Genomic DNA, 71,311 nt, shown 5'->3' with positions numbered 1-71,311 from the left:
AAAATAAATAAATAAAAAATAATCCCATCATCTGATTTTAAAATGAAAGAAGAAAAACATGCCAAATTGCAAAGAGCATGGTCTATCATGCTAAGGAGCCCATGCAAACACGTCCAAAGTTACAGTGTGTACATGCTTATAACAAGATGGTGTCCATCATTTTTAGTTTCAATTTTAATTTAAATTAGAAAACACTTTATAGTGTATCACTTATAATCTCACAAAAACTGAAGCTTCACTTGTGAAAAATGCTAAAAATGCTGAAACACTTCATGGCCCATGACTGCAGTTTAAAATTGGCCTGAGATGTGCAGTAAAGTAGCCCGTCTGCATGCTGTAATCTGTTAATGTCAGAGCCAAAATGAGATCTTTTTGCTAGCTAGCTGCTAGTGGTGGCTTGCTATTTGCCAGAGGGGTAGGAATCCTTTTTATATCTAAAAGGAAAGGTGATGCATAACCAGCTACCTTTCAAAAGATTGAAAAGATTTCATAAAATTCAGAGAGCACCACAAATAATCCGCCAGTATCTATTTAAATACACACCTACACACCTATTGGTTTACAAAGTTTATTTTTAATGCTTCCTCAAAGGTACAGATTTCTTTAGCTTCTCTAGAAGACACAATAGATATGTGAAACGAGGAACGAAAGACAATAATTTAGAGAGCACTTGCCTGATGGTGACATGCCTCAAGGATAAGCTGTGCTTTGTCATTCTGACCTCCCTTCATGTGAGGACAGATAGAGCAATTACTCTGTAGGTGGAAGTGAAGCAGAAATGAACAATTTTCTGTTTCCTGTAAATTAATTTCGACTTAAAATATCCTGTGGTAATATGCTGCATAAAGATGACGGAGGTGTATTAGTGTCGCTGTACATAGTCTGTTTGATGTGCAGTAAACAGTTTAAATTACATTACTCCATTACAAATATTTATTTAGTTTTACTCTAATTTGAAAGAATTAGCCTCTAAATTGAATTTTAGCTGCAGGAGATTCAATTACACATCCATCAGCGGGCCCCTAAGTGTTTGAGATGTATAATGTCACCAGAATATCCATTATGCCAGGGTTCCTGAAAGTGTTGCAATGCATTAGAAAAGCAGCATGAAGACAGATTGGAGCTGAATAATGACACCTTCTGTGTGCTTTGAGCTTTCATTTCTTTAACAGGATGCAATAGGTGTCTGAACAGTGCAGAAAGGAGCTGGGCTGATGGTGGGATACTTATTACAGCCCTAGCAACAGGAACAGGATTGGTGGGTGTGGAGAGTGAGCCTGTCAGCTATTGGCTGGTAAGGAGGACCGTTTAAAGCACAGAATTTCATCTCATGAAAGGTTCAGTGCAGCATGCTGCAGCAAGAGGCTGCAGTTGGAGGGTGGTGGTGGTGTGGGGGGGATCCAAGAGCTTGCCACTGGAGCACATCAATCAGTACAACGATGCATCTCCCAATTTCGAAATTAAGAGATTTGAACAGTAGCTAATAAATGTTATATTTGCATGTAAAGCCATAATAGGTAGGTAGTCTTAAAGGCTCCAGAGATGCTGACTCTCATGCAGGTAAAACATGGTGGATATTATTTTATTGCACCGCTCCTCAGCTGTGATCATAAACCTGTTGTCTTTTTCAGAAGTATTCTTTGATCTATGCCCTAATTAAGTTAATGATTATCAAGTTGGTCTTAAATAGTGCCTCATGTTGGACGTTATGGTTGCTGTGTGGGTTAGCAGTGTCTCTGCACTACAGCTAACACGACTCCATCTTGCGTGTTCACCCACAGACGCTCAATACATGCATCAGTGCAGAGACATACTATACATACAGTATCCACCTAGATATGGATTCAAACACTCACACATGCTATGCACACTGGTTATGTGACCCCCCCGATGGGTTACATAAGGTTACACTGATATCCTTAATCAGCATGTGGGCAAAAACATTTCAACTTTCACAAAGAAAAAAAAATGAGCTGTTGATTTTAGTATGACACTGCATGACTAGATTACAGACAGAAATGAAAATATAGAATAAGACGATTAACAAATAACTTTAATGGGCAACAGATGGCAACCAAAAACTCCTCAGAGCATACAGTTTGCTTGCTAATTTCCATCAGGTCAGCTCTTCCTCTATCAAATTCAAGATTCAAATCAAATCCAATCCCTTTTATTTTTTTTCTTCATAGTTTTTTTTTTACTTGCATGTCATGTCACAGAAATAAGGATTAACATCCAAAATAATGAGAATTTGAAAATAAAAACAAACCACAGAGAAAAATAACCCAAATTAATTGAAATAATAATAACAATAAAAATGAAAACAAAACAAAGTGTGTTTTACTGGCAATGAGTGACAGTCTCCTGACATGATGTTTAAAAAACAAACAAAAATTGATAAGTTCTCTCCCCATTCTACATAGAAAACTTGAAAATGAAAATTAAGCAGTATCTTAAGGTTGTGTGAGCATTAGGTTGTCCATCAAACTCTCCACAATGTTAAAAATAAATCAAAGCAGCTGTGACATACTGTGAGCTCATGAAGGCTGACTCATGATGGTGACATAATTGGCATACATGAGCAAGGTTGTGTGACTGACCTTAAGGCTTTTGGTTTCTCTTAAGCCATCACATCTAAAAAAAAATTAAATAAATAGAAGCCCTAAATATGCCATCCATTAAGAAAAATAAACTGGCGTCCATATGAATATATTAATTATCTGAAGAAGTAGCAGCATATTGACAATAAATCCATTCAGCAGCTTTCTGTGCTCCTAAGCAGCTTCCTGGTGTTTAAGTTTGTTCTGAAGAGGTGTATTTACTTAGCAAATTATAAACTCTATTGAATTGTTTCTGCTTTCCCTGTAACTCTATCAATGTGCACTGGTGTTGAATATTCATATCTATGTGCTGTACAACAGCAGACACACATACGAGTGAGCAACTGTTGAAAGGAAATTATTACTTTGCACACATGTTTGCAGGAAATTAAAATACCGGAAGATAAAATTCCTTTTTTCCTGTTAAAGACTAACTTGCAAATGAGGCATACAAAATAATACAGGCATGAAAGGACAAAAAAAAAAGCACGGACTTTACGCAAACAAACGCCATTAAAACGTTCCATGAAGTGCCTGTACTTAAAACCAAATATACTCATGGGTGACAGTACAACAATACACTAGACCACCACGGAAATGGTGCATGTATAATTTAGTCATATTCTTTTTTATTATCATAGCTATTATTTCGGTTCTTGTGCAACTGCTACATAATGACTCACATTCAAGATATTTTGTCACTCAGGAACAGCTAAAATGTATAAAAACAGAGAAAAAAGTACTGTCAGAAATCAAAAATGGTCCATGTTTGTGAATTCATAACAGAAACATTGAGCGTGGAAACGTCACCATTATTAAAACTGGATAGCATGACAGAAAAAAGTACTTAAATACTGTTCAAAGAACAAAATATATTATAATCATACTTCAATGTGACAAACACCAGCTGGTAAGGTTAAGTGAGCACTGGTGGGTTTCTTTTTTTTTTTTTTTAAATCTTGCTTTTTTTTTTGTCTTTCATTAACAAATTAAATACACATATTGCATGTCACTATAGCAACGCCCGTTACAGGTCAATTTTTACGATCACCATTTTGGTATAGCAAATCAAAAACCATAACAAAAATCAAATAAATTAGAAATCAGAACTCAACATCAGACAAAGCTGGTTTTTCTCATTCATATGAATACTTAACACCCACAGTATAAGTTAATAAAGTCAAGCTACTGTATATAAATACATCACCAGCATGCACAATATTGAATAATTGATATTATCATCTTACACTGAAGAAACAGTATAGTAGGCAAGTGCATTTAATAAAACAAACACAGAAGTAAACCACAAACTCTGAAGCTGCTTTTTATTTTTTGTCTTTTTTTTTTTTTATTTTAAGTCTCTGCCTTTAGTGATCTTCACCTCCAAAGTAATCAATGGTTCCAGTGACATGTAACAGACTTATCTGTATGATGCCCAATCCTCTTTAGACAGAGCGAGGGTACATAATTTGTTCATTCAGTCCTTGTTTTTCACCTGTATAATTTATCCTCTAAAATTTGGGGGGATTTAACTAGTTTATCTCTTTTTCTATGCTAGTGTAAGCATTAATGGCGTTCAGGGCCCTGCCTCATTTAGAGACTACTATTACTGGAACCAATGCAAACTAGATTTGTGAGGCATTCCCATTCAAGCATTTTCTCTCTCAAGTTACTCAAATGCATCTCTATCACGCAAAAACCTAAGTAAGCAGCTTATCTTGACAGAACAAGATCAGTTCCTATGCCAGTGTGAGGCTGCCATTTCAATCCAACAACAACCACTTCAGGCTGATTGACTGACATATCAGTGGTTTTGGCAAATGTCAAAGAGAAAATCAAGAAGACGGAGGCCCCTTTCAACTGTATATATATTTCTATATATATTTAAACTAAGATTTAACCTCCACTCTCACCTCTCTTTTGATTCTTTTCTTATAACACATGGAAAAATAAAGAACTGCTGCTGCGGTAGTATCATCGGCATAAGCGGCTGCCAAAGTCCACCGGCCCTTCATAATTTTTTTATTTTTTGAAGTGTGGTTTCTCTTTAATTGTTGCCCTCCCCGCCCTCGTCATCCTGCTGGTCACTTGTCCACAGTGTCAAGTTGTCTCGGAGCAGCTGCATGATGAGAGTGGAGTCTTTGTAGGAGTCCTCGTTGAGGGTGTCGAGCTCAGCGATGGCGTCATCGAAGGCGGTCTTGGCCAGATGACAAGCCTGCTCCGGGGCGTTCTGGATCTCGTAGTAAAACACAGAGTAGTTAAGAGCTAAGCCCAGGCGGATGGGGTGAGTGGGCTGCATGTGCTCCTTGCTGATCTCGTGAGCCTCGTTATAGGCCTTCTCCGATGACTCCACCACTGTGGCCCTCTTCTCTCCTGTGGCCACCTCGGCCAGGTACCGGTAGTAGTCGCCCTTCATCTTCAGGTAGAACACCTTGCTCTCGTGCTGCGTGTCGCTGCAGTTCTTGATCAGGAAGTTGTCCAGGAGGTTAAGCACATCTTGGCACACGGCCTCCAGCTCTTTCTCAATCTTCTCCCGATAAGCCCTCACCATCTCGATCTTCTTCTCATTGCCATCGGCGGAGGTCTTCTGCTCAATGCTGGAGATGACCCTCCAAGAGGAGCGGCGGGCGCCCACCACGTTTTTGTAGGCAACAGACAGGAGGTTCCTCTCCTCATTGGACAGGGCCTCATTTAACTCTGTTACCTGGAAGAAGAGGAACAAAGGCTGTTTAATTATAAGAAACAGTGCAGAGACAGAAAATCTAAGACTTTTGTCTTTGTAAAATGGAACAAGCAGCTTGAGGGGGGGGGGGGGGACAGGAAATTAAATCCAAGTACAGAATTCACAGTTTCACAGAACCTGGCCCATTCTCTGGTAATGGCTGCAAATCATCCAGAGAATATACTTTCAGAATAATTTCTCTAGAGATTTATGAACCAAATGGATCAAATAATCAAAGAGCACAAACAGATAACTTCATAAAGAAAATCATCATTAGTTGTAGGGCTAAATTCGACAACAAGTCATCTTTTTTCATCAAAGTGCTCAGCGTCATCCACGGCCAAGAGGATGAGCAATATTTCATTTGTCATGTGCAATTCCCAGTTTCCATGGCAATCCATTCATTTAGTGCACCAGTAGCTCCAGCTGCCACGTGTGCAACTAATGCCAGTTAGTAAGAAATGATATAGAAGATAGTTGGCAGCAGCGGGGGTTGGGAAAGGAAAGGAGGGATAGAGACATCTAAAATATTCCCACCGGCACTCGGGGGCAGCTGCAATGTAAGTGAAAACCATCACTGCACTGGCGGTTCACATGTCCCAGTGACCTTCTCTCTGGCTCAATCTGACCTTTTTACCTGTTTAAAACTCCAAGCTGTGACATCACTCTGAGCGAGACAGATCAGGATGATAGCTGAGTAGTCATTAAATAGGCTGTGTGTCTATAAAAAGGTCATATTACTCAGGTTTATTTGATTGGAAATGGACCCTATGCTGGAACATGGCTTTTATCCGGATCAATAACTGAAACGAAACATCTTGTTCTGGAAAAACAGAACCTAAGTGATATTCCTCATTTTTTGTAAGCTGTGTTATACTCTCTGCACAAAGAGGGAGCTACGTAAGCAGATGGGGATGATCGCTTAACGTATAGAAATAGAGTGGCCTTTACGGTGCCTGCCAAAAAAAAGTCGCACACTCTCAGCGATGACACACAACAAATTTACGATCCCGTGAGACAGATTCCTAACCATTGTTTTTTAAAGGAAGCAAATGTGTCAAATTATAGGCTAAATAATAATGACTGTAAAGCTGACAACAAGGTCAACGGGACTGCAGTTGTATTAATGCAGCTTCAGATTGTACAAATCTTATTTTGCAACCAAGAAGAGCAAGAGATCACTTGTTTTAATTGTTATCGGCAAATCATTCCTGGTATCAAACATGAAGACCATATTTCATGACATAAGGCAATATCTGTTTGGTTTGGGGCTCTTAGTCAGAACAATGGTTTTTAAAGATTTCTGATCAGCATTTCTTAATTTAATAATCATTAACTGCACCAGAATTTATTTTTACATCTGTTTTTCATGAAGAACATGAAGATAATGACCTTGGATTTTCATTTTTGGCTGCAATGGCAAGGGATTCCCTTTGATTATAGAGTGAGTACACACCCCTGCAAAAGGGCCCAGTTTGGACTGCACTGACATGGCAGATTGTTTAAAGGGAAAGGAATCCCTCCTGGCTGGCACACCATCCCACCTCCTGCAACCAGAAACCCCTTGATGACAAATGATCCATGGGGGCTTGCTTGCTCCATCGCTCCTGGGGAGCATAAGACAAAATGTTCCTCCTTTAAAGCGACGACTTTTAGTTTGGGTGTGAGCTCATGCGTTGGCAAAAGATTCCCAGGATGCTGCTGGTTCCAGTATGACCTGATGTGACACAGCAGTTTTTTTTTTTCATCCTTTTTAACTCACTACTGGATTCAGTCTCACAATGTCTTTGGAAAAAAAAGGGAAAAGAAAGGAAGGAAAAGCAGACAAAGGCTCTGTCCTCAGTGCCGTCCAATAAGAGCTGAGAAAGCTAATGCGAGGCAGGCAAGCCATGTCATCTTCCTCACATCAAGTATAACACCGTTTAATCAGGATCACTGACTTAGAATGACTTTAAATGGCTGATAGATCGCATTCCTGACACACAAACTGCACATGCACCCGTACATACAAGGGTAAATGTGAAAATTCAGGGGGGGAATGACAGAAAACAACTCGCTGGAATTAAATCTGATCAAATTGACTCACTGCAGTATGACAAAGAATATTCTAGAGATTCTGCTGCCTCCTACGTTTCATTAATGGAAAGGGCAGTTCTTAGAGGAGCCGTTTTCCTAAACAGTCATGCTCAGATGATGTCTCCCAGTCTCCTTTCCCAGTCGTAAAATGGGCTGTTTCATTGTCTTTAGAATTTATGTGACAAAGAGAGCAAAAGGAGGATGAAGAGGGAGGTAGCAGCTGATGTGCTTTTCCAGAGCAGCCTCACATAGCTCCCAGAGGTTCTTATAAATTCAGCATAATGGAGGAAGGGGAGGTAGGGTGGTACATAAAGTGTGTGTGTGTGTGTGTGTGTGTGTGTGTGTGTGTGTGTGTGTGTGTGTGTGTGAGGAGGAGAAGGGGGGGGCAGTTAATGCAACAGAGCAGGACTATTATATGATGCAAGGCTCTTATTAGCTGAGAGATGCAGTCAGGGCCTGCATGCATTTCATTGTAATATCCTTCCATCGAGCGGTACAGCAGACAGAAAGGCACCGCCCAACATTTGGACTCGACTCGTGAAAAAAAGGAGCTGTGAGCTGGCAACGAACTGGTGAAAAGACAATGAATGCTATTAAAAAGGATTTTAAATTGGCAATTGCACGTAGTGCAATTAAATACCGAGCCAGTTTGCAACCAACACAGCCGAGATTGCAGGGAAGAGTCTTTACGCAAATCAGCAGCAACACAGCAATGTTTAAATACATCTATAAGTCAGAATGATTGTCTTCTTTTTGAATGGACTTACCGATTTCATAGCAGCTGCCATATCATCATATCTCTCAGCTTGTTCAGCCAGCCTGGCTTTCTGCACCAGCTGCTCGCGATCAACCATGTTTTCTTATAGATATTTGGCTGCTAAGTCGAGCTGCTCTACCTGGTTTTGTATGAAAGTACAGATATTTGAAATCGCACTGCAGTGAAATCCTATGCGAACCTAGTGCTGCAGCTGTTCCCTGCTGTCTGTCTTAAGCTCCGCGCAGACGGGACACCCTCTCCTTTCTCCCTCCCTGCCTGCCTTCCTCCTCACTCCTCCTCCACCTCCTCCCCCTCACCACACACTCTCCATGGGCTGCGTCATCACTCGGGAAGGTGGGTGTTTGCCAATGATGTAACACTCCATACATGGGAAGCAGAGGGCCAGGCCTGGATGGATGTGAGCGGCGCTGCGCGAAAGGCCTTGTGGGAAATGTAGTATTTTACTGCAGATGTACCTAAACAAGATTTTTCACTGGTTTTATTGGGGTTAAATTGATAACAGCCATAAAGATACACTTAAAAACATTTGCAAAAGGTTATAAAATAGCAAAAAGTTCCATAGACACTTGGGGAGCCTTAAAATTCCTCTGGAAGTTGTGACGCAGAGTTGTTAATTTTATGTTTTTATCATTTGTAAATAGGCTACAATGAGGAAAAATTCATAGAACATTTCACAGAGGTTGACATATTAAGTGTTTTCTCAGCTCAGCTAAGTAAGAACGAATGCTCTGATGAAGAAATCTCTAAAGCAGCATACCACCATGCATCACTGTTACCGCTCCTCTAGTTGCTCTGTCTGAGTTTTGGACAGTCCTCTGTAGGCAGGTTTGTGATGGTGCCATATTGTTACCCTTTCGTAATGGCAGATTTATCAGTGCTCTCAGGACAGCTGTATAAAATGCTACTAAGAATACGTAATGCTTAGACTGCAAACAGGTAGACCTTATTTCACCAATCATGTGACTTCTGAATGTATTTGATCATGTCTTATGTCTTATGGCTTCAAAACACACACACACACACACACACACAAAACAGGGAGGTGAAAACAGTTTTCCTTTTTGTCACATATCTTGCCAGTTTTAGTAGATAAAATCACAAAGAAAATCCATTTAAATTATGGGTTATAAAGCAAAAAAATCTGGAAAAACCCCAAGGGTAGTGAGCACTTTATCAAGGTACAAATTTAAACTGTAGTCTGATATGAAGGAACTTCCTGCTGTGATGAATGAAGAACTAAAATGCTGAATTCTGCTAGAAAGGAGAAATAAAAGTGCTGCCTCTTTTCAGAATAACTGTTCATTTTAAGCTGAAATTTGATGTATGTCAGGAAAACTGTGTTTATAATCCTTCATAATCAGACAGAAAAAAAGTCAAATTATTAAAGAGGCCTTAAAGGAAAATATTCTGCTTCTTATTATTTTGTGTCACATAAAAATGTTCACTTTGTTTATTTATGTTCTGCATGGCCAACATCTCGAATAACGATGCACATTGTCTTATAATGAAAAAAGTGAAATTCTAAAACATTGTATAAAATGAATCAGTCTAACAACGTGTCACATTTGCAGCTGAGCAATGAATCCATTGGTTATTATGTTTTTTCCATTTTATTTTTCACAAGTTACAGTAAACAACCTGAGAGCCAAAGACCATTTTACATCATTTTCTTTTCTTTTGCGAGCCAAATTTGAAAAAAAAAATCACAGAAATATGCTCAATAGTGCTTATAATAATGATGACAAACAGACAAATAGTTATAAATTTATGTTAAATCACCCAAACATGCTCAAAGTTATCAGACTGAATAAAGCTCAGTCCACAGACTGATGTACTTTTACTCTTGTATGGTTAAAACAGGTTTTCTTTGTAAGAGATAATTCTTACTGACTCATGTGTTTTACTCTGTGTCTGTCTGTGTGTGTGTTTTCCTATAAATTCACCCCCACACACCAACAACAACCTTGTGTACCACTGAACATAATTGTCTTCTGCCCTGTTCACCTCCTGCTTACAGACTGTTCACAGCTCCCTCTTCTGGCCAAAATGGAGACTCAGCCTGGACAAGTTCAGATGTAACATGAGATGCTGGTTTTATAGTTTTCAGAACAGATACAAGTGTTATTCAGTATTTGTGTGAGTGATGGTACAAGATACTGGTCCAGAAGCTGTCAGTGAATGTGTAGGATAGCTTTATTTAAATCCTGCTAAGACTAATGTACAGAACTGTTTTCCACAGATATGAATGGACAGAAAACAGGTAGAAGAAGAAAAGCTGTTAAAAGGTTTATAAAAGAAATAAAGCTATGAGCTTAAAACATGATAAAAAATCTAAACAAAAATTGAGTAATCTTTTTAATCCAGGCAACAATGATAAGTAAAGGAAATACTGATAGATATATAAAAAAAAACTGCATGTTGAGGAAGTTTGGTGTTGTGGTGGCCTCTAAAATGACATTTCTAGACGCTGTGCTATCAGGACAATTTGCAACACTTGAATGAATAACTTTTAAACACATAAACAAAAATTTAAAACAATGAAACTGATTTATTTTTGCCATCAAGGCCTATAGGAGGCATTTTTCAGAAAAATACACCACATAAACACAGCATTAGAACAAAGTAAGTGGAGCCCAGTCACCTTAAAGCTTCAATCATTCAAAGATTGTAGGAGTAGTTACATTTGTGTTCACATTTAACTGAAGATGGCGGGAAATTCAGACATGTACATGTGTCCAACTTCCTGTTTTGTATTTGTCACTGAGTCAAAGAAACGCTCAGGTGAATGAGCTTTCTTTTACGCAAGCCAATCTGCAGAGGTCAAGACAGGAAATGCTGATTTTCACTGACATGTAAACTGGGTCAAGTCATGTAGGGAGAGAGAGGTGGAGCCAGGCTAAAAGCAATGTTTTTACACATTTCCTAATCCAGCTTGCACACTGATGTGCCATCATTTTTAAATTAAAGAAGAAAATGTGTGATGACATAATAAAGTTACAGATTGAAACATAAATCCATTTTGGTTGAAAGCTCATTTAAAGAATGACTAAAGTAGCATTTTGATAAAAGTGTCAACAGACACCACATGTATGTCCATGTTTACCTTCATGTTGATGAATATAAAATATTGACTTCATGCTATTTATTGATCAAATCCTCCCACTCAAATTCTTTTTCATGTTCCAGTCTTACAATGTTGGGTCTTTGCTGAACTGATGAATCTACTTGCTACAAAGAGGATTACAAGTCCTTCTGCTTAGCTTAGTTACCTCAAATTAGGATGAAGATAAGGAGAGGTCTGCTGTCTACAGCGGCCATCTGTCTGCCAGGTGGACAGTCGAGCACTGTTACTGCTGTAAATGGAGGCAAGGCTTGAGTTGGATGTTTTGATATACCCAAATGAAGTGAGGGTTGCTACTCCAGAGGATCTCAGAGAGTGGGAACTTGAGACTGCGAGCCAGCTGTCAATTCCCACCGTCCGGCTCTTTGTGGCACTTTATCCGTACAATCCCGCTGCCATGTCTCCCAACCATGAGACGGCTGCAGAGGAGCTGCCCTTCGTGCCTGGTCAGATCATCAAGGTAACAGCTTTCTTTTTATTTGCAGCACTGTAGAACCTTTTACACTTGGGTGCTTCCCTGAAACACATGTTGTGTTTCCTCTTTTCATCAGCTGAAAAGCTTCTTTGAAAGAACGTAGTGGTGTTTCCTGTTTGTGCAGGGTTCAGGTTTGCTGAACATGTACAAAGACATGAACTTGTCTTTTTATTTCCTGTTAGTTTCCAGCTCATTAATGTGATTTCCCGCCCTTTTCACTCAATCAAGCTGCCGCTGCACGATGTGAGAGACAGTAAATGAAAGAGAGAGAGAGGAAGAGAGAGAGAAACTTACAAGAATATTTCTTTTTCAACAAAACATCCAATAAAGTGTGAACATTTTTCACTGTTGTGTATCTGTTAGGTGTACGGAGACAAAGACGTTGACGGTTTCTATCATGGCGAATCAGGTGGTCTCTCTGGTTATGTGCCAAGTAACATGGTGGCTGAAATTCCGGTGGACGATGAGTACCTGAAGCATCTCCTCATGCAGCAGGGGTTTATCCCTGTGGATAATACAGGTATCGGCTCAGTCTTTCTGCAGAGCAGTATAGTGTCACATACTGGTAGGATGTAGCTTTGAGGTGATACAAAAAAAAAAAAAACTCTGTCTACCTTCACTAATAATGATGGCATAATTGTTAATGAGGCAGAACTGATCCGTCTCTGGCTGCTCTGAAACTGTTTTCAAGTCTGTTTTATATAAAAGCTTTACAAAAGTTTACACAGTTGCTACATTACAATGGTTAAAGTATTTATTTGCTAGATTTGTGTAAAATATTAAAAGTATGTTGGCATTTTTTGCAACACAGGTATGTCTTTAACACCAGAGCTGAGTGAAGTAGCCATTATCCCTGACAATGTGGTGGTACGAAGAATGGTGGCCTTATTTGATTACGATCCATGGGAAAGCTCACCCAACATGGACAGTGAAGTAAGCAGACAATTGTACAATTAACCAAAAAGATTTTCTAAAATAATATATTTAATCTAGAGCTTTTCCAGAACTAAGGACTTTCGGTCTCTTTCAGGCTGAACTTGGCTTTCGATCAGGAGATATCATCTATGTGTTGGGAGATATGGATCAAGATGGGTTTTACTATGTGAGTTGCATCTCTGCAGTTAATACAAAATTATTAACTGTTAATTGTTGTCAGTAATCAAGCTTGACTTTCATTTTACTTTCAGGGTGATCTTCACGGCAGGCGAGGTTTGGTTCCATCAAACTTTCTGCAGTTGTTACCCTGGAATTAGATGAACCCACCACTTTAACACCATTTGCTACAAATGCCAAGTTTCTGACACAGTTTTTACATGTAAAATAGTTCAAATGTGTCAAAAGCAACATTTTTTTAAATTATATTTTATTTATTTTTATATAATAGTGTGGTGCTGAATCTGCTTTAGATTGCAAACAAATGACACAAAAAGCCACAGTCATTACTGAGGGCCTTGCAAAGTGAAGAATTGTCATCAAACAGTCCATTGATCAGATCAATCCTTTTATTGAATGTTTTCAATGAAAATCACAGATGGCTTGGTTTAAAAAAAGATACAGGAAAGACATAATTTTATCTTTAAATGACTCTTAATGACTTTTATCTTTATTGTTCTGCTGCACTTTAGCATTAAGAGACAACATTCACTAAATTAAACAGCTTATGACAATGGATAGATTATTGTAGCCTTAAGAATGCACTTTTAGTCTCAATATTTGCAGACCCGAGTGTATAAACATAGTTTGTCCATTTTTGCCTTATACAGTTAAATATTTTCAATACCAGGCTCATTTAATAATCATTCAGACGTAAAAACAACTTGTTTCTGAATAGTAAAATTTTCCCACAAAAAAATGTCACTGCTAAAATATTTGCACAAAATATTTCACTTTGCTTTAATTGTGCTGTGAAAGCATGCGCTGTATACCAGAAACTGAGAATAAACTGTTGAGTCCATGCAAGGTTCATCTGCTTTTTTTCTCCCCCTACACATCGCAAACATTTTATACAAAAATGTATTATTTTTCATACTGTTGGGATATGATAATAAGTGTATTATCAAATAGATTGTAAAGTTAAATGACAAAAGTATAAAGAACTTAAACTTTGACAAGATCCAGCTGGTTTCTTCTTTTCTTTTCTCTGTAGCCAACAGTATACTCATCCATAAAGTAGGAAACACTACACTGTATAGTGAAGTTTAGTAGTGCTTTCTACTTTATGGGTGACAACACTGTACATCAGCAGCATCTGGTCGCTCCGGCTCAGTCACTGAGGAATAACTGGTTAGTGCAAGGCAGTTTTTTACAGACTTAACTTTTACAGAGAAAATAAAGACCCAAAACGTTTGACAATAATCTTAAATTATGCAAATATTATGTATAAATGGAAACAGACAACGAGTGAAGGCAGCGATCATCAGATTGCTGTCAAGGTCTTACCAGCTTTTGGACTCCAGAGAAGAGAGAAAACCCAGAAGTGAGCGTGATCTTTTTATTAACCCTGTCTGAGCCACGTGGTTCACACAGGAAAAGCTCCTACAGTCACACACATAGACTAGACATGCAGACAAGTGTGCGTGTGTGCACACGTGCATCTACGCACACACACACACACAAACTCATACACTGTTGAGAAGAACACTGATGTGGCTACATCTTTTTTTTACTAATGTGAAGAATTTGTCCACTTCTTAGATTCCTGTCGATTAGAAAATTCTCTTTTGATAAGAGTACATATGACAGCTGCTGCTGGTGCCTCAAACTTTGTCCACTGAGTGTATGTTACACAAGAGAAATGTACATATTTTCTGTTTCATTAGACTCATTACAGGGGATAAATTGGCTCACAAACTAAAATATCTTCAGAATAATACAAATTAAAGTTTAGAAAATATCTTTAATCAGATCATACTGACGCAAAAACTGTCATGCAAATTTAAAGCATACACCCATGAAGCCCTGACAGCCTTCTTCACTGCTGCTTATGGTGATTGCATCCCTTTTAAGGGCACACTGTTAGGAGGTGAAACCTGCTTGGTTGTGTAGTTAGATCATGTAGCAGTTTGAATTCAATCATTTTACATGAAGTTGCTCAAAAAACTATGTCAATACTTTCTCAGTTATCCAGCAAAGATGACTGACAGCAACTTGATGAAGTATCAGTGGTTGATTCTTGTTGAATCCAAAGTTTATCTAAGAGATTTTGGAGTTTGGTAAACATGTGTGGTTCCTTTCAGCATCATCATCAAACATTACAACTGTGCAGATCTAAAACTTTGTGTTTAGATAACAGGAAAAGCTTCATATCTCAGTAATATTTCTGAGAACTTGTTCACGCTTGCATGTATGTGACAAGGTGTGGGTGGGGGATGGTGGTGCAAGTCTTCCCTCTCCCAGCAGCCAATGTGCAATATGCTTGCAACAACAGAAACTTTGCAAACAGAGTAGAGACGGCCTGGGTCCTCCGTTGTCACGACAACCCAAACCTCAGAGTCACACCAAATGAAATAAGAGGAAGTGGGGGATGGGTGACGCACTCAAACCGAGAAAAGATGTCCTGTTAGAAAAAAAAGAACCCAACATTAATACTAAAGATAGTAAAATGACAAGAACTCAATCCAAGCATGACATGCACATACTTAATGCATGCAGCTTTGTGCTAATGTATCTCTGTGAGTTTAACAATGGGGAATGAACCTCTTGCAGGACAACATGACTGTGCATCCTGCAGATTATGTCAGCACTGTTGCACCAAGGGCTGTGCTTGCATCAGACATCTATTCCTGTGCAACATGGGATTATATCCACAGTGATCTCCTCTGTGACTTAGGGTGGTATAGATAGTGTCAAGGTGGAGTGACACTCAGCATCTAATGGCATGAGAACCTATAATCCTTGTACTGTCCTGATATCATTATATTTTGATAATTGCTCTCAGATTTAATTAGCCAAAATAGGCAGATATGCATGCATATGGTTAAAGTAACTTAGTCGTTTAGTGAATACAGAAAGAGATTTTTAGACTGGTCTACACTGGAACAATAGGAAACTGAATTTATCAGGTGTTTATACACTCCCCCTGCAAAAAGTCATCATACCACATTTTTGCCAATAACTTTAATTTTTCTTATGATAAAATGGGTTTTTATTTATTAACTATTCATAAATAAAATGTTGCACAGTCACACTACTCCAAAATATGGAAACATAGTTGATTTTAATTCACCAAAAACACTGAAAATATTTCATATAACTGCTGCCTGTTTTTAAAACGATCCAATTTGATACTGCCATCTAGTGGGTGTAAAATGAAGTGGTGCTGGAAAAATTTCAGAAAAACTAATCTCTGACTTTATGTTGATCTTATTTCTGATTTTTATAACCTATTTATTATTATGTAACTACTTTGTTCCCTGACAACCAGCTGTTGGAGCAGCAGAACAACAAAAACCCACAGCATTGCAGTCCTTTAATACCTAAGTTTGATTTCAATCATCTGTTCATGAAGAAAATAATTTCTCCTTATCAGTCTATTTTAAGTATATACAAATATAACTCACAAATTAGATCAATTTATACAAACCAAAAGGTATTTGGGAGTTGGGGAAGCTTGGTGGTAGTCATGACTGCCAACAAAAGTATCCGAGTGCATCTCCAGTCCAACCCAGTAATATCAGCTTGTACTTTATATTTCATACATTGCCACTGCTTAGTAAGTTTAGACATTAAAATATAGGAAATCAAGGCTGGAAAACCTTAAAAATAACTTTTTATGTCATCTATAAGATAACAGTCTTTTATTAGATTACAGGGCAGAGTCTTGTCCCCTCTGAAAAAGACACCATTAACTCTGTGTTGTCATAAAGAACCTGCACCAATTTTCAGCAACAGCCTAAATCCAGCCATTTTCATTGTGTACCTACATTTAGCTGGGACACAATGCTAACTCTGCTAAAAGGACTACACAACTCAAAACATGTCATGCCATGAGGAAACAACTAGGAAGAACTCAAACCCAGCACAACTGCCTTGAGACAGGCAGGTAGATTCAATACTGTTTAAAAAAAACAAAACACACAAAAAAAACAGAGATACAAATGGTACTACAACTGCAAGTAAATAAAACTCATAACAGATAAATAAAGTACAGTTAGGATTACATAAAGACAAACTGGGACAGGATAGACAGGAATGTAGAAACATGCAAAAGACACCAATGAATATTCATACAGAGGAATCAAATAACCAAGTAGGAGGTGTGGTAACCTGCATCTGAAGACCTATTGTGACATAAACAGAAAGTAAAATGAACTAAAAATACAACGGGGCAAACTACAAAATAAAACAGGAAGAAAAAAAAATTAACCTAATAAACTAAAATATTAATTCTTCTGGTACATTACTGCAGACAGCTCAGGGGTAACAAATCCAGAACTGAAAGAAAACAACAAGAAAGAATTATGAACTTAAAAAGGCAAACCAAAAAGCCAAAATATAGACTAAATAAATAAAACAAGACTAGAAACTGAAAATCAGCAAGAGCGAAACCAAAATAGAACTAAAACCCACAAATAACTAGATGTGCTAATAATAAATATGGGGTAGTTCATACAATACCATAGCAATATTAAGCTTAAAGATGTAAAAAAAAAAAAAAAAGAAAAAAAGAAAAAAAGAATTGGTGAACTGGACCTGACACATCTGACTCAAATTAAATGGATTCAACACTTATAAAAATGCAACAAAACAAACTAATCCTACTGTTCACACAAGTTCATCCCAACACTGAAATCACCACAAAACTTGATAAGATAATAAAGCTAAAGAATAAGGATGATGAATTTTAGAACAAATCAGCATACGTGGCCTACACAGCAAATTCCTGAAGATGAGAAGTCTGAATTTGTGAAAAGAAATAATAAAATGACGTACGAAAGATTTAAATATTTAGTTTACTTTTCTAACTTTATATACAGGACGCGTTCAGGAAAATTCCGAACGAATTACTGTCGTAATGTGTGTCTTTTTTGTTTCAATTCTAAATTTACAGAGTTGTTCGTGAACGCAACACGTTGACGTATTGCTTTTCTCGTCTACGTCCTCCTGCGTTCAGAATATAGTGACCACTGTGAAACTCTCCAGCGTTGTTGTGACACAAACTCCTCTTCGTCTTCGTACCTGCTGAAATGGACCGCTGGAAGGGCCGAGTGGCTCTTGTGACCGGAGCCTCGGTCGGGATCGGGGCGGCTGTAGCCAGAGAGCTGGTCCGGTTGGGTATGAAAGTGGTGGGCTGCGCCAGGGACGTGGGAAAAATACAGGTTTGTTCCGAAGTAAAACTTGTTTAAAATCATTTTCAGATTAAGTCGGAATTTGTCCAAGTTCAACACTTGGCATTATTAAGGCTGGCTTTCGTGGCTTATTGAGCTAAACTTGCAGACAGACAGTTTATGGGACGAAAAACATTTGTTTACTTAACGAAATGTATTCCTGTGAGATTTGCTCAGAATATAACACAGTCATAGAAAGAAAGAAAAAAAAAAGATATTTTTTGCTGGTAACTTTGTGCTGTCAGACTTATGTTGCAATGGGCAAAACATTGCAATGGGCGTATTCTAAAAAACCCAAAGATAGTGAAAAAAACATGTTCTGAGGTTATTCATTTAACTCCAAATCAGCTGCACACAAAACATTTTTAATTTTGCTCCTGAAAAATTTCAACACATCTGCATCACATGACTGTCATCTGACTGCTGATATTAATGTGAAATTTGTTGAGCACAGTGGAAAAAAATAGTAGTTTTATGTAACTGATGGATGCCTTTAAAGTCATGTTTTAAGTTAGATGCACTAAAAAAATATTAGAAATTGCACCAAAAGTCAGAAAATGATGGATATCAAAACATTGTTTTGTGTTTATGTTGTAGGCATTTGCAAATACAAAAAAATAAAATAAAATAAAATTGTTCAATCAGCATTAAAAATAGATTTATGGATGATATTTGGGAGTATATTTCTTGGATTTAAAGAAAAAAAATTAAAGTGGAGCATAATTAATGTTCCAGGGTACTTATCAGTCCCTGTGATCACTGGTTGAATTGAGACCATCTTTTATTACATTTTTTTTCATGATTAACAAACAACAGCAATAAATCTTGTCAGTGAAATACTGTTTTGTGTGGCTATAGATGGTCATAGGCGAGCTTTAAAGTTATTCTGAGTGTGTCCTACTTTTTAAGTACCTTGTTAATCACAGCGGTAAAAACAAAGGAACACTGTCTCATTAAAGGGATAAAGCTGTTTTATTTCTATCATGTCACCCATTAAACCAGTTTAATTTAGTTTCCTTTCTTCTTTTTTTTTTCTTTTGAATATAATCATTGATAATAGACAAATGAAGATTCTTAAAGCACATCATTTTTTTGTTTAAAAAGAAAACGCCAAAATGTCCTCATATCCAGGAATCTTCAAACTCGAACATGGATTGAATTTATGTGCAGATTAATAACATCTGAGTTTCTCATCCAGGTGATCACCACAGAAAGTGGTAATGAATTATAAAATGATTTCATAAGGTGTGTCATGCCCTGCGAAGGACTGGCAAGCTGTCCTGGGTGTACCCCGCCTCTCGCCCAAAGACTGCTGGGATAGGCTCCAGCTTCCCCGCGACCCTTCATTGGACGAAGCGGTTGGGATAATGACTGAATGAAGCTGTGTCATTTTAAGGTCAGATGACTATGGGGGAAAAAAACAAGTGCACCATGAAGACACTTCGATGTGAGGTTGAGTAAATACAAACAATGGATCTTTTTATGGCCTGGCAGACCGAGACCAATCATATCTGCACCAACATTATAAAAGTGTAATGAAGTTAAATATTAACCTTTCAAAGAAAAGAGGCAGCAGTGTCTTTTCATGCAGAAATAGTCACTAAATAAAGTTTTTAGGATAACAATCACCATCTTCTGTGTGACTTATCATCTCCTGACATTTCCTGATTTTACACTTTGATAATGTTTCCCTTAAAACACTAAGTTCAACTGAGATGATATAAGAAAACATTTAAAAAAATGTCATTTTTCTTTCTAAAATATTCTCATTTACTTAATATACACTTTCTGCTGACACATCTGATTGAAAATAAAATAAAAATAGAAAAATAAACCAAAAACTTTGTGTCATTTCAGAAACTGGCTGCAGAGTGTCAAAGTGCAGGTTACAGTGGTCTGTTGGTGCCTATCAAATGTGACTTGACCAATGAGGAGGAGATTCATGCCATGTTTTCAGTCATCAAAGCTCAGCACAGCGGTGTGGACGTGTGCATCAACAACGCCGGCCTGGCCCACCCAGAGACTCTACTGAGTGGTAAAACCAGCGGCTGGAAGAACATGCTGGATGTAAGAGTGCAAGTTATTAAAAACTTGTGGTTGCTTTGACATGTGATCACAATCCAGCTTTTATTTAATTTATTTATTTAACCCAGAAATCAACTTAAATTCTTAGCCTTTAGAAGCATATATATGCTGCCTGCTATGGGCTTCTACAGTCATGTCTTTGTTTTTTCAGTGGATTACACATTAAATCTATTCATTGATTATTTACTAATTATACTGATTATTGTCAACTTACTTCAGACTTTACGTTTTGTGGCACAGGGTCAAAAAGTTATCACAGATCAAGAACTTCATAAAGTTAAAAGTTTTAGTTGCGTAAACCTTCTGTTCATTTGATGAATTTATCTCCCAATGACAGTACAAAGCTAAGAAAATGCTTCCAAAACACTTTTGTGCCGACTCAGTCAGTTTCCAAAGTGGTCTAAAATGCTTTCCTGGGCACAAACAGAAACAATTCAGAGTGAGGTTTACTTGCTGTTTTAATCTGTATCCCTCTTCCAGATATGGTCTTTATTGTTGCCTTTGCAGGTAAATGTTCTGGCACTGAGCATCTGCACTCGTGAAGCGTACCAATCCATGAAAGAAAGAAATGTTGATGATGGGCACATCATTAACATAAACAGGTGCAGTTTTATTTTATTTTACAAATAATGTAAAGCAGGGTTACTCAGTTTGGACGTATGAGAGCCACAATCCAGCAGGTTTTCCATGTGTCCTTGCTCCAACACAGCTGACTCAAATGAATGAGTATTTGTGCAGAACCTGATGGGCTGTTAGATCCATTTAATTTGATTCAGATGTGTTGGAGCAGGAAAACATGGAAAACTTGCTGGATTGTGGCCCTTTTTAGGACTGAACTGAATACCCACTGATATACTTGTGAAAAACACTTCTTGTAGATTTAGATTTCCTCATTTGTTCAAAAATGTTATCTACCAGAACACTACTGGTGACAGGGTAAGGACAAGCCAGTCAGAGTCCAGCAATCTTTCCATGACAAACATTGTTACCCATCTGACAAGGACCAAACTTTGTAAGTGTTAATGAGTGAATAAAAGTAACGAAAACTCTTCATGTTTGGACTTCATCACAGTCATGTGTTTTTATAAAACAGATTTCCAACTTTCTGTCGGTGGTCAGTTTTCAGTAAGATATAAATCTATATGAATGGCGGGGACCGACGCTTCAGACATACAGAACTGATGCACTGTGGGTTTCATTTGGATTTGTAAATTTGGTCCATAATTTCAGACACAAATTTTCTTCATTCTTGTTTTCACACATATAAATATTGTGTTACGAGTTGCTGATAACATACAAGCTACAAGATGTATGTCTCTATCCTGTCTCCATAAAAATGCCTTCAAAAGTACAAACAACTCATCATTGGAGATTTTCCTTGCACTGTGGGGTGACGGCACATCATGACCTGATGATAAATGATGTTCTAATTTAACAGCTTGTGCACTGTTTGCTCTTGCAGCATGTGTGGACATCGTGTGCTTCCTAATCCTGCTATACATTTCTACACGGCTACCAAATACGCTGTGACGGCCCTGACCGAGGCCCTGAGGCAGGAGCTGCAGGATGCAAACAGTCATATCCGAGCTTCTGTAAGGTTTCATTGCCCTTAAGAAATGCGTGCTACTCTGTTAATTCAGGAGTGTGTATCATTAAGTTCATTCCATGCTGATCAGTTCAACCCAGACCATCTCACACAGTTAACAGTACATGCTTTGTACATCTAGATTCACACACTGCTCTTTCTTGCTGCAGTGCATTTCCCCTGGTTTAGTGGAGACAGAATTTGCTCTGCGGCTCTTCAGTGAAGATGCACAGAAAGCTGCTGGTGTATACTCTCAGTATAAGGTCAGATATTTCTGCTTTTCTGCTGCACTATTGATATAAATGTGATGTTACCACTCGTTTAATTATCATCTTTTACAGGCACTGGAAGCAATAGACGTTGCCAACGCTGTTACTTACGTCCTGAGTGCCCCTCCTCATGTGCAGGTACTTTATTTTTCCTTATTTACTTGCTTTATATAGTTTTTATTACACCTTTTCAAAATGCACTTTTTTTTATTCCAGGTGAAAAGTTAGATAACTTTTACGCCTTTTCTTCTAGATTGGAGACGTTCAGATGCGATCCGTTCAGCAAACATCATAATGTAGCACCATGTGACAGCTGATGTCATTTCCTGATTAAATTCTTCATTGATCACTACATTGATTAAAAAAAAATGACAACTAATCACCAATGCAAGAAATGACATGTCTTGCATTGACAAGATTTTCTTTAATTGTTCTGCTTTATAATTAAAAACAAGGAATTGACACCTGTAGGTACAGATGACACTTTTTTGTCATGTAAAGTAGGAAATAAACAGTACAAAACATTGGAAGATGCAAATATCTGTGTTTCTTTTTGTGTCAGATTTACAATATATGGGTACATATTTGCAGTGATTAGCGCTGTCACCTGAAAGAAATTAAATGCTTTCTCTGCATTTCTGAGGGGAGGAATGTAAAAGTTTTTGTTTGTTCCTTTTCAGGATGTTAATGAAAACTATTGGACATCAGATTTATTATCAAAAGTAATTAGATGAAAAATTCCAGGTTTTGCCCACTAGAGGCCGCAAGTACATTATTGCATACCTATAACCCAGGGGGTAGGCAACTGCGGTCCTCGAGTGCCACAGTCCTACAAATGTTCGGAGTTTCCCTGCTGCAACACACCTGATTCAAATCAATGGCTAATTGGCACACTTGTGCAGAGTTTGATGTCAAGCTTTGCACAAGTCTGCTGATTAGGTCTGATGTGTGCCAGGTGTATTGCAGCACAGAGACTCTTAACATTTGCAGGACTGTGGCACTCGAGGACCAGAGTTGCCTACCCTTGCTATTACCTGACAAATGAGGCACAGTAAATTTAACCAAACCAAAGAAGAGGGGAGAAAATTAGAGAACTAAACTGCATCCGGGTATGATGTTTTTGCCTTAGTATCCTTATATTTTCCCTGCAGTCCACAGGGCAGGACATGACATTATTTTTTTAAGGTACTTTATACTAAACTTTAGTGAAATATGTTGGGATGGTCCCATTTAACATGGTCTTATGGATCACGACAACTTTGCAGACTCCACCTTTGTTGAAACAAAAAGTTGCACACATGGGCTGCTGGGATCACTGCAGCCATGAAAGTTATCTTCATTCACAAAAATATGCTGTTCAAAATGATATATAATAACTGCATGGGCCACTAAAAGCAGGGCTTGAAAAGTTTTCATGCGATGTTTATACATTGTGTACGACAACATGATATTCTGCAAAAAAAAAACCCTCACCAGTCTGTTTGATGTACATGCAGGAAGCAATGATGAAAGAAAAACCTGCTTCGGTCTCCATCTTTGTTTCTGCGTGTAAAGACCTGCCAGGAGAGTTTCCACAGGAAAACCGAGGTTAGCTGGAGACGGCCAACCACCACCCTCTATCTTTCTTATGCTAATGATGACCATTCATGCAGAATCTACAACAGTACACATGCACAAATGTTGACAACTTTTGGTGACTTGCACCAAACTTTGTAAAGGATCGCTTCTTGTGCCATGCTGCAGCTGCTTGCACCCAAACAAAAGATGTAAGTCAAGGAAATGGGGGCAGTTGGCCATGTTTGTTAGCCACGAATAAAGCCTGATTGTTGGACTTGTGTCAAAGCAAAAGAAGACGTGTTGCTGTTTTGCATTCAAGAAGACAGCCCCCCTACACCAGATTCGAAAGGTGAGAGAAGGTTATTGAGTACAAGCTTTAAGCGAGGTACTTTGATTTATGACTCAGTATTTCTGATTAAGAAGCCTGTTTAATGAAATACTTGAAATAGAAAAACAAAAATGGGCCATATTTTCTTCATTAACATTTTGTGCATAAAGTTGCAAAATGGCCCTGCAGTGGACTGGCGAGCTGTCCATGGTGTACCCTGCCTTTCGCCCAGAGACTGCGGGGATAGGCTCCAGCTTCCCCGCGACCCTTCATTAGACTAAGCGGTTAGGAAAATGAATGAATGAATGGAGTTGCAAAGCAGTACAATAAAAAGAAAAGTACAAAGTAAAGCAGAGAATGAAAAATGACAAATAAATTTAAAAAACGAGTATTTCAGTGTCATGTTGCTTTGTTTTTAGAAACCATGTTAATATTTGCACCCAATCTGTCGCTGGCATCACAAAATGACACTTGTCATCCCATCTGTGGGCTTAAAATTGTTCACTCTTTCATCAGTACATGCATGTTCTCCACCATCTGCTGACTTAACCAATTCAGATAATTTTCTCTCGATCAATAATCTCTGCTCTGCTCGTGAGCGTAATGGGTTATTGGATTCTTTATTGGGGGCTGTATGGTAATGTAATGGCTGCCTCACAGTGAGAAGGTTCCTGGTTTTAAACATGGCCAGAGCTTTTTTTTCTGTGTGTTCATTTGCTGTGTCCCCATTTGCATGAATGGGTTCTCTCCATAAACTCCAGCTTCCTCCCACAGTCCAAGGCCCAAAAATGAATTCCTGTTTATTTCTATACATAAAGAAAGTTTTGTCAGGTTCAGATATATCAGAACTGGCTACACATTCATTGTCGTATAACTATGATCTAACACAGTGTTTCTCAGTATTTGGCTTCAGGACCCACTGAACTGCATGGTTTGGAGGAAACTCTACTTTAACACTTCTGAATGAAATGAATAGCTTGTTAACGGACTGCAAAGAACTTGACGGGGAAGTTTGTGAATCTGAATCAGGTGTGTTAGAGTAGGAATACACAAGACATGCAGGGCAGCACGTCCTGAGGGCCTGGATTGAGAAACACGGTCTAATACATAAGTACATAATGAACATTACTAAGCCTGACCCAGGTTACCAGTTTATAATTCACGCGTCCTCATTGTCAAATACTGCACATATTTTCTACTAACAGCAGGACTGTCAGACTGCCTGTTGTCCTTGCTGTGTATTTGTTGCAGTGGTTAGTCATTCCCAACTTTCTGCATGAGTTTACAAGTTTACCAAGTAAAAATGTTCATTGTAGATCATTTTTGGTGATACAGGCAGTGACTCTCTATCAGTATGACATGTTAAGTCCATTTAGTATCCACTACTGCTTTTCATCCAGTAGCAGTTCAGTTCAAGAAGGTATGTAGCCATTTAATCTCTGCAGAGCCAAGTTTCAATTTGGTTCTTTGCAAAATGAATCCACGATCTTGATGGATCGTCATTATAAATGTGTCAAACCAGTGATGCTAATGTTGTATGCAGTTACATATGACACAATCATGAAACCAAAATGCACTTTCAAAGCTCCCCTTAAACCTACTGATTATAATATTTACTGATTAGGTGCAGTAAAACTTTGCTCCTTAGTACAACACATTTCATCTTATAGGTGAAAAATGTGAACAAGGTCTTTGTTGCACACCTGAACTTTTGCTGATGAAGTCGTCTTATGTAAGCATGTGAGAGTCAGCTGACCCAGAGGGATTTTAGCCCCTTCCTAGCTATTACAATTTTGGCATTGAAATGGTGGAAGTAATGAGCACTTAATCTGTGTGGAGAATGCGACCTCTCCCTAAAACCACTTGTCGGGGATGCAACTCAGGGATCAAAGTCTGCAGTCCCTGGAAACAACAGAGCATATAAAAACTTTCCTCAGCTTGCTTTCTTGCCTTTTAAGATAGAAGGATCACACATAAAAATGAATTCAGGTTAAGCTGATTAGTTTTAAGGCTGGCAAAAGAGATTGATTTTAAATGTGCTTCTCAGTTATTCAGAAAGCTTCCAATCTAAGCTCATGTGTTGTTGTATTAGTATTGGAAGATTTTATCATTTCAGATGTCTTCAAACTTTAACTGATAGTGTAGATATTACAAATACTGTAGTTTCTGATTAGTTGAATATTGTAAATAATTTCAAATTGTAGTGTGCAGGTGCTCAGCAGCTTGCAGTCTCCTGCTGGAGGAAATATGAAAAATATGAAAAACTATCTATCTATCTATCTATCTATCTATCTATCTATCTATCTATCTATCTATCTATCTATCTATCTATCTATCTATCTATCTATCTATCTATCTATCTATCTATCTATCTATCCATCTAAAGTTAATTTGATACCTTTTAGACCTTGCCTTTGTCAAATAAATATTTATATGATTATTTATATTTATATTTATTGATTAAACAAGCTTATATGAAGCCAAAAAATAGAAAAGGTCAACCTGATTTTATTTTTTAAAGATTAGTTTAAATTTATCAGACAGGAGTCAATATTTTATTTATTTATGTTGTCTATGCTAATGAAATTAAAAAAAAAAAATGAGAAGAAACATTCTATCCCATTTTCATACAGTAAAACCTGCAGGACTCTGGCCCTCAAGGACCAGGCTTGAAGATATCTGCGGTATAAGAAAATATATGTTTATTTTATCACAGAACATAAGCAGTTAGTTTGGCATACATTCAGAATCACTTAGAAATTTTATTACTTAATGTAGCAGAAAGTAATACAAAATGTGATTTTCTTGAAATATTTATTTATAATACATATATATATATATATATATATATATATATATATATATATATATATATATATATATATATATATATATATATATGTATATATATATATATATATATATATATATATATATATATATATATATATATATATATATATATATATATATATATATATATATACACATACATATATAGTCATACATGAAGTATTTTCTTTGATCACCAGAAACTTGTCAGCTGGGGTTTGCATGTTTTTCTAGTCTAGTCCTGCTGTGCCGGCATCTCATAGCTCATGCCTGCCTCTTAGTCTGCAGCCTTTTCATTCTTTTCTTCCTGTTAAATTGTGCTTTTGCTTTCTCAATAGATAACTGAAGTGGACTCATAATTGGTGTTGCTGATGTCGTCATCACAGGGTTTTCAGATCTGAGCTCTTCAGTTGCAGCAACAATGAACGGTGAGGCTGGAAGTGTCCCTGGTTCTGTTTTTTTAGTGATAGAAACATCATCTCTGCGAGCAGCAGCTTTTTTTCTTCCTTTCCTCTGCTGTCTGGTTTGCTGCCGATGAAGTTTTGTACTGACAGCTGGGGTGGCTGTTGTTAAAAGCCCCCATTGTGTTTGTTGTATTTCAGTAGTGCTTGCAAGGTTGTTCAGTACAACATGAGTGTCTGGAGTTGTGACAGCAGTGGGCATGTTTTCAAAGCTGCTGTGAGACAAAAGTGGGTTTTCACTTGAGGGAGATGCAGCGGTTTTTCTCCTTCTGTTTCTAAGTCTTCTTTCTTTTAAGCGTTGCCTTTTCAGAACACTTACAGTGGAGCTGAGAGCTGTAACCTGGATGCTCTCTCTGTAAATACCCGGTCTGTGTGAAAGCTGCAGCTCTGTGTTGGGGACTGGCTGTATGGTGGGAGTACTGGTGAAAGGGATTACTTTCAGGCTGTCCACAAAGGAATTTTGGTGGTCAGCAAGTGCTTTGGGAGCAGCAGAGCTGACTTTCCTCCTTTTCTTCCTCCCCCCTCTGTCTCGTCTGCACTTGGACCTGATCCTTTGGGTTTTGGGGATTACAATGGGGGAACTAGTGGTGCTGGCAAAGAGTTGCAGTTCAGTGAAGCTTTCTTGTTCTGGCTGTGGAGTAGTAACAAATTGTAAGTGTTCAGAAATGTTCTTTTCAAGGTCTTTAGAAGAAGATAAAAGAGTTTTCTTGCTCTTTTTTCTTCTCCCCTTTCTTTGTCCTTTGGTTTTTACTTGTTGTGGAACAACAGTGTCAGGGCTTGTCGACAGAACTGTTTTCTCATTCAGCATTGCAGCGTCTGGATTTACTGGGTTTTTCTGGTCTGGAGGTGTCGTGAAGGAAACTGTTGCCTTATCTATAGCCGGTTCATCTTTCATGACTTCATTGGGGGACTCTTCTTTTACTCTGAGCTCATATTCGCTGTCATCCACTCTGTTTGTGTTTATACTTGGCCGGTCATATTTGTGTGACTCGTTGATGAAATTACTCAAAGCTAAGACTTCTTCTGCTTTGTTGCCAGAGGGTGAAACTGCAGCTCCTTCCTCTGATTTCACACCTGCCTCTGCTTTCTGCTTTCTCTTTCTCCCCTTTCTTTTTCCTTTTTGCTTTTTGTTGTTTTTCTTTTTCTTCCCCGTGTTCTTCTTCTTCTTTTTCTCTGAGCTCTGTGTCTCATCTTTATCTGAGTCGGCGGTGGAGCTTTGAGATGTGGAGACAGTAGCAAGCACCTTGATGAAGTCTTCAGCTGCAGTGACAACGTTTCTAAGTGAAGGCTCTTCTGGGCCCTTTACTGTAGACTGAGTTGAACTCTCAGGTTTCTCTTCCTCATTGCTTTCCTTGGAATATTTTGGTTTAGCAGGAGCAATAGGGAGCTCATCAATTACATCAATGCCTCCAAAGTCATACGGAACTGCATCCTTCAACACAGCGATGGGAAGCTTTTCATATCGTTTACATCTATAGTGTAGAGGAAAGAGGAGAGGTGATGAATTCAGATAGTAATGCAGCTAAATTTGCTGCAAATCCCCCCTAAAAACACCATTGTGGTACTTACAGGCCATACCAGTGCCGCTCAGCACACTGCTCCTCATAGGCAAGCTCAAAGCAGGGAACACCTATGACATTGAAAAATGCCTGTCCAACAACTCTGGAAGAGGTGTCGTTGACTTGCCTCAGACAGGCTTTTAACCTGCAGAGAGAACAAAGGAGCTTTTAGTTAGATCTTGAAGAGAGGAGTCACTGTAAAACATTACAGAAGCAGCAGTTGGATTTATGTCTCATCGTTTCTAAACTAAGCTACTCTTGAGAGTTGAATAGATTCAACTTCTGCAGAAATCACTCAGTGCATTACTATTGACAGAAGAAAAACAATTGTGAAATGATGAGAAAACTTACTAATTGTTATTTGTGAGTGTAATATAAATGCACTGAATCATTGCTTTGGGGGGAATAACCTCTACCAGAATCAACACACCTGTTTGGTTTTCTGAATATCTTTATCTTGACCTTATTTATGCTAATATTTAGGCAGGTTTCCGTGCTGTTGAGTCAGTTCTTTCAAAGACTAATGTCACATATGTGCATCTTAATGTCTTCACAGAGCTACAGTCTGAACACGTTTGTGCAAGTAAACCAAGTAAATCAGTTTCTTCTGATACACAGGACCTAACTTGACGCAGCTTTAATGTAATGCATTTTTACTCACGCGTTATCACAGTCACAGTGACATATGGAGTGCCACTTGAAATTGGTGTGTCCATAGTTTGAGGAGAAAGCGTGGATGACGTGAGGACAGTGGTCATGAGTGCGGCAGCAGCTGTCAGTGTCTGCAAACTCACCTGCAGGGAGGAGGAGGCTGTTATTAACCCAGGTAGGTATTTTGCATGTATTAACATAACAAATAGTCAACTTACCCAGCTGACTGTAGTCATCCGCCATGTTGCCGGCACCGCACCACAGAGTGCCGGGGTAAGTAAAGCCTCTCTTGGATCTTTTCAGGATCTTGTCTTTGCTGCCGTCTCTTCTCAACCTGCTACGCGCCGATCTCTCCTTAAACTCCCGACACATCATCTTGGCCTCATCCATGCGCGCAAACTGTGTTTCCAGCTCCCAAGCGGCTCCCTGCTCCTTCAGCCCCAACCTGCATTCATGCATGAAAGATTTCACCTGCATCTGGTTCACTGTGACGGAGCAGTTCACGAGCTTCCCCGCGGGACTAACCACGGTGCGCACTACCTCGGCACCGTCTGACACCTGATACAAGAAGTGGTCCCCAATGATGGACATCTTTGCGCAGAAAGTGCCGTTGATCATGGAGAACATCTCCTCGTTCTCCTTCTCTGCGTTCAGTGCGCGGCTCAGCAAGTCGCCTTTCACCACGTTTCTGTCCAGATAGGACAGAAAGACAAAGAAGACTGACCACATGATGTGGCGAGTGCTACTTTCAGCACCACGCGTAGCGGAGACAGCTCCTTGTAGGTTTACAAGCTCTCCGGAGCAGCCCTCCTACTTTTAAGGCGGCGCCGAAGTGGTACGATTATTAATGCGATGAATGGCCATACTGGGAGGAGTCAGAGAGATTAATCTTTTTCTCCTGGCCACTGCATTTGTACTGTTGCGCAGTGAGCAGTAATAACCAGCAGTTCACCATCGCACTGAAGTGAAATACGCAGATGGAGAGCAGAGGGTTAATCTGTGAGTGTTCTAAGGTTAAACCTACAGCTTTTCCTTGCAAAGAGAGAAAGAGAGAGCGATGGCCGCGAGTTACCTCCCTCCCTCCCAACCCCCTCAGCTCACACCCCAGAAAGTGTTGATTTACTTTGGGAACATGCATGGAGGAGGCTCTCGCTTGCCCACGTTTTCCATGGTAACAAGCATGGGGTGATTGTGCCAACAGGACACTGGCCATCTTCCAAATGCCACCAAACAAGCTCTGAAGTGGTGATGACCTAAATCCCAATGTAGGGGACAAAGATCTTTCATTGAAGAATGTGGAAAGAGGCTGAAGCTGTCTCACACAAACCACAATGACTGACCGAAGAGTCTCGGAGTCAGAATAAACTCTGTGTTTCAAGTTCAGGTGTCTAGGAGCTAAATATATATAAACTTACCCCAGACTTCTTTTCTTTATGTTCCTTTGATGAAATATTGTTTTGATTTTACATCATTTTCTTTTGGCATGGTAGCCTGTTAATTATATTTAATTTACAGCGGATTTTATTTTGGTTAATTAAAGAAAATGGATTTTAGATGTTTTCCACAATTGAAAGAATCTAGTTAAAATCTTCTAAAGATATCATTTCTAACACTTAGAAGAAGATGACACTGTTAAATGTAAGCCTTTTTTCACTTATGGAAAAGAGATACAGATTCTAATATTCATCTTTTTAAAAAAATCGCCTATGTTGTTTACTGGTCATGTTTGGTGAGCCTTTTGAAGACTAAAATAAAAGCTTCACAGTTTCTGTAGTTGATGTTTCTGCTAGGTTGAGTGTAAAATGTGTCTGTTGTCTAAACCACCTGCAACGTTTTCAGAAATGAACGGCAGAATCTCATTCATGAAACAATACACAGTGAGGTCTGCAGCATTTTCTTCGAAGGAAAGAAAACCTTCTTTTTAGGTTGCGTTTCTAATCAGCCCAGTGTTTTGTCACATGACTGTTCTTACTGGGAGTTCTGGAGGAGATCCAGCCTACTCAAGGCACTGAAATCGGATTGCTGGAAGGCGGAGAGAAATGATGTAAAATCACCAGAGGCAACATTCGACCACATCCAGAAGGAGGGTCAAAAAGGTTTCCCATGGGTTGAAGTGGTCTCTGTTGAAAGGATTTTTGGGACAAAAGAACGAGGCCAATAAACTTGAAGCTGGCCTCAACTCATACACACACAAAGTTCAATAAAATGCCTTAAAGGTTGATTTGGGCTCTGTGATTTTATTAATGTTCACACAAAGTGAACATGGCTGAAAAACACTGATGCAACTCGATGGGAAAATGTGATTTTATGGCAGTAACTTGTTTAACTTTTTTTGGCATATTTCTAAGTACACAAAAACTGAAATATTGTTTAAAAACGTACAACAATAATTGCTGAGTAAGGAAGTATCCCTTCTTTTGCACAGTATTTAAACAGGTGAGCTGCAGAACAGCGCCCCCTAGTCGAGCTGAGGCGTCAGCATCAACTCTGCAAAGACTTGTTCCCATTTTCTTACCTTTTTCTTTTTTATAAACAGTCTCTGCTTATTACTCAACCCACTTCTGCAATTTGTAATTAGAAAAAACAAAATACAGCCTCTTTCATCTAAAAAATTGTATGTATCAGGACAAATTAATAAATTATGTGGCCTTCATTAGATCTTAAAATGAGGTGAACATAACCTCAGATGAACAGTAATGCCTTACAATTACATAATACCTTGTTAACATTTGTTTCTAGACTAATTTAAGCCAAAAAATAAATAAATAAAAATAAAACAGAGCCAGTGTGTTCTTACTGACTGCACAGTAGCATTTAGGTGCTGCTAATCAAATGCATTTGATTAACCGATATTTAACAAGATGTAAATGCAGAAACTTAAACAGGCTCACAGCTTTTAGCAATGATCATAGAGAAACAATTCAAGGAATGTTATTCAGCAGTATGAGAAAGATCATTATAATGCTAATACAGTATATAGCACGATAATGGATGTGTTCATTCTGGTTGATGACTTTCTAAATCTTGTAATCTTGCATAACATGACCTTTCAGATCAACATTTAGCATCATCTGGTTTGAGGCACATAAAACAGACTGTGGGAAAGTTGAGGTGCTGTTGGCAGGAAGTTCAGAGCTCAATCTTAAGCTCAGCTTGAATTCTGTTTCATAAAACTTAGATGAAATTTCAGATATTAGTTTATTTTTTTAAAAAAAAAAACAGCGAAAACCCTTCAAGTGAGAACTGTGAACTGTACTGTGAATACAGCGAGATAAAGTGTAAAGTTGCCCCTGCAGTGAACGTGACCCCGCCTGAGCTTACACAGAAACTGATCCTCCGGTAACAGCAACTCTGGAAAGTATTTACAATAACAAGGTAAGGTATGCATTGGGGAAGGATGATCTTTTCATAAGAAACTCTAGTTCATTGCTCTGATGACAGTATTTGGTGCACTGATCCAACAAAGACACAAGTCACACATTCTTTGTTTGTTTCTTTGTTTCATCATTTGGGATTTCGGAAGGTACCAGTAAAAAGAATTGATAATGGTTTTGCAGACAATCTGTGTGCCTCAGCACTTATGAAAGAAAAAGAAAAGAATTCCTGATAAAAGAAAAATGAAATGTCATATTTATCAGGTTTCCTCTTGTCTTACCCTGATAAAGCAGAATGATTCTGCTGGGGTCATCTGCGGGGCCCGTGGCTCATGATGGGAACATGACAAAAGAGTTCTGTGTTGAACAGCTCTGTAGCTCATTCTGAAACATGTTTCCCAGCTCTTTATTCAATCAATATGAAATGAGCTTTTGTGGGAACTTATCAAAGAAGTTTTTTGTTTCCGTTCTGGTTTAAGGCTCCAATTATAAATCAAAAGAAAACAAAAATTGCTTTAAAAGACTAACTAAAGTATATTAAATTAAATGAGATCAACTTTAACACAACAGGGAGTTTAGTCTGTGTTTACAGATTGTTTCATCTTTGAACACAAGTATATTCCTGATAAGAATTTGTCACATTTTACACACTGATCATATGAATAATTAACACTTTCTGTTGTAAATGAAAAATCCAGCACAAACTGCTGAGAGAGTCTGTAACAGAGTCCAGTGTCAGTGTCCCCTCCCACCCACCGTCCATCCCAGTGAAACCCGATATGAGCAGCTCTCTCATTCACAGCCCAGCTGCTTCTCCACAGTTTCTCCCGATAACCACACAGAGAAGTGTGGCTGTGCCTGAAATGGACGTGTTGGTTGTTCCTGCAGACAGACAGAAAGGATGGTACCTTTCTCTGATGGCCCCAAACATAAAAGGCCCAGAGTTCGCCTGGCTGGACCCATCCAGACTCTACTGCAATTCCCAGGTACGACAAAAAGCGAAACAGTGGTTTCCAGCAGACTGGCAACGTCAACTAAAACAGCCAAATGTTCTCTACAGCTGCACAATCATGTGCGCTCTCTGCATGTTATGACTTCACCCTGTGCTTTTGGCTCCAGGCTCTTGCAGAATGCGTGAAAGACCTCCTCAGTCCGTTCCACAGCGACACCATTGACCTGGTTGCTGGGATAGATGCCATGGGATTTATTCTTGGTGAGAAAACAAAGCAGTTTATCTTGAGAGGGAACAAAAGCAGAGTTCACTCCAATCAGACCCCAAACTAATCTCATTTAAAGAAGTGGTTACTGTGCTTGTACATATGTTAAGAAACATGAACCCAGAGGCAGAGATACTAAATTTAGACATTATGCCTCTAAACTCTGCTCCTCACAAAAAGCATGTTAATATGTATCACATCAGGATTAACCACGCTCCATTTCAGAGATTTTGCTTTGTCAGACTGACTTACTTTTTTGTTGTTGATTTATTTCTAGGGGCATCTGTTGCCACTACTCTTGGCAAAGGTTTCCTGGCTATTCGTAAAGCGGGTCATCTGTGTGTAGCCACTCAAAATCAAACCTACACAGACTACACAGGCAGAGAAAAGACTATGGAAGTAAGACTGGATGTGCTAAAACCAGGTTAATCTTCACTTTTCCTTTAACTAAATTGCATAACACTATCAGTGGGGAATGTTTGGACTGCAGGATTGAGAAGATCAAGAGAGTAAAGATTACACTTCCACTGTTCTGCTGATGTGAAGAGTAGAAGTCATATAGATAGTTAAGATTTAGCGTTTTGTAAAAATTCAAATGACAAAAAAAAAAGATCCAAATTGGTAGTTTTCATGTCAAAAACAGCACAGCAAAACATTTTGCCAGAGCTCATGCAGGACCCAACCTCCTTAAAACAAATGGAAGATTTTTCTTATGTTATTAAGAAAATGAAAAAAATTGACAGAAAATAAAGGTAATAGAGATTTACGAACTTTGACCAACAGTTTTATATCATATGTATGGGCATAAAAAAAGCTGAGTAATTGTTTCCTTAACAAGCATGAACCTCAGCAGCACAAAACTCACTTAACTTTGAAAAAACCTGTTTCCTTGTGATGCAGCATCATCTGGTGTTGTTCAAAGGAATTACAGCAGGAATTACAGAAGTCATGTTTAAAGTATCTCCCAAATATGATGCTGTGTCTGAACTGGCTTTAGTGCCACAATTTGCAACATATTCTGCATTTTCTGATTAAATAACAGATGGAGCCTTTCAGAAAGAGACAGAATCTAAACCATATTATAAAGACAAAACGGTGATGAGATTATGCACTGCTGGAAAATAAAGAGCGAAAACAAAAGCTTGTAGTTCAACCCGAATGAGCATCAAAAGTTAAACATGGACTCTTTAAACAAAGTCCTTCCCAACCTCGATCTCAATGACACAGAATTCAGTGTTTAAGTCTACTTTCTCTCAAATTAGGACACTTCAGTGTTTTGTCCAGTGTCTATGACAAAACTACACTCCTAAGATTTTCTCTATGGCTTTTCATTCTGATTTTCTGAAAACATAAAATGATATTCTTGATCAGGCCAGTAAAGCTGACCAATCCCAGCAGACTGAGCTTTTCAGGCAGAAATCAACAGAAGCCCCTCCCACAAGGCAGACCACCCCAGTATGACCCATTTGAGCTCCTGCCTGCTGGGAAATTCTGCAGATTTGTTTATGCTCCCTCTGTTGGCATGATAGCTATAAATGTATTAATCTAACTTTGATCCTCAACAGATGGAACATCTTTTTTTTTTTTTTTTACCATTTCATTGACTTTAAACAAATTGAACTTATAACACCTGAATGTATGTCACATTTCTGCTAATGTAGTCAAAAACATTGTTTTTTCTATTTGCATTTCTGCATCTATCAGCATGTATACTTGTGTTTTATTGCAGATTATTTTAACTAGATTGATTAAAAAAAAAAAAAAAAAAGCTTTTACTAATCTAAATGTTTCTCCTGGACATGTGTCCTGCTGCAGGTTTGAGGGTGTTGTTAGTGGACCAGTGGATAGAGACTGGAGGCACAATGAAGGCTGCCATCCAGTTGGTGGAGAAAATGGGGGCAACAGTAGCAGGTCAGTCAACAAAACAACAATATGAAGTCATTCAAAGACATTCAGAAGCTGAGCTCAGACATGTTGCCGTGTTTTCTACAGGTGTAGCGGCCGTCGCCATCGAGAACACTCCAGGAGGGAAGTGGATTAAGGAAAACTACAAGTGCTCTCACTGCATCCCCGAAGGGCTGCAGAGTCAAATCGATGGGAAATATCTGGACTCTTTTAAAAGCTTTAATAAGTAGACGTGTTTCCTTAAGAGTTCACTGAAGAAGATCAGAGACACGGACATGAAATACTTTAATTTGCATAAACACTTTTGTAATGAAAGAACTGAACTACTTTTAGTAACTGAAATAATATGATTGTCTTTTAAAATTTCTTACAGACGTGTAAAGTGACAATAAATGGCAGACTCTATGTTCAAACACACTACTTCTATAAAAAAAAAAAATCAGTCTTAATTTGTAAACAACAAAGCATTAACATTACAAAAATGGTCAGTCTGTAAGGTCAAGATATGAAGAGTAAAGAGAAAATGCAATCTCTTCAGTCCACTCAAATACAACTGGCCATAACGTTACACAACAAACTTTTAGGTGATTAACTGAATAAAAATGTTATTGAAATACACACTACAGCAGCAAAACTGCAGATTTAATCCAAACTCTACACAAAGCAAACATTTACAGTCACTCTTTGGCATCCTTGGCCGTACCACAAGTCATTTTTTGTGCAAGTACTGTGTCAATCTTTAAATCCCAGCAAGTTAAACTAAGAAACACCACAAGAATCCACACTCATCCCATGAAGGGGCCTCCCCGGCCGGGCCAGGAAAGTCTGACTTTAAACCTGCCAGGAAATGAAACGTCAGTGTGCCGCCTCCTTCTCCATCCACAGAAATCCTGCCCGCTCAGCTGGACAGCAGCCATCATCATCATCTGCTAGGAAATGCCTCGTTCTGAGTCTGTGCGTTTGACTTTCAAACTTCTGTATCCATCCTTACTGACAGCAGCTGGGCTGCTTCTTTTTGGATGTGGCATACAGACTGCTTGAAGCGCTGTTAATTCCTGAGGGGGACACAAAACTCTTTTGTTAAACTATGTGACAAATACAACCATGTATTTATGGTTTGTGACAGTTTTGAGTACTCACTGACAACATCTCCGATTTGCCTCGATCCACTTTTCTCCAGTTCAGCAAGGACATTCGTCTCAAATGCCAGTGAAGCAACTCGAAAGAAAAACTCTTTCACATTTTCTCCTGGAGGGAGAAACCAAATATGCCGGGGCCAGTTTCAAAAACGTAACTTTCACCATTAACAATAGCTTTAATACGTTTAAGGTAAGTTAAAGAAATAAAACATCTATAATTTAGGGACACATGCCTTGTCAGATTGACTGATTTTATGAAGAGCACTTTGTTTTTGGTTTTTTTATTGCATAATAGAAGGGAAGTCACTAAAAATCTCAAAATTGCATCACTATATTCATCTATACACTACAAGCAATTTTATGTTTAAAAAACACAGAGAATTCATGAAACAACACTGAGATACAGAGAACTATTTTACTGAAATGGACCAAAGGCTGATCATATAAATTTCTTAAAAACAAACAAACCATGACACATCCCTTTTAAACCATAAATCTGAATCACCTTCAGTCAGACTGGCTGCAACTAAATAAATCATTCTCTGATCCTTCTAATACTACAATATCCTACATAATCTCACAATTACAGATTTCTTCTTTCACCACACTGTAAAAACTGAAATCTAAGTAAGATTAAAAATCTTAAATTGAGTTCACATACGCTTATTTTTTTAAAGGTAAGATAATTCTTAGTTTTTATGCCAGAGAATTCCTCTTGTTTTAAGAGTATTTTTACTTGTTTTGGGAAGTCTTGACGAGCCAAATTTTCTTGTTCTGTTGGAAGATCATTTATCTTATTTTAAGCAACATTTACCTAATTTTTGTATTTTTTTTCTTGTTTTTTAAAGCCGAGTTTTTGCAGTGCAGTAATGGAAAGAATGATGAAAAAAAAAATGTTGTGGAGCCCATGCCGACATGACATGAAGAGACCTGACACATCTGTGATTTCTTACATTGGGTGCATTATATTAAAAAAAAAAAAAAAAAAAAAAGGCCAGGTGATCCGTATTATCACCCATTAGTTTGTGAGCTCCAGCTTTGAAGTTGATCCTACTAGAAGTAGAAATAAGCTGAGCACCATTGTGGATTTCAGTATCTTTTTCACATCCACTGATGGATGGATACATCCATGTTTTTATGCAGCTGTGCATGACTTTGACTTTACTGTAACTTTGTGCACTAAAATCCATAAACTCACCCGTCAGTGATGAAACAGCCCAATACTCTGCATGGATCTCTTGTGCAAGTTTGAGAGCATCTTGTTCAATCCGAGAATACTGAGCAGGAGACTGTCAAATAAATCATGAATAATAATTACATTACACAGGTTAGGCGTTTTCTTTCTCATTATAAACACACGATGTATAACCCTTCTCCATGGCTGAAAGATCTTTAGGATCTTTTGAACTGCTGGTTGGATAAAACATACAATGTAAATTAAATTAACAAGTTAGACTCTGGAAAATACCAGAGCAAAGAAAACAAAAAGTAAATCCATATGGAGTCAACATAGCAGTGAAGTGAGAGATAAACTATAAATTATTACAGAATTCACTAAACAGAAAAGTAGTGTCTGCACTGCTAGATAAAATTGAGTTAAGTCTTAGAAAATGTTGCTGTCCTCTTCATTTCTGCCTCCACCACTAATGCTATGGGGTCTAGTGAAGGAGGAGAAACATTCCTGAGGTTTGACCCAGGACACAGACTCTTTGTGCTGCTGGCATCAATCCAAACAATTCATGAATGGCTCCAGTAAAAATAACATAAAAAGCCTGCAGGCATGTCCACTTTAAAACAACAGAAGACTTACACTCATGTCTTTCTTAGTGCCAACTAGAAACAGCTGAACAGCGGTGGGGTCGTTCTCTTTCAAGGCGTCCTCGAGCCACTGCCTGCAGGCATGGAAACACAGCATTAGATCCACTTGCCAGGACAGAATATGCACAAACAAGATTATTCTGACTGATTAGCTTACCTTGCATGGCCTAAAGTGGCGATGTCACCGACATCAAACACAATAATCACAACTGAGAAAATAGAAGATGTTGTTTTAGCACATTAACAGCTTTAATTCAAATTCCAGGCTTTTGTTTCTCGTCTCTGACATTTTGTGCCTTGTTAAACAGTGTTGTAAATGGAAAACACATGAGTTACCCTGAGCCCCTCTGTAGTATGTAGATGCAATGCACTTGAACCTTTCTTGGCCTGCAGTGTCCCACCTGCAGGCCAAGTAGAGAGAGAGAGAGAGAGAGAGAAAAACAAGTGAGCAAGGTCACATGAGATGATGAGCTTTATTTATTCCCCTCAAGAAATCCAGATCAAACTTACAGCTGCAGGCTGAAGGGAACACCCAGCACCTCAAAGCGCTCCATCTCAAAGTCAACACCAATTGTTGCCTTGTAGTTCTTATCGAAGGCATCTTTGCAGAACCTAAAATCACAAAAGCACTCTAAAGTTTTTACAGTAATTACCTAGTTGAAGAAGAGTATTTATTCAGAATGAAGCTACGTTATACTTCAGAGCAGAAGATTTTCCTGATCGGATTGTTTTTGTGTCAGATTAGATATTGATTTAGCAATTAACCCTTTATAGGGCACTCAATGAAATACCTGAAATTAGACATTTTAACCTAAAATTGTCCTTCTGGATCTCCATTCTATAGTTACATTTTTTTTATTTGTTTTATGCTGAAAATGAAAGAAAACAAAGTTATCAAAACTGGTCAGTTGCCTGATAAAGGGTTAATGGCACAAGCTTCAGAAGGGATTAATCCAATTGATGATGTGATAAAAATGAGTTGACTTTTTGAATGGGATGCTATTAAAACCAGAGACTTTGGACCCTGGTTGGGTCACTGTACTACAACGCACGTGGATACTGCCTCCTTTTAACAGCAATAGGCCAAAAAAACTACTAACATCTGTTAACATCAGATTTTTGAGTGCAATGGGAAGGCAATTACTTGGCACTCAGTCCTGCGTCGAATCTTGTTCAGGATTTTTATCGCCTTGAGCCAATATATCACCAAAGACCACACTTGAATTGGTAACAGGTAATCCTCAGAGGAAATCCATTCTAAAACTTTAGAATTAACTGAGCATCATTAAAATAAAAATATTACAACCTACAGTGGTGATAGGATGGGGGCAAAGATTTTAGCTGTTATTCTTAACTAACTTATTTTTGGTAGAAGTTATCTACATAGAATGCCCAATGCAAATCTGATTTCAGATCCCACAGGTCATCTGAGTTATTCATTCCCAGAACTGCACTTCACCCTGATTTTTGTACATGTAAATGACCACATGGGATTACCTATTAATCAGGCAGGTTTTTCCCACAGCCAGATCACCTACTACAATGACCTTGGAGATTTTAAATCTGCTGATAAAAGAAAAAAATATAAATCAGTAAGTTAATAAGAGTCACAGAAAGCAAACCATATAGATAGTATAGTTTCCAGTACTGACCCCACAGTGCCAGTCCGCTGCTCCTGGCAGGCCGTCTTCACTTTGTTGTTGAAGCCATTGTTGGTATGAAGAGCCGCTTCTTTTCTGAAAGACTGAAGGAAGAATGTGACTTTGAGAGGCTGTAAAATGTTGTAGAAAAAGAAGTAGCAGACAGGACATAGAGGCTTAACCTGAGGGAGCTGAGCGATGATTCGGTCCCGTCGAACCGGAGGAAGAACACTCATGGCTGAACCTCTGACAGACATGGAGTCTCCAGGAAAACAATCACTGAACAAAGAGATAACATGTTGACTTATCTACATAATCAAATATTTCCGTTCTTTTCTCAGGTTCATAGTATAAGTAATTGTAAATTTACTATTTTTTCATCATTTGTGGTTTTTATTTTTCAAAACTGAAACAAAAAAATCCTACATGTCAATCTTACAGTTAAACAATTTTCATTGGAATTTTCTAGGCGGTATCTTCAGTCATCGGTCATTGTGATGAGCTCTGGGGAACATTAGCATGTTTGCAATATGTTTACCTGGTTTTTCACAAAACATCATGACCTCTTCTTTATTACAAAATGCATCTGATCTCCAGAAATGTTTTCTGCCAGTCTTCTCCTGCTTGGTCAGTATCAGTTATTTTCATAATCAGTGTCAGGCAACTACTAAAGCCCAGACAGGATCTGAGGCCATTGTATAACCGCTGATCAAGTTGTATGTTATAGATCATTTAGGTTAAACCAGTTATAAACAAAAGCATTTGTTTATTTAAAGTTTAATAAAAACATATGCCTGCAGGTTTAGATGATTATGGAGAACTTTTGGTTTTCAAATTGTGGGGTTAAATTGTAGAAATCTTGGAGGGGATTCTCAGGAAATGTGTCCAAATATAAACCAGTTTTTTTAAAAAAAAGTTAAAAGAAATTATTTTTACAAGTAATATAAATGAAGATACTATTACTATTTTGTTTTATAACAAAGGTATTTTGGTGTTATCTTCAGTTACATTATTTATAACGCTATAGACTATTTTAATAATAATAAGGGTAATAATACATCATTATGAATAGTTAATAATTTGGTAGGAAGGGGGTGGGGGGTAGTATAAGTTTGTACTTCCACTCCTTTTTGGATATGTGAATAGAATATGAAACTGTCAGTTATGTTTTATTTATTTGTTTGTTTATTTATGTCTGTCCATTCATGTTTGATTATTGTTGGCCTATTACATGTTCAAAAAAAGTTCATTCATTCATTCAATCATTCATTCATTATATTTCCATATTGTTTTACACCTAAAACAATTTTCTCTTGTGGGGTATTAAAGAAACTGCATGAAATATCATGACTACACACATTTGGATTAACCTGCATGTGTTTGCATAAGGCCCTGCGATGGACTGGCGAGCTGTCCAGGGTGTACCCTGCCTGTCGCCCAAAGCCGGCTGGGATAGGCTCCAGCTTCCCCGCGACCCTGAATGGAATAAGCGGTTCGGAAAATGAATGAATGAATGTTTGCATAAGAATAATTAATTACATTAAATTAAACTAAATCAGGAGACGTGGAGGCCTGTTTTTGCCACACGTTTCTGTTTTATAGGATAAAGCTCCTGATCACGTCTTTTTATGTTTAATAAATTATATCTGGAGGCCACTAAAACATGCCCAGTTATGCAAATTAGTCGGTTTCCTGGCACTCAGTTTGGACTGGCAACGCTGACTTCGGAACAGACGAATGAGGCAGAAAAACGCTGTTGTCGTGAAATGAAGCGGAGGCAGACATCAGTGCTGATCCACTTCCAGTCTGATTTAATCCTATTGTTCATCTAAATTCCCGCTAAAGAAGATGTCTCATTTTCTTCATTTGGTCTGGTTCCACACACGCAACTAAAACCACACGACGTGGAAACGGGTGTAAATGTACCAAACAGCTGTGGAAACATGGACGTTACGCAGAGAAAAGAGCAACAAAGTTGTACAAAGAAAACTTTTTAACAGCAGCGTGCTCGAGCTGAAGAGATGTTACAAGATACCTTCACGACTCAGGGTGGTCCACTTCACTTTTTCTTCCCCTTTCTGCTTTTATTCTTCCCCGAAAAGACGCTTCCTATGGCAACAGAGCGCCTCGCAGATCCATTTTCAATGATCAAAGCGGCAACATTTGCGACGCCGAGGTCGATCCGCGGAAGTTGAGAGGAGCAGTCGAGTGGCACCGCAGCTGCTGCTGACTCAGTTCCCTGGATTCATTTTTTCTTCCCACATTTTCTCCTTCGGTCCCCTGCTGGAGGAAATATGAAAAACAGTCTATCTATCTATCTATCTATCTATCTATCTATCTATCTATCTATCTATCTATCTATCTATCTATTGTATATTAATTACATTACCAAATTGAAAAAAATTATATATTATATATATAATTTGTATAATATATTTATTTATTTATATAATATATTATATATATATCAAAATTATATATATATTATATATATATATATATATATATATATATAATTTATTTATTTTATTTTTTTTTGTACCATGTAGCTTACAAGGAGGGTGCCATAGACCGTATGGCATTTTCTTATAGGCGTCCTCTTGATCATGTAAATGACTAACATATATATATATATATATATATATATATATATATATATATATATATATATATATATATATATATATATATATATATATATATATATATATATATATATATATATATATATGTATATATATATATATATATATAAATATATATATATATATATATATAAAAATATATATATATATATATATATATATATATTAAAAAAAAAATATATATATATATATATATATATATATATATAGATAGATAGATAGATAGATAGATAGATAGATAGATAGATAGATAGATAGATAGATAGATAGATATTAATCTGTCAGTATATCAGAGTACATCACTATATTTTTTGCATGCATGTTTGAAACATGTAATTATAGTTTTAACTATTTAGTCATTAAGTAAGCTGCTACCAGATTACTGGTCAGAGGGGGAACTGCACATTTTTCTTGTGAAATGAAATAAAGATCATTTTGTTTTGTTAAACTGGATTATATTCCAATCAGCGAAGTGTCCCCACAAGGCACCAGGCTCCCAGTCTGCTGGGGGTCAGAACTGGGACTCAACAACTTCTTAAGTGTCCTGCGACTTCCCCAAGCCAGTCCCCTCTGCACTAGCAAGCATTGTTGACGCCTCAAGTTTACAACCCCATCCTCCTCCACACATCCACCCCCATTCTCACCTCCTGCTGCATGTAGCTCAGTCATCCCCCACTACTAATCCCTTTATACCAACTGCTACATCCCCAGAATGCAATCCTCCTGCCAGTCCCGCACAATAACCCAGGTGAGAAAACCACAGAGGATCAAAACGAGGAAGGGTGTGGGTCCAGATGGCATCAACTCAAGGCTTCATAACTATTCTGCACAAATTAACAGTGCAAAACATTCAGTACCTCTTCAACCTAAGCCTGAAGCTGGGGAGGTTACCACAGCTGTGGTGATTTTCCTGCCTTGTATCTGCACCAAGGACTCCACACCCAAAGAACTTCAGTAGCAGCCAGCTGGTGGCGCTGACATCCCACCTGAAAAGGACTCTGGAGCAATTGGTTTTTGTTTATTTCTATCATCCGTGCTTGTCATATAATCTACAACAGTTTGCCCATGAGTCTGATACTACGGTACTCAAAGCCATGACTCATTGTACAGAACTTCATAGGCTGTTGGTTCCATTTCATTTGAGTCAGGCATGTTGAAGCAGGGATACATTGAAAACCTGCAGGACTGCGCCCCTTGTGGGACCGAGTTGAACATCCCTGATCCTCAGTGTGCATGTGAGGACACGCGTGGCACTCTGAAGCATTCAGTCTTGGGCCTCCACAGGGGACAATCCTCACTCTTCTCGTGACACTCACCTGTCACCTCCCGGAGTAATCTGTTTACTCTGTTATCACCGGCCTCATCACAGATGAGGATGAATACAGGGGACTCATGCTGGGTTTTTTTGGGGGGGGTGTATATGAAACCACTTCAGGATGAACATGGGAGAAAAAAGCAGAAAACTGGTGTTGGATTCCTGCTACTGGGCAACATCCAGGGAACACACCCTGATCTGCAAACTGTATCGAACACTGAACCCTGCTGTACTTTACATGAAAGGCCAGATCAGACTGCTGGAGACTGAGGGGGCACTCCTGTAAACCTTTCATGGCTCTGTGGCGGAAGGCCACCACTGTTTTGGGATGCCCCTTGGATCTAGTTGAGGTGGTTAAAGAGAGGATGATGGCTAAGCGGTCAATCATGTTAGATAATAGCTACCACTTCCTCCAGAACACTTTGTCAACACTGCAGAGAGCTTGATGAATATTTCACCCCAAGTGTGTGAAGGAGTGTGTGCAGCAGACTGTCCAACCAGAAGTGCTAACAAAACACAAATACACAAAATTAAAGCCAATTTACAATCCATTAAATATTGAACTTTCGTACTTCTGATCCTTTACTGTTTTGTAATTTGCTTACAAGGAAAGATTTAGCTGATCTCATCGACTGTTCAAGATTTTATGAAGAAAACCTTGCAGTCTCTGTCAGAGCACGGACTTCTAACAAATTGATGAGTTGGTCACTGAGGTGTTTTCTGTGACTGTAGCTGTCACTTCTATCTGTGACACCTACAGCCACCTCCAACTACTACTACTACTACTACTACTACTACTACTACTACTACTACTAATAATAATAATAATAATAATAATTACTACTACTACTACTACTACTACTACTACTACTACTACTACTACTACTACTAATAATAATAATAATAATAATAATAATAATTACTACTACTACTACTACTACTACTACTACTACTAATAATAATAATAATAATAATAATAATAATAATAATAATAATAATTACTACTACTACTACTACTACTACTACGACTACTACGACTACTACTACTACTACTAATAATAATAATAATAATAATTACTACTACTACTACTACTACTACTACTACTACTACTACTACTACTACTACTACTAATAATAATAATAATAATAATAATAATAATAATAATAATAATAATAATAATTACTACTACTACTACTACTACTACTAATAATAATAATAATTACTACTACTACTACTACTACTACTACTACTACTACTACTACTACTACTACTACTAATAATAATAATAATAATAATAATAATTACTACTACTACTACTACTACTACTACTACTACTACTACTACTACTACTACTACTACTACTACTACTAATAATAATAATAATAATAATAATAATAATAATAATAACAATAATAATAATAATAATAACAACAACAACTGAAATTTGAAACACTTTTTATTCATGGTATCACTCATGATCCAAAATATGGGTCTCCTAAAAATCACTTCATACAAGAAACATTTTACATTATTATGGTCATGGTCAAACAAACTCACTTTTGAAAAACCTTTTTTTTTTTAACTTTAACATCATGTTGAAGTATATGTATATACTTATTCACACATTATTGTTGTCTGTACTTGTTTCTAAAGGCACTGTGGTAAAGGCACTGTCACACAGGTCAGATGCATGTCCACTCTGAACATGTCTACTTGGATTTTCTTGGCATTGTTTGAAACAGAAAATGAAATGTTCTTCTCATTAGGTTTTCCAATGTCAACATCAGCACTTATGATTTAAGGAATGATCATGGAGACTAATGGTCAACACCTTTGTGTACTAATTTGAAAGTATATAAAAAAAAAAAAAAAAAAGAGTGCACACTTTAGGACATTATTTACAAAGTTCTGTACAAACATTATTTAGGAAAGACGAGGACCAATACGTCTGATACAACATCTTTAAAAATGAACCCCTTTTGTAAAAGTATCATCATTTTGCAAACAAACTACATAGTTGTGTTTATTATGTGGAATTGTGCTGCTGCCTGTTCAATACAAGGGCTTTTTGAGGGTCCTTATTGAGCAGCTGTAAGATGGCAGGTATCCAGCTTCAGTACCACTAGTCACACACCAATTCATTTATCAGAAGACCTATAATAGGACCACAAATGATCCTGTATCAGATTATGTTAGCAGTTCAGTTGGTCCTTGACAACATTGTTATGTCATAATACAGTATCACTTCAGCCATAAACAGGGAGATGGGGGCTTCATAGAGATACAGGGAGTAGAGGAAATACACACACAAAGATTTTAAAATCTGAGTCCATAAATTTTCATCTCGGAAAGAAAAAACATAAAATTTGAAACCACAACTCCCCATGCACATTTCACACACAGTATCTATGGCAACACACTTAATTTGTTTGACAAAAAGTTATCAACAACACAAAATGCACTTTCCCCTTTCAAGTGAATGTACTAAAGGATTTATCCCTTATATTTTGATGAACATGAGTTGTGCATTTTTGCAGAGAAGTTAAAAGAAGTTCATTACATGTCTTCTTCTGTCCGAAATGCTACATCAAGTACTAAGTTCACAACGTGGCAAAAAACTTAAGCAACTCAAAGTAATGGCAGACAGCACTGTTGGGTAAGGAAGTCCAGCTACTAACAACTTTAAACCATTTCTCAAGATAAAAACACCTCTTTTGTCTTTAAATACATCCTTCTTTTTTATTTATTTCTTTTGCACGTTTAGCTCATAGACATGAGTGTATCAGCCCCATTGTCTTTAGCAAGGATATTTTAGTATTGTCAAGGTTTAAGGACTGCCCTCTAGACTGCCCTCTGGGGAAATTCAGAACAAGTATATTTAGCTAAATGTTAAACAAATAGTTAAACAATGGTAAACCCTCTTATTAAAGCAATAGCTACACCTTTGGAAGAGTAGAATAAGGGTCATTACAACCCCAATGTCTGCAAGTTCATGACATATTGTACCAGTTAACTCATGTTAGTGGTAAATACTGAAGAAACATTAACTTGCAAAATTATAGTTCAATATTGTTTATGTAATCTAGTCAACAACCAAAGGTTTTTCTAAGTGCTTTGTTTTCCCTTTGTTCTTCTGCTGTGCCCAGTTTTTATGCTCAGTTCATTCATTCATTTTCCGAACCGCTTATTCCAATTCAGGGTCGCGGGGAAGCTGGAGCCTATCCCAGCCGGCTTTGGGCGACAGGTAGGGTACACCCTGGACAGCTCGCCAGTCCATCGCAGGGCCACACACAGAGAGATGAACAACCACACATGCTCACACTCATTCCTAGGGGCAATTTAGAGTAACCAATTAACCTATCATGCATGTGTTTGGATGGTGGGAGGAAGCCAGAGTACCCAGAGAGAACCCACGCATACACAGGGAGAACATGCAAACTCCACACAGAAAAGCCTTGGTCAGCCAAGGTTCGATCCTTGGCTGACCAAACCAGCCAAGGATTGAACCAGTGACCTTCTTGCTGTGAGGCCACAGTGCTAACCACTGCGCCACCGTGCAGCCCACACAAAAAAACAGTTTACACTAATTGGCCATCTTCTGGGCACGTGCTGACAGGCAGCACACAGTCCATGCAAGCACCAACCAACCCTCCAACATGTTTGAAAATTTAGTTTCCTTTACTGGAAATGGAAACTTTGCTGATCCATCATGAATAAGCAACAAAAGGGATTTCTGACGTTCATTTTTCACATAATGACCTCATTGCTTTTTGATGTTATCCATATAACTAACAGGCAAAGTTATATATCATGTCTTCTTCAGATTCAAAGCAATAATGTTAGATTTTCATAGAATGAAATGACAGCTTATTACTGCATTATGGATATTGGCTGCTGGTTGTAGCATCTGCTGTTAAAGTTTGAGTGGTGTTGTTCTTATAATATAACTTGTATTTTTCAGCTAGAAAAAACATCAATAAAGTTCCCAAAATGTTTACAAACTCCTTTAAGATTGTGATACTGAAAATCTATATCGTATATGCTGAAAGTGGGTAACAATGCAAAAGCTTTTTTTGTCAACCTAACCACAAACTGAGACTTCAAATAAAGTAGGACTGTAATTCATTTAACCCGGATTTTGTAACATCAGTAAAAAAACTGCATCTGAAAAGGATGCATTTTATTCCACAAAGATCCCTTTTGTTGAAACGCAACAAAGGGAACCAGTTGTCGCTGGGAATGATGCCAGTAATGATCAGGAAAAGACAAAATCTGTAAACCCCCACCTGGAATAAAAACATCGTACAATCCTGTGACCCTCCCCAGTCAATCACTGAGAAACTTCTTGGAGTTGTTGTTATGTGTGCCATTCTGTCCCACGTAGGCCTTACGTCGGGGAAAGAAGTCAGCCCGGAGCAAACGGTAGAAATAAATTACGATCATGATGTTCATCACCATCATGGTGACGAGAAAGCATCCGCCGTGGTCCAGCCAGGAATAGTTGTGGATGATGTACCAGGTGAGGTAGAACTGGGTGCTCAGACGAAACATGATGTAAGTGAAGAGGTTGACAAATTTGTTGATGTGGTAGATGGGAGAGGACTGAGCATCAGCCAGCTTTAGCATCAGCCTCAGGTGAAGGGTGACGCTGTTGACTTCCACAAAGAGGGCAATCACAGCACCGGCTATATACAGCTGAGTGTAGAGGGCATATAGGAAACACCAGATCACCTGAGGATAAAATACACACACACACACACACACACACGGGGAGTTGAAGATTTTTGGATTTACCATTTCTCTCTTGTTTGTTTAACTTTCATGTTTCTACTCAACATATACTGTAAATTTTATAGCATGTGTTGCACTGCCTGACAAAGAAACAATGAATTTTCCAATTCTGAATCAAATTTTAAGCTAATTTTAGCGAATATATATATATATATATATATATATATAATACTTTAAAGAGTTAACACAAATCAAAAGTGCTCATAATTTCAGATAGGTTATTGTTAATTCAGTAAACTGTAATTATTCTTTGCCCAGAGTCTTATCTGTTATTCAGCTCAGTTGAGGCGATGCAATCAGAAAGTGATTTCCTCCCTTGATTTATTTGCTCAGATGAGATTAAATTAATTACTTTTCATTAAAATCAACAACAGCATGTGGAACTAATATCTAGATGCATTTGGATAGGATTTGGACAATAATTGGGTATTACGAAGGGAAAAAATGTACTTTTTCTATATTTACTTAGATATTAACCTTTTCTTTTTTTCATTATTTAAAGAATATGTTTTTTACAAACATTTACTAATGAGGACATGTTAAGGTTTTTTTCTTTTTTTTAATGATTTGTGTTTTTCATTTTTATTTATTGCTCAGTAGGTGGCAGTGGATGGTATGAATGGCTCATGTAAAAGTATAACTTTGTCACCCATGCATAAACTTGAAAGCAGCATTCTCTGTAGTGACAACTATGCATGAAAGGCTTCAAATAAATACAAAGTTCACTAATAACTTTTAATTTCCCTTCGTTTCTTACTGCAAACACACATAAAATGTAATTGTTTCAGTCTGATTTTACTTTCCTTTAGCTGTCTCCTTTAGCTTCGCGTGCTGAATTAGTTATGTCATCTAAGCCAGAAATGCAGGTTCAACTGACTTAAACTTAAAACACGGCGACAAGCAAAATATCTTACCAGTGCATGATGGAGTAAGAATTCCCAAGAGCCTCTTGCATGTCCTGTTAAAATAATATCCCCAGCATCCTGCACAAAGTACCCTGCAAAAAACAATTAAACATATAAGATGCTGACTAGGAATACAAGTCAGTTAAGTTAATCAACGCATAAAAGTGACACCAGAGAAGCCTGTGAACCTTAAAAAAATAATCTGCTTCTAATTTGTTGTGTGGTTTACTAACCATTTTTTAGCACATTACCAGGCCTGGGACTGTCCCAGAACATTCAGGGACAAACATACTACAGATCACAACTTTACTTTCCAGGCCAGCACAACATAACATTTTAATTTATGGTATCACATCACACACCAAAGACTAAATAATAATTGACATTCACAGTTAAAAATTAAATTAAAGAAAACACAACAAAATTGTTGGGAGAGGAGGGGGTGGGGGGAATACTGTGGCAAATGGAATAAAAGACCAAGACAACAAAGGAAATGAAAAAAAAAAAAAAAGCGATCTCGTGTACGAGCCAGACGAGGTCAGAAATAAACATCGGATTGCATTTTACAGCAGGGAATAACCCAGAAGGAAAACAGGATGGCAGATGGATGCAGAGTTTGCTTTTTTTGTTGCTATCAGTAAGTAATAACCGATTAACTCCTTTGCTCTGTGTCGTGTTTACCTTGCTCAGCTCTGTTGGTAAAACTGCCAATGTTGACATTAGGGTTTATAATCATGAAAAAAAATGCAATGACTATCATTTCTCACCCTGCTCTTCATAAGCTGTAAATCAGAGAAGATTTAAACTATGCTTGATTTCTTCTAGATTCAAACATGTTTATATTGTCCAGACATTTGCTTTGCTGCTTTGTGTTACAGCTAATAGGAAATAAAACAGTGAAAATTACAGAAAGGCTCTCATCAACACAGGTGAATATGAGAAAATAATGTCAAGCATGGGACAAAAACACATTTCCATAACATTGCATTAGTCTGAGTGTCATGTTTTCATCTGAATGCAGCAGGACACATGACACACATCTGTCATCATGAATTTACCATCACGTAAATGACAGCAGTGTGTTCCAGCGTAACCGCACACACCTTTCTCCACATCGGACCAGTCTGTCGCATGCGTCGCCTGCTTTGCAAGAAACATGCCCAAACAGCGTCGTGACCTACAACTTAACATCAGGTTGCAGGTTTTTCAGCTTTCAGTTTAGCCCAACAGTTTGGCTGAAATATTACTTGTGGTGATGAAAGTTGATTTATTTTAAATCTGAGGGATGAAAAGCATACTGCCTCAGTTTTGTTCTAAATAGTCACAGCTTTGAATTCACTCATCTCAAAGGGGCTTTCTTCAGAAAAGAACCTGCTTTAAATATATTTTACACTACAGTGCAAATTTCAGAGTCACCCAGAGACAAGAGGAATCAGAGTTAAACTTATCAGACAGCAGAGCAAAATGTCTTGTCTTTTAATGCAGACTAAACAATTCTCACTGGTTATTAAACTGTCAGCCTGATTCAGCTGGAGGTATTCCAATGACTAAAAGTCCTTTTGTGCCCCAGTATGACTGGCACGCTGAAGATACTGAGACACACAACTAGCCGCTATGTTAAGAAACTTGTTTTTTGGTGGCCATGGTGAATGAGAGAAGCCACCCATTTGGCTGTTAAGAGAATCAGGTGGGAGGGGAGGGCCTGCTGGGTGCTTCTCAAGCAATTAGAAAAGTGCTGTGGATAAAAGAAGGAGGAGGAAGAGGTTCTGTATGATTCGTCTCCCACATCAGCCTCTCGTGCATTAAACTGATTGGGCAATAACTCGTCAACAGACAGCTCTGGCAAATTTTTAAAAACAAATTTTCTAGTAAAAAAAGAAAACCCAACTGATTTATCAGGGAAATTATCTGCAGATTCAAAGATAAATCATTGAACAATCCACTTGTGAAATCCACTTGTGATTTTTAATTAATTATGTGTTAAAACAAAACCAGTTCTTATAGAAATATGTTTTCAAGTGTTATTCTTCCTCAAGATGCATTCACATACCTGTGGAGACGCAGATCAGCAGGTAGGACAGAGAGGTGTGATACGAGTGGATGTTGCTCAACGTCTCTGGCCAAATCACCACACTGGAGAGGGATATATGTTATGGATAGATGGTTCTGTATTCGCCTCAGTCAGACATATATGGGCTCACTCCTGGAGAGAAGAGCCTGACTAAGCAAAGACATTAATATCAGCTGTTATGACTTCTTATTCCCCACCCGAGACCAACTGACATCCCTGCTTTATATTAATGTTAAAATGTTTTATTGTGTAATTTTACCACATCTTATGTTTAGTTTCTGCATGCATGTTCATCTAATTAAATATAACTATGCCTGCTGTTTTTATGCATCATTGCTATTCTTTGCCACTTTTTATACTGTTTGGTAAAAGAACCACACCTCAAAAAGCAAACTCTTCTCTGAATCTCCTCATTGCATAAATAAACTGAGACTATTTTTTTTTTGTTAATAAATTATCTATAGTTTCTGTATGTGGCATGTAAGGCAACATGTAAGGAGTTTCTTTTACCCCTATTGAGGACTGAATGACCAGTAACTTTTATTTGAACATATTTATATAGTAGTAGAAGTGGTAACTTAAAAGTATGACCTTGCTCCCACTTGTTCATGATAAAAGATGAGTCACAAGCCAGTCCCACCCAAGAAAATTGTTTCTCAAAATGCTTTCACAAGAAGCCAGCAGGTTTTTCCTGTTGATATCTGCAGTTTGCCTGTCACCCAGATCTGGCAGAGTAAAAAAAAACGTATTTCCTATAAAAGCTCTGAATCGCTGGAAATAAGTCGGACAGCACAAACAGCAAGAAGAACTTTGTTTAGCTCTAACTGTATAGTGGCATTTCCCTCCCTCTTAAGAATGCCATTGTCTCACTATTCCCCACCCAGTCTGAACATGCCCTTCTTCTCCTGGCTGCCACAGGCTGTCACTGCGCCACATACTCCTACACATTACACATCATGTGGACAGTCAATAGACAATGCTGCCCTAGTGTGGATGGAGGGCTAGATGTACAGGCAGATGTTTACTCTGGATGGAGGCTTACCAGGTCAGGGCCCAAGTCCCAGTCAGCAGGGAATGCACCATGGAAACAGAGAGGTTCTTCCACTTCCAGGAGCGGAAGGCATCCTGTTTCACTACCTTGGGCACAGGTAGCTTCCTAAGCAGTCCGTGGGCCACCCTGAAGAGCAGAGAGCAAACCAGGACCGACGGACCTGGGTGCCTCTTCAGTGCAGGAAGGAGAGCCTCCATCATCTCCTCCCCGCCCCTCCTGTCTCTTTGCGTTTGCTTTCTAACCTTTTCACCCCCTCTTCGTCGCTTTATCGTGACGGTCCTTTACAGCCTTTTGATGGGCGGTGACGCGCGATGTGAGGTCTACAGAAAGACGAGAAATGCCTGCAGGAGATGATCCTCTGCTTTTTTATTCCTTCAAATCACCGCAGAACTAATGTCCGATTGATGGTGCCGTTTTTTTTTCTTTTCTTTTCACGTTGTCAGTGTCTCCAATGTGAAGAAAAAGCGTATCAGGGGTTTCCTGTGGCGACTCATTCCAGTGAGACGGTGTTTGTCTGAACGCAGAGGCGCGTAATGATTCTGTGCCGCCGCTGTTATTGCCCGTCCGTCTGCGCGGAATGACTGGGGAGTGGTGGAGAGGGAGCGGGGGGTGGGTGGTGCCGCTGTTGTTCCCTGGAACCGTAGAAATAAGGAGGGGCAGAGACTATATGAGCAGTATAGGAACAGAATTCCATCGCTGAACATGTGAAAATGTTTTGGGTAATTTTGATGGAAAAACAAAAACAACAAAAAGCCACACATCTTACTGTTTACACCAATCCTGCATGTGCACCCGTGACGCACCGTGCGTAAAAGTCAGTTGTGCTTTTAATCAGAAGATAACCAAAACAAACTAATCATAGCCCACAAACAAGGGGCTAATGAAAAATGATCATCTGGTGACGCGGGCGCAATAATATAAAATAACATAATATAATATAATATAATATAATATAATATAATATAATATAATATAATATAATATAATATAATATAATATAATTTGCAAAAAATCAAGATAATTAAAAATCATCAATCAAAAAAATCATCATAGGTCTGCTCCAGAAATGTATGAGGGGACAGGCAGTTATGTGAAGGGGCATTAGCTTACACATCATGCTTTAGCCAAATTGCTGATGTTAACAACAATAGGGATAACTAACCCAAGCCCAGCTCCTGAAAAATAGATTGCAGTTTGTCAGACCTCTAGCTAAGATCTGTCCAGTATGGTTGTCCCACCTGAAACCAAAAGTCCTGCTGATAGCTCCTAGGGCTGGCGTTGGCCACTTGATTTGACCTGGGAGCTAAATTTTTCTGACCAACTGAACAGCTAGCCAAAATGACCATTTATTGTCTATTTTCTTCTGCTAAATTATATTCTATTTATACATTTGGTATATATTATGTCATCATATTAAAATGGAAACTGTTAATTGTATATTGTATGTGCTTACATATTTTTAACATTGTGTGGGCTCTAGTGTACTTTATTGTTCAGCAGCAGCTCCCTGATCAGTGTGTCAGGGAGATGTTGGAATTGAATCTTACACCCTGCTGCCTGTCATTCAGCTTCAACAAAACCCGTTATTTTATTAATCTTTCTGTATGGTATTTTAGGCCCTGAAATGCAACATTTCTTTAACGGTTTTGAAACCGTAATGCTGAGTTCTGTTGCCTCCACTATCTGTGAAAACTCAGACAGAAACAGCTGTTTAACTTTCTGCCTCCAAACCAAGCCTGGAAAACTGAATCGCAGAGAAGCTGCTGCTAGCTTTGAGGTTAACTGGCACGGACATGGGACTCTGCTGGTACTAGAAGGCTGCTGTGCGGTTTATTGCTGTAGCTTGTAGCAAAGCATTTCACCTTTAAGCAAGTAGTTTCTCATAGTTGACTTCCTCTGCTCCTGATGCTCACTTTTGCTAGACCATCCAAGGGGCCACTTTTAACAGTGTTGTAAACAGCACCATGTTTGCACATGCACAAACCACTCATTCATTTTCCAAACTGCTTATTCCAATTCAGGGTCGCGGGGAAGCTGGAGCCTATCCCAGCCGGCTTTGGGCGACAGGCAGGGTACACCCTGGACAGCTCGCCAGTCCATCGCAGGGCCACACACAGAGAGACGAACAACCACACTCATGCTCACACTCACTCCTAGGAGGAATTCAGAGTGACCAATTAACCTAACATGCATGTCTTTGGATGGTGGGAGGAAGCTGGAGTACCCAGAGAGAACCCATGCATACACGGGGAGAACATGCAAACTCCACACAGAAAGGCCACTGACCAAACCAGCCAAGGATCGAACCAGTGACCTTCTTGCTGTGAGGCCACAGTGCTAACCACTGCGCCACCGTGCAGCCCCACAAATCACTCTTTCAGTTATATTTTTGAAAAATATAATCTGGCCAGATATTATCACGAGTGGGCCAGTTTTGGTCAGTGGTCTCCCAATTGCCGACCACAGATCCTGTATCGCCAGCAAACAGTTTGTTGGTGAGGAGAGAGAGTTTAGGAAGCTTGTGCCATCCTCTACGGATTTGAAGGTATTTGGTTGAGGGGTCATTGCCCCCTCCTGCCTCTGCCCAAAGCCAGCCTCCATAATAATAATAAAAAGAAGAAAAAAGAAAGCTGTCTTTTTTTTTTTTTTTAAATCATGAGTCAGAAGGCTGCATGTGGTGTAATGGTTAGCACTGTGGCCCCAGAGCAAGAAAGTGGCTGGTTTGATCCTCAGCTGGGGGAGAGGTTTAACGATTCCTCCCACTGTCTGAAGACATGCATGTTAGGAAATTGGTTAGTCTAAATTCTCCATAGGAATGAGAATGGTTGTTTGTCTCTCTGTGAGGGACTGGCGACCTTTCCAATGTGTAACCTGGGTTAGGCAATCATTACATTAATTGGAAAATGAATGAATAAAAATAATAAAAGAAGGAGTCTATTGTAAACAGCTGTCTAGGATATAATAACTCAGTTCAAGGTTATTTGGATTTTTAATTACATGCTGTCTGTGAAGGGCTTTGTAAAGAAACTTGTTGAGCAAGTTTGTTGAGCAAGACAAAAAAAAAAATATCTGGTTTACAATACAAGCCTGTTTAGGGTCAGTTTTCTTACATTTCTCATGTTTACTCAAATATAACTAATAAAACATATAACTAATATGTGGTTCAATAAGCAGCATATTAGTGTTTGGAGTGAGAAACTGTTAAAAAAATATTTTACAATTATAAGATTTTCTGGCAAACTATGTTTGCAGCATAGAAATATGAACCCTGTCTGGACAATGTCCATAAACACATTGTAGGACCAGTTCCCCACTGATGGCCCCTCTGCAGTTTGGTGAAGGGGGTAAAAGAAGCACATCCATACTGCTTCACATTACAGTCAGTGACATGCAGTTATAAAAAGGATATTTTTATTAAAAATCTAAGGCAGGGGTGTCAAACTCCAGTCCTCAAGGGCCGGTGTCCAGCAGCTTATTGTTGTTTCTCTCTACCTACTGATTAAAATCAAATGGATCCAGCAGCTTCTTGTCAACCTGTTTATTAATTTCAGTCAGGGGTGTTGGAGCATGGAGACAACAAAAACCTGCAGGAAACAGGCTCTCGAGAACTGGAGTCTGACACCTGTGATCTCATGATGTTATGAATCAATCCGTAATAGAACTTAGATTTTTGATATTTACACAGCTATCTTGATATAATGGACTCATCATATCTACTTCAAGAATGCAACGTCCTTTGCCCTGACTTGTAATAATAGCGCCACTACAGAACAGGACAGAGGCCAAATAGGGCCAGGCTTGATATCCGGACACTAGTCGCCTGTTTTCATGATCATGTGTCATATAAAAATCAGCATGTCATGACTGGTAGAAGCTTTAACTTTTACTTTAAAAGATTTAGGTTCTTTTGTTATTTTGATAAAGAAAAATCCCATTACAACTTATGCCACAACTACAGCTACCACTACTTCAAGTTCTACTATTACGGTACTACTACTACTACTACTACTACTAATACTAACACTACTACTAATACTACTAATACTAATACTAATACTACTAAAAGTAATAATGATAATAATATGAAGAAGAACCATAACAATAATAATAGTGATAATAATCACCCAATCATTCAATTACCAGGTCTTGAATTAGTTAAGTTCACCTAAGATGAAAACTAACTCATGATGTAACACAGAGCCATTATTAGTTTCTACATTGTTGTGGGGAAGCATTGATTCACTCCTTTCTACAATATCACTTCAGGTCATTCAGGAGTTTGTGGGCATTTTTCTTTTACCCCATGAGTATAAGCCTAAAATATAAGGAGGCTTCTTTTACACATGACTATGAATTCACAAGAGATGTTTAATTCTTTGACCTGGTGAAAGACTTTTAAAATTTTATTCACAGGTGTAATATATTGTTTTATTTCCTGCACATTTCTTTAACATATTGTGATATTTAAATCATTGAAATGAAACACATGCACGTACAATTATCACAAAATGTCACATAATAATACTTTTATGATAGACCAATATATTTAATCAAGTAAAACCAAAATTACCAAAATGCCCAAAGAATGTTTGACTTAAAAAAAAAAAAAAAAAAACGAAAAAAAATGAAGCTGGTTTTTATTAATTAGTATTATTATGGATACTATTGTGATTATGATTATTATGATAATTATGACTAATAATCATAATAATAACAGTGACTATATTACATTATGAAAGTACACCATGAGATGGCAGCAAAAACTTGCAAAAGGACTGAGTCCAACGGAAAAGGAATCTGTTTTTCCTGTAGATGGACTTCCGTTCCACCCACTGACCAGAAGGGATCTCAGCACCCAAAAATCCTCCTGTAAGACTCACCTTCTCAAGAAGACATGTTAGAAAATTTATTGTTAATAACCAGACTGAAAGACTCTATCCTCTTCCCCTTTTTCTTTTCAGACAAAACAATTCTTTTGAATTTAAACAATTACTTACATGAATGAGTATCAATCAGATGCAGATTTTCAAACATGAAGCCTTGAAGCTTGAACGATGAGTAACGAAATTAGAGAGCACAGGGCTCTCTGTAATGAACACCCTGCAGTTAGAAATGTAATGTAATGTAATACAGAATCTTCCGTTTCCTGGATGGCTCAGTGTGGTTAAATGTTGTATGTGCGACACTAAAAGGCCTTTTCTCTTGCTTTTTCATGATCACAAAATCTTGTAATGTTTTGCAGATCAGACAACAGATGCTAAAAGGTTTTTTGTAGAAGAAAATGCTGCTGCAGACGGCATGAGAGGTTGTCTCACTATGATGTCATCTGTTTGCGATGAGATGCTTTGTGTCTGAGTTGGAGCTGAAACATATTGATCTTGGGTTGGTTTTTCTTTCTCTTAAAGGCTTGTCAGATAGTGTTACTGTGGAAGTTCTGTGAATAGAAAAAAAATCCCCAAAGACTGTGATTGATCTTCAGTCAACAGATTATATATTGTAAACCAAAAAAGGTCCTTTTTGATCAGAGAGAAGTATCGTTTGACAGATGACCAGGAAAATGTCAGTGATATTTAGGAAAATATTCAAAAACTATTTATATCTTTTGAATTCTTTATTCTTTCGCTGATGTTGCTGCTAGGTTTGTCCCTCAGTTTGTCATGTTCTCATCAATATACAGTGAGCTATAGTAATGAATAAGAATAAATATTAAAACCTCAAAGACTGAATTGTAAAAATATTATTTTGTACAAAGATTACAGGTAAATGAATGCCAGAGAAGCTAGCCATGCCTCCTCTCTGCTTTACAGTTGAGCTCTAGCAGTTACCATAACATGTGTTGTAAAGGCATAACCTGCCAATAATTCAATGATTAATTTCTCTCCTTTTACAACCACAACTCTGTAATATGGTTCTATTCATAAGCACGACTTTTTTTCTTTGTTATGCACTGAAATGCTGTTATGTTTTAATCCAACCAGTCTAACCTTGTTTCCTCTTGAAATATAGTTTTGGATATGCAGGGCCTTGGATTCATTATCTAGCAAATTCTACATTTTCAAAAAAACTGTTATTTTCTTAAGTAATGCTGAGAAAGTTCCTCTTAACTTAAATTAGCAACTTGACTTTTAACACTGTATTTTTAACTTCATGTTTCAGATCTTTTGAGTGTTACACGTTGAGCTTTTCTACTGTAAGCTCTGGGAACAATCACATTTATAACAAGAAAATAAAAACTGTGATTTCATTTGTTGTATGAGCCCTTGCAGACTTAATGCCACTGAATTATATTGACAATACTTGGTCAACTTTAAATATCATATTACTTTAAACACTTCACTTGTTATTATTTGTCTAAAATGTAATTCTTATTTTGTTTTCAAAGCTGTCACATAAACAAGCCATGCATGTTCAGCAGACACGTCATTTTTCTGATCTGAATTATAGGTTTGTCTTACATGTTTTTTTTTATTTTGTTTGTTTGTTTTTTTTTACATTTATGGGGTTTTTCTTTTAGCTTTGCTAAAAAGGTAATGATGCTAGATGAGAAAAGGATTCTCTAGAGAAGATAGGAATAGATGTTTCTCAGCAATGATTAACTTCCCTCACCCACAACTTCCTGTCATAAGTCTTAAAAGACTCAAAAGATTAGAAAGATTAAGCTGCAGGCACATGTTCATACCTGGAGATAAGCACCAGTTTCACTGTCCCACACAGTGCATTCCTGGACACTGACTGTCACATATCTGCTGTTGACAGAGGGCCAAATATGTCACTAAGCTGGTTGGAGGAGTGGCACATATACCTCAAGGCTCTTTGAGGTGCTTCTCTGTTGAGATAGTATATCCCTGAGAAAGAGCAAAGTATTGTTTGTAAAATCACAGACTCCCTTCCATCTAGCTTTTGAAAAAAAAAAATTAGTAAGGAAAGGTTCAATTACGTGTCAATTACTGTTTGTGGAGATATATCATTATTTCAGATTGATAGCAATGGTGGAGGTATGCACTTCAACACAACACAGAGCAGCCTTTGTCGCAACACAAAGCATTTATTATCCCCATCATGGTGGAGAGGCGAAACAGTAGTCATGCATAAACTTTCCAGCTTATCTCAGATGAGGGGAAGGCGCTTCATAATCACCAGGTGTCTGGATGTAGGACTCTGAGGTATCTGAAGTCCAGGGTTAAGACGTTGCACTCATCACCAGTGTCTTACTGGTTGTCACCACCTCACGGCTACACTCCACTTTTCCTCTTTTTTTTTTTTCCATTTTTTTTAACATCAGTACACTTCACTTATTTATATTCAGAAACAGCTGTTTGATTTGCTCTATGTGATATTGTAACTTTTCAGAAATGAGAAGGTGTAAAAGATTTAGGTTTTTTTTTTAAATTACAAAAAGTTGGACAGCTTTCATGCTGTTAAAAGGATGCAAATTATTCTTTTACTTAAAAGTCATCTTTGCTGATAGTAAGAATTCTCAGTTAAAAAACATGATGTTGGAAATACTTTGGTATTCATCAGGCTTTTAAAACTGAATGAAGATAATGCAGGAACATATAAAGAGAAAACGTCTTACTGCCAAAAATAAGTCAGCATTATTTATCTGTATTTATATCTGTTGGACAAATTAAAAATGTTAATTTAATGATTTTTGTTCAGTTAAATATGACTTTAGAGAGACATCAAGTAGGTTAATGTATCTTTTTAGTGTCAGACTGAATGACAGGGTTGGAGTTTAAGTAGGCCTATAAACATAAGTCGTAATTTAATATCTCAGGTTTATCATTGTTAAATGTTCTTTTGTTAAACCACACAGAGAAGAAAAAATCACGGCTGGTTCTTTTGTTTTGTTGCCCGCCCACTGAAAATGTGCATGAAAAGCACGTCTTACCTTTTCTATTTAGCCTTTCCGGCTTTTTCAGTTTTGCCCCCTTGTAGTTGCCGTAGTCCAGGGGATGGGTTGCCTGGAAACGGCGGAAACGTTTGTGCGCAGCAGCGATGGAGAAGTATGAGAAAATCAAAGTTGTTGGGAGAGGAGCTTTCGGGTAAACTTTAGTTCAAAATACATGTAGTCGATTCACCATACAGGCAGCTGTCTGTTTGAAAATACGGCGCTGTCACACATTCAGTGAAACTCCGTAAACATTCGTTCGTCTGTTTCTCCAAAATGTAGCGGAATGTGGGAGAAAACATCTGGAGGGAGGGGACGGAGACTCGGACATAGTTAATGAAAAAGTTATGGAACATGCTGAAGCGAAGTTGTTATCAAATCTCATTGATTAAGGTTTCTAAATGTTTTTTGTGTATTTAATCTGATAAAGATACAGAAGCTGTTATATGTTTAGAAAAGAAGAAGGAAAAAAAAACTAAATGACAGTGAAATTAGTTAAAATAACCTTTTACAACAGATTGGCACAGTGTGCAGATATCATATATTGTTGAAAGGGAAAGTACCAATACACCTATATAAAGCTCCTAAAATAGGTAAATAATATTTCAGAATTGTTCCTGTAAAGACAAGTTTTAGAGGACATAGCTGTGACTGAGCTAAGGCTTAATAGTTTGAACATAAATTTATAGATGAAACAGTGAAATGTGTTCACAGTGAATGATTGCTGCTGTATTCCTGAGCGACAGCAGTGATTTCCATGACAGAATCACACCTGTTTTTAATGTTGATTTCTTTTAATGTTAGTCTATGAGCCTAAAGATCATCAACATATGTTAGGCCCCTTTCCCAACATTTATTACATGTGTGGTTGCCATCAAAATTAGGAGTTTTGTATTCATTTTAATTTTTAATCAGGTGTGTTGCAGCAGGAAAACCTCTTAAACCTGCAGGACACTGGCAGAAGTTGTCCATAGTTGATGATCCCTGGTATAAACTATCAGGAACAAGGGCTAAAACAGCATGTATAATACTGCAAGAATGTTGCAAATACCTAGAAGTTGCCGTAATTTGTAACCAAGCTTCAAAGTGAGAACAGCTTTGTTTTTCTCTACAGTGACAGCTTGCAAAATACAATTTCAGTACTTCTTTAAACATAATGTTTATTCTGCTGTAGAAAGAACGATTATTTTGTTTTTCTGTGCTGTGCTAAAACTGTTTTGCAATAAGCTGCTTATTTTCTTTTAATGCTATATTTTACTTTATAACAATGAAAATGAAGAAAAAGACTAAACCTGTTTTATGGAACAGTCTCACTATGTTTTTTTTCTTTATCTCTTCTTCAAGCTGTATGTGATGCATCACTGTCACCAACAAAATCAATCCCAAAGCTATTTGAGCTTTACATCACCACATATAAAATGCAACTGTTCTTGATTCAAGAAAATAAGCGTGTCATTTTTCTTCCCTCTCATGGCTTGTCAGGATCGTTCACCTTTGCCGCAGGCGCAGTGATGGGGCTTTTGTCATCCTAAAGGAGATCCCAGTGGAGCAGATGTCACGTGATGAACGTTTGGCAGCTCAGAATGAGTGTCAAGTGCTCAAACTGCTCAACCATCCAAACATCATTGAGTACTATGAGAACTTCCTGGAAGATAAAGCCCTCATGATAGCAATGGAGTATGCACCAGGTAAGCTCAGTTTTGTGTCTTGTTATACAACCTTTTGTTGTTTGTACTGCAGTGGTTTGCTTTTCTCATGCTTTAGAGCTGAAGGGTTTCATTCTTCTTTCCATCCTCACATCAGGCCTGGGAAAACCACTTGAGAACATCTTTATAATACGTACATAAAGATGGTGTTTTAGGGGACCATGTAATCTGGTAGATTATATATGTGTACTGTACAGTGGCATGAATGACTCCAAAATACCTCTGTAGCCTCCACTCATCAGACGACATGCTTTTCCAGTCCATATTTTCTGGCCAAAGACGAGCTCTGAACTTTATCTTAAAGTGTGCTTCATCATTTCTTTATTGGTTTGATATATCTGCTAAACATCAATACCAGCTGATGCTCTGTTTGTTGACAGCTATTAACCTGTCAACAGATAGAGGATAACCCTGAAAATGACATGATCTATGCCATTTTCATGGAGTCAAAAGATTTTTTTTGGACCATGTAAGCACTGAAAAGTTGAGTTACCGGGCTAAACAGTCTCCTGAAATAGTCATTTTATAATTACTATTGCAGAATTACACATTAAAGTGGAACTAAATTATAGAATTACACTTGCGTTGTTTGTTGGTAAAGCATAAATGCTTGCTTGTTACTTTGTGTCTATTTTTTACAATATAGATGTTTTTCTCCCTCATCTTGTTTTATTTACATGTTATTATGTGTTACATTCTGATCAGTCTAGCTATTTGTTGTGTTGCAAGTTTGGGCTTATCTTATTTGCTGTCTGCAATTTGGTATTCATTTTCATAACCTCATGAATTAAACTAAATAAAGCTTAAACAGGAAGGGCAGGGAGTAAAAAATAAACTGTTTATTGTTTGTTTAAGATCCCAAAAGACCTGAGATTTTCTGCTTCACTGCTAGTGGTGAAAAAATAAACACAACTTATATGAAAGGCTACATATTTATCCCTGAAAATCTTTATTGCTTCCAATTTTCCTCTTGTAGTCAGAGTATCTGATGTGTTCCTACATCCCATTAAATTCATTGCTAACTGGATTAATAACTTTATCCAACCCACTAATTGTTTTCTTCTTGCAGGTGGAACCCTAGCTGACTACATACAGAAGCGTTGTAACTCTCTCCTGGATGAGGATACCATTCTTCACTTCTTTGTACAGATCTTGCTTGCTCTGTATCACGTGCACAACAAACTCATCCTGCACCGTGACCTCAAGACTCAGAATATTCTTCTCGATAAGCACCAGATGATTGTCAAAATCGGGGACTTTGGAATCTCCAAAATCCTTGTCAGCAAGAGCAAAGCTTACACAGTTAGCAGATTTACTTTGGTTTGGAACAATAAATAAATAGTAATATGCGTTTGCATGACTTAATAGCTGCTCCTTTTGCTGTGCAGGTGGTTGGGACTCCTTGCTATATCTCACCGGAGCTGTGCGAGGGAAAACCGTATAACCAAAAGAGTGACATCTGGGCTTTGGGCTGTGTGCTATATGAGTTAGCAAGCCTCAAGAGAGCCTTTGAAGCAGCTGTACTTTTTTCCAGTTATTCTTTATTTTTGTGATGTGATAATGCTGCATTAGCTGTAGTGGAATTAATCTTAATAATGGATGCTATATAAAATCTGGCTGTGTACAAAATATATAAAACCCTCTTAAACAAACATTAAAGCTACACCAAAATCCCCATGGGATATTCCCCACATTCCCCACAATATTTAATGTGAAGACTGTAGGTATTCTTGTATCAAAGCATGAAGCATATTGTTGAGGATTTTAATATTCAAAGAATCAATAATTCAATAATTTTGCTTACATTCATGCTTTCCACACTGGATCAGTGTAAGAAGCATATTTGCTTCGGGATGTAATTTGAGGATAAGATAGGGGATTTTGTTACACACATTATTCATATTTATCATAATTTACACTCTCTAATTTCTTTTTTTTTTTTTTTTTTTAGAATCTACCAGCCCTCGTTTTGAAAATCATGAGCGGCACCTTTGCTCCAATCTCAGACCGGTACAGTCCAGAACTCAGACAGCTTATCCTCAACATGCTCAACCTGGATCCATCCAAACGACCTCAACTCAATGAAATAATGGCCCTGCCCATATGCATCAGGCCTCTGCTTAATCTCTACACAGATATAGGCAATGTAAAAATGCGCAGGTGGGCCTTAATACACCAATAATCATAGCAAGACCTTTCAGATTGACAGTGTGCATTGAAATATGACTAGATTCACAATGAGTCTTATCAGTAAGTTAATATTCTTAACTTATTTCTCCAGGGTTGAGAAACCACTCTCCACTGTGCAACCTGGTCCTCAAGGCAGACCAGGAGGGAGAGTTCCTGCCAACAGGTCCAGAGGTAAAGCACATAATATTTTATCACAACTCATCAGGCTGTACCACACCAGTCACAGTAATCACTTCTTGCTTTATTGCAGATAGATTGGTTGGTTTAGGATCCGGAAAGTTGCATTCTCTCCCGCTGTCCTCGGTGTATACGTGGGGAAGTGGCATTACAACTCCTCTCCGTCTGCCAATGCTCAACACTGAGGTGCTTCAGGTGTCTCTTGGCCGCACTCAAAAAATGGGAGTCACAAAGTCTGGGCGTCTAATTACATGGGAGGTCTGTTTGAATCTTGATCTTTTCATACTTTTATAGTTTCCTGAAGTGATCAAATATAAAGAAAAAATCCTTTTTTGGTAGTACTGTTCTTATAGCAAAAAGGTTACTGCTTTGAACCTCACCTCTCAGGATTGAATTTACATGTTTAACATGTGCTCTTTAAGTTAACTTTGGCTTCTTCAGCTATGCAATGGATTAAGCAATAAATCCTAGGTAATAAAGCTGGGTTAATTACAGGTTAAATGCAGATTAAAGGGCGGAATAAGCTCTCGCTCCCAACAATCCTGACCAAAATGAATCCTTTGTTAAGAGTGGATGGATGAAAAATGTTTTTTCCTCTACACAACACCCACCAGTAAAGTAACTGCTGTTCGGTTTGGTCACACAGACTAAAAAAGCATCATTAGAGGGGAATTTATTGAAGAGGCTGATACAGCAGCAAATGTTTGAACTGTTCACACTCCAAACCACTATGATTAATCTGCTGTGTTTCAATTCTTTGAAAGCATAGAAAAGCACTTAAAAGCAGGCATGGTAATATGAAAGAAAAAGGACATTTGGACAAGACTGGGTGTTAAAGGTTAACAGTGTTTTATTGGTGTTTACCAGGTGTGTTCTTCTTTAATACGATATTTATTACGTTATATTGTCCCAGGCTACTTCTGTTGTGTCTAGTGAAACCAGTCTTCCTGGGGTGGTGGAACAGATGCAACCACCCTTCATTTCCCGTTTCCTTGAGGGTCAGTCGGGTGTCACCATCAAGTCTGTGGCCTGCGGCGATCTCTTTACTACCTGCATGACAGGTTGGTGGACTGTTTCTCTTTGTATTGATCAGACAGATCACAGCTGCGCCCAGTCAGTTCAGCAAGAATATAGGAAATCAGTGTTTGCTTTTGCTTTCACACATTTTAACAAATGGCTGTGAAACACAAAGGCAGTATTTGAGGGGAATATGAAAGTGTGGATACAACAGACTCTTTTCTAATACTTTGTTTGTCTGACAGTTTGGAAGTGCTGTTTTTCTTGAGCTCAGACAATGATGTGCTGTTAGTCTGTGCACTGTAGGAAGCTGCCATCAGCTCGTCCAGCATTGCTAAGCAGAAAAGACAGGATTAAAGATCTTTCCTTTCAGCTCATTTCATCACTTTTCACTGTAGTGTCACTGATTAGTGTTTCTTAGATCAGGATTGGAAGCTGTAAAACTGCTCTACTGGTCTACACAGCAACATACATATGTATACTCATCAACTAATGGTGCAGCAAAACTGTTTTTATTTTTAATTTGCAGACAGAGGCATTATCATGACATTTGGAAGTGGGAGCAATGGTTGTCTGGGACATGGTAATTTCAATGATGTAACACAGGTAGGTATTCATAAGAGATCAAGTCACATTTAAAGTAAATTTTAGCTGAAATGTTTTCATCTACGCCTCACTAAAGCTAAAGCATCTAATACAGCATTTCTGTACACCAGTACACTTTATGTTTTATGAAGACTTATTATTATACTAATAATTTCTACGCTCTCTCTTTTTTTTTAACTTGCAGCCTAAGATCGTGGAGGCTCTCCTTGGTTATGAACTGGTTCAGGTTTCTTGTGGCGCTTCCCATGTTCTTGCTGTGACTAATGAAAGAGAAGTGTTTGCCTGGGGAAGAGGAGACAACGGTATAGCTCGTGATTGTTTTTAGCATTATGGTTATCCTTTTTGTTGTTTGTATGTCGCTGATTCATGGTAGCAACCTTCCTCCCAACTCACATTTTAATTGTTGGGTTTCCACTTGAAAGGTCGCCTCGGACTTGGCACCCAAGACACCCACAACTGTCCACAGCAGGTATGTTTACCTGTGGAGTTTGAGGCCCAGAGAGTGGTGTGTGGGGTTGACTGCTCCATGATTATCAGTACTCAGTGCAGAATTGTGGCATGTGGAAGCAACAGGTAAGTATTCTGTTTGTCAACCTGAAACACTTGGAAGAATTGGGTGAAACTGAATTGGACTCTGTTGGATAGAATTTTTTTGTTGGAAACTGAAAAAGTAAAGATTATTATTAAGCATATCAATGGTCAAAAGGTTAAAAAAATAAAAGCTTTTATTTTCATTTCCCGAATTAACACGCATTGCACATGTAAAAGCATTACGATCTAATTAAAATTTTTCATCATCTAAGTCAGATCGCTTGATCAAGCATCCATGCCAACGTGTGAGCTGAAAACTCTGGTTAGAGTGATTTCAGTTAAATAGATGACATTTTGTCCATGTAAGCATGAAAAGCAGGAAAACCACACTTTCATATTTGTTGAGAAGAGTATGTGGAGTTGTGGTGTTTTAAAGGTTTAGAAGGAATGTTTAATGATGCAGAACCAGCAAGACAGCATTCTTCAGAAATGACACAGTGTTTGTACTCACTGCTAATCCCTCTTTTGCAGAACAGATTCGTATGTTTTAGGAAGCAGTAACCAATCAGTTGAGTTTATGTTCATATCAAACATGTTTTACCGACATGTTAACAGGACTTCGGCCCTGAGTCAATCTGCTTCATATATGCTATACAGATATATACATGATTTGACTTAACACTACATATTTTGTCTGTTTTTATTATTGTGTTCAGATTTAATAAGCTTGGGCTGGACAAAATTACTGCGGGAGAGGAACCAAATCCTGCAAATCAAGTAGAGGAAGTTCATTCTTACACTCTGGTTCAGTCTGCTCCACTCAGCACGGAAAAGATTGTTTACATTGACATTGGAACAGCCCACTCTGTTGCTGTCACAGGTCAAGAAATTCACATCACTCTTAAACACACATTTGTTTCTTTTTAGTGTTACCATAATTGTACAAAATAGTGGATGGTTGCGGATTACTTTAACTAAAGGAATACTGGAAAAGATCTCATTCAACATGTTCAGCTTTTTTTTATTAAGGTTTAGGGTATAAGCTAAACAAATTGTTGAAGTTTCACTTTTATTGCACCATCATTGTTAGGAATAAAGCTGCCGGTCATTGTGACATAGCCTTAATTTTAAGATGTAGGAATAAAAGACTTTATTCACCAGAAGTGTTCATCTTATATATCCCCCTCATTGTTTCCTATGTGTTCAAAATGTAGAAAGTGGACAGTGTTTCACGTTTGGTAGCAACCAGCATGGCCAGATGGGCTGCAGTTCCCGACGGGGCAGTCGTCTGCCCTACCTGGTGCCCGGCCTGCAGGGCATCACTATGGCAGCTTGCGGTGACGCCTTCACCCTGGCCATTGGATCTGGTGAGTAGAAAGGAGTTTTATTATCCCCTACATCCAGACAAATGTGGTGGGATTCACAAAAGCTCTCTGGATCTCTGGCACTAATATAAAGCAAAAAGTTTGTGTATTTGTCATTTACAGACTTCTATTTGGCACAACTTTAATTAAAACAAAGACTACAATAACAGATTCACTGTGATGAATTTAGAAACAACTTTCAGGTTTATTTCCATGTGAACTGAAATGTTTTTAATTGATAGCTACATGTAACATATGGTGTGTTTTGACTAATTCTACTTGGGTAAACATACTAAACCTGTAGGGCAGCAGATAATAAACAGACATGTTTGTGTTTAAGTGTGTGTGGGTTTTGTTCTCTCAGTTGAGTGTAAAATGGCCTTCTTGTCGCAGCATCTGGCTCCCTGGGGAGAAGACAACAACTGTAGGTTTTCTTTGTACCAGGGAGGCTTTGTTTGGCTCTTATTGCCAACAGGTCGAACCTTTATTCTGCTGCTGCAGGAGAGACTTATGATTTGTGTGGATTATTGTCTCTTGGGGGTCTTGCTCTGAATTTAGTGACCACTTCCTTTTTTTCTCCTGTTTTTTTGCAGAAGGGGAGGTTTACACATGGGGAAAGGGGGCTCGTGGCAGACTTGGAAGAAAAGAGGAGGATTGTGGGATACCGAAGGGGGTGCAGCTTGAGGAGAGTCACCAGTTCACAGTGACATCAGTGGCTTGTTGTCATGGCAACACTCTGCTGGCAGTGAAACGTAATATTTTGCTTATCGCCTTCTGTTAACAAATGCTTGGAGATGTTGGGATGTGGTGAAAGCAAACTAATCCCTCGATGAAAGATCAGCCGCACTTAAGACAAGCGTCTCTTGGTAGAGTCGGCAGAAACGCTTACGTTGCTGCAGGCTAATGTGAAAGTACTCGTTTGTAAATCTAAATGCACAGTAGTCACTAAAACAGAATGGATTAAAGCATGTCCAGTAACCCTATCACAACATTTAGTCATAAATGCTTATAACATTTATAAAATTATGGATAGATACAAACTATATGACAATAAAGTTTCTTTTGAGAAAATGAGAAAAGTCAGTAAATAGTTATTATGAAAAATCCACAGAAAAACAGTGGCTTAAATAGATATGACGTAGTAACGCATGTACAGATTTCAACTGTTGTTTCATTTCATGACTGCCCAAGCGAAGACAAAGAAAAAGTAACACTTGTAGTTTTGTAATGATACTTTTAGATTTCTGCTTCTTGACCAGACAAATCTGATCTACTAAACACATTACAACCTAATGAAATGTTACTCATATATCTTTCCCAAAGCTGTGCTAGTTTTCAGTTTTTTAACATTAATTTGAGATAGAGTCAGTGAAGAAGATGGGTGACATCTCAAAATACTCAGGACAGATGAGTTAAACATTTCATATCAGCAAAATAATTAAAGACAATCTGCTTTAATATCATCATGAAATATCACAGTATTGTGTTTGATATTTGGTTAACCATCAAACTCTAGCATAGATAAATTGGTAAATTAGCCTAATTTAATCTCAAATTAGTATAGTCAGGGCCATGGAATCAAGCTTAGCCCAAAGTAAAGTACCGGACTTCAGGTGGTACCACTTTATGTATCAGACTGTCACATCTCCTACAGAGATTTGATATATTTGCATTAGTTTAGGTACTCTTGCTATCTTTGCTGAAAGCCATTCTGTAGCCCATTTCCATCCCACTTGAACATACACGTGTGACTTCATCAGTGTCATGTCTGTGTGGATCTATTTGGTTCTCAGAAAGCCATTGCTGAACACGGGATATCAAGACAGTTGCAAAATAAATGTTTACCACCAAATATAACTCTACATGTGACTATAGTAACCTTACATACATAAATAGTCAAATCTGAATATATGAATTAATTGATTAGGCTGATGATCATTTGTAAAATGTAAAAATATTAGAATATGATTAGTTTTTCAAGTCAAGAGGGGCATCAAGGGGGTCATCTTCAGATTCTTTCAGTCCAAAGGAAATGTTTTCAGTGTACAGTCATGTGTATAGAAAAAACACAGAATGGGCCAAATAGTTGCGCCTTAATGTCTGTTAATCATCTTTTCAGCGACTGCTTTTAACTGTACTGATACTCCCATATTGTCTTTTGCTCTTATTAACAGCTCTGTTTGAGGAGCCTGTTCCAAGATGATTTTCATACTGAAAGCCCCCTGAAGGCCTGACGTGGAGAACATCATCCTGCAAGAGACAAATCATCACCACAGCTGACCGATTTCCCAACTTTACAGTTTCTCTCATTCATCCTCTCTTATCTACTCCATCTATTTTACTGTCATGGACGAATGTTACTTTCCGTAGGTGGCCTGTTAACATGCAAGGTCACAGCTTGTCTGAGGCAGCAGGTGTTTCAGAACAGGCCTGCTAAAGGAATGTTGCAACACAGATACTGAAGCTGGATAACACTGGGTCATTAGGCAGCTCTCATGTGGTGAGCCATTGTCCTCTCTCACGTGCAACATT

General features: G+C 38.1%; 7 protein-coding genes across 7 annotated transcripts; 4 read left to right on the top strand and 3 right to left on the bottom strand.

Annotated features, from left to right (window-relative positions):
• Positions 1-2,035: 2,035 nt before the first annotated feature.
• ywhag2 (3-monooxygenase/tryptophan 5-monooxygenase activation protein, gamma polypeptide 2) lies at positions 2,036-8,417 on the bottom strand. The gene is made up of 2 exons (XM_079246314.1): positions 8,166-8,417; positions 2,036-5,304 (listed from the first exon to the last, which is right to left on the bottom strand). Exons 1-2 carry the CDS (start codon positions 8,250-8,252, stop codon positions 4,648-4,650), a joined length of 744 nt encoding a protein of 247 aa, XP_079102440.1. The 5' UTR covers positions 8,253-8,417; the 3' UTR covers positions 2,036-4,647.
• Positions 8,418-11,535: 3,118 nt separating this feature from the next.
• LOC306760220 (RIMS-binding protein 2) lies at positions 11,536-13,070 on the top strand (the record flags this gene model as incomplete). Its single annotated transcript, XM_079246019.1, has 5 exons — positions 11,536-11,757; positions 12,136-12,292; positions 12,584-12,705; positions 12,803-12,874; positions 12,960-13,070. 5 exons carry the CDS (start codon positions 11,536-11,538, stop codon positions 13,023-13,025), a joined length of 639 nt encoding a protein of 212 aa, XP_079102145.1. The 3' UTR covers positions 13,026-13,070.
• A 4,835-nt stretch (positions 13,071-17,905) lies between these two features.
• Positions 17,906-22,546, top strand: LOC306760769 (dehydrogenase/reductase SDR family member 11-like). Its single transcript, XM_079246756.1, has 7 exons — positions 17,906-18,089; positions 19,956-20,165; positions 20,691-20,785; positions 21,646-21,775; positions 21,939-22,031; positions 22,110-22,175; positions 22,291-22,546. The coding sequence occupies exons 1-7, from the start codon at positions 17,958-17,960 to the stop codon at positions 22,330-22,332; spliced, it is 768 nt and encodes a 255-aa protein (XP_079102882.1). The 5' UTR covers positions 17,906-17,957; the 3' UTR covers positions 22,333-22,546.
• Positions 22,547-33,612: 11,066 nt separating this feature from the next.
• LOC306760943 (adenine phosphoribosyltransferase) lies at positions 33,613-36,335 on the top strand. The gene is made up of 5 exons (XM_079246997.1): positions 33,613-33,785; positions 33,919-34,012; positions 34,294-34,440; positions 35,832-35,927; positions 36,009-36,335. Exons 1-5 carry the CDS (start codon positions 33,663-33,665, stop codon positions 36,149-36,151), a joined length of 603 nt encoding a protein of 200 aa, XP_079103123.1. The 5' UTR covers positions 33,613-33,662; the 3' UTR covers positions 36,152-36,335.
• A 362-nt stretch (positions 36,336-36,697) lies between these two features.
• On the bottom strand, positions 36,698-42,680 carry LOC306760942 (ras-related protein Rab-34-like). The gene is made up of 11 exons (XM_079246996.1): positions 42,554-42,680; positions 40,701-40,797; positions 40,531-40,622; positions 40,376-40,444; positions 39,389-39,490; positions 39,215-39,279; positions 39,036-39,087; positions 38,871-38,952; positions 38,259-38,349; positions 37,062-37,169; positions 36,698-36,976 (listed from the first exon to the last, which is right to left on the bottom strand). Exons 2-11 carry the CDS (start codon positions 40,773-40,775, stop codon positions 36,909-36,911), a joined length of 804 nt encoding a protein of 267 aa, XP_079103122.1. The 5' UTR covers positions 40,776-40,797; positions 42,554-42,680; the 3' UTR covers positions 36,698-36,908.
• A 6,125-nt stretch (positions 42,681-48,805) lies between these two features.
• On the bottom strand, positions 48,806-53,497 carry tlcd1 (TLC domain containing 1; the record flags this gene model as incomplete). Its single annotated transcript, XM_079246931.1, has 4 exons — positions 48,806-49,210; positions 50,185-50,267; positions 52,226-52,308; positions 53,289-53,497. The coding sequence occupies 4 exons, from the start codon at positions 53,495-53,497 to the stop codon at positions 48,806-48,808; spliced, it is 780 nt and encodes a 259-aa protein (XP_079103057.1).
• A 7,795-nt stretch (positions 53,498-61,292) lies between these two features.
• nek8 (NIMA-related kinase 8) lies at positions 61,293-70,982 on the top strand (the record flags this gene model as incomplete). The annotated part of the gene is given in 15 exon segments (XM_079246361.1): positions 61,293-61,342; positions 62,671-62,876; positions 63,964-64,196; positions 64,283-64,414; positions 64,846-65,054; positions 65,176-65,255; positions 65,335-65,519; positions 66,175-66,324; positions 66,813-66,884; positions 67,069-67,186; positions 67,307-67,457; positions 68,132-68,295; positions 68,630-68,782; positions 69,373-69,531; positions 70,954-70,982. Coding segments are annotated over 15 exon segments (2,088 nt in total). The 5' UTR covers positions 61,293-61,295.
• Between the last annotated feature and the right edge of the window lie 329 nt (positions 70,983-71,311).

This window comes from Telmatherina bonti (assembly GCF_933228915.1).
Source record: "Telmatherina bonti genome assembly, chromosome: 9".
NCBI lineage: Eukaryota > Metazoa > Chordata > Actinopteri > Atheriniformes > Telmatherinidae > Telmatherina > Telmatherina bonti.
The sequence above is the reverse complement of the archived record's forward strand: the minus strand, read 5'-3'. Positions and strand labels throughout refer to the sequence as shown.

Bases quoted from the DNA above. Each gene is read 5' to 3' on its own strand.
- ywhag2 (XM_079246314.1), bottom strand. From the start codon at position 8,252: ATGGTTGATCGCGAGCAGCTGGTGCAGAAAGCCAGGCTGGCTGAACAA. The intron at 5,305-8,165 runs GTAAGTCCATTC...CTCTTCTTCCAG, and splicing joins TGGCAGCTGCTATGAAATCG to GTAACAGAGTTAAATGAGGC.
- LOC306760769 (XM_079246756.1), top strand. From the start codon at position 17,958: ATGGACCGCTGGAAGGGCCGAGTGGCTCTTGTGACCGGAGCCTCGGTC. The intron at 21,776-21,938 runs GTAAGGTTTCAT...TTCTTGCTGCAG, and splicing joins ACAGTCATATCCGAGCTTCT to TGCATTTCCCCTGGTTTAGT. The intron at 22,032-22,109 runs GTCAGATATTTC...CATCTTTTACAG, and splicing joins GTGTATACTCTCAGTATAAG to GCACTGGAAGCAATAGACGT.
- LOC306760943 (XM_079246997.1), top strand. From the start codon at position 33,663: ATGGACGTGTTGGTTGTTCCTGCAGACAGACAGAAAGGATGGTACCTT. The intron at 33,786-33,918 runs GTACGACAAAAA...TTTTGGCTCCAG, and splicing joins GACTCTACTGCAATTCCCAG to GCTCTTGCAGAATGCGTGAA. The intron at 34,441-35,831 runs GTTAATCTTCAC...GTCCTGCTGCAG, and splicing joins ACTGGATGTGCTAAAACCAG to GTTTGAGGGTGTTGTTAGTG.
- LOC306760942 (XM_079246996.1), bottom strand. From the start codon at position 40,775: ATGTCTGTCAGAGGTTCAGCCATGAGTGTTCTTCCTCCGGTTCGACGG. The intron at 39,280-39,388 runs GTAAGTTTGATC...CTTGGCCTGCAG, and splicing joins GTTCCCTTCAGCCTGCAGCT to GTGGGACACTGCAGGCCAAG. The intron at 38,953-39,035 runs GTAAGCTAATCA...CCATGCCTGCAG, and splicing joins GCCACTTTAGGCCATGCAAG to GCAGTGGCTCGAGGACGCCT.